The sequence below is a fragment of the Pteropus medius genome, unplaced genomic scaffold (genome assembly GCF_902729225.1).
Source record: "Pteropus medius unplaced genomic scaffold, Ma_sr-lr_union100, whole genome shotgun sequence".
Lineage (NCBI taxonomy): Eukaryota > Metazoa > Chordata > Mammalia > Chiroptera > Pteropodidae > Pteropus > Pteropus medius.
In genome coordinates this window covers 66,545-138,633 of record NW_024344240.1, presented here as the reverse complement: position 1 = coordinate 138,633, position 72,089 = coordinate 66,545, and the positions used below count along the sequence as shown (strand labels likewise).

At 40.1% G+C, this 72,089-nt stretch overlaps 6 protein-coding genes and 2 pseudogenes across 6 annotated transcripts; 4 read left to right on the top strand and 4 right to left on the bottom strand.

Annotated features, from left to right (window-relative positions):
- The first annotated feature begins 2,600 nt into the window (after window positions 1-2,600).
- LOC120607387 (olfactory receptor 2A12-like) lies at window positions 2,601-3,548 on the top strand. Its single transcript, XM_039869304.1, has one exon. It carries the CDS (start codon window positions 2,601-2,603, stop codon window positions 3,546-3,548), a length of 948 nt encoding a protein of 315 aa, XP_039725238.1.
- Window positions 3,549-7,833: 4,285 nt separating this feature from the next.
- On the bottom strand, window positions 7,834-8,765 carry LOC120607386 (olfactory receptor 2D3-like; annotated as a pseudogene).
- A 19,961-nt stretch (window positions 8,766-28,726) lies between these two features.
- Window positions 28,727-29,674, top strand: LOC120607176 (olfactory receptor 2A12-like). Its single transcript, XM_039868800.1, has one exon. It carries the CDS (start codon window positions 28,727-28,729, stop codon window positions 29,672-29,674), a length of 948 nt encoding a protein of 315 aa, XP_039724734.1.
- A 4,248-nt stretch (window positions 29,675-33,922) lies between these two features.
- Window positions 33,923-34,869, bottom strand: LOC120607177 (olfactory receptor 2A5-like). The gene is given in 2 exon segments (XM_039868801.1): window positions 33,923-34,623; window positions 34,626-34,869. Coding segments are annotated over 2 exon segments (945 nt in total).
- An 11,669-nt stretch (window positions 34,870-46,538) lies between these two features.
- On the top strand, window positions 46,539-47,486 carry LOC120607385 (olfactory receptor 2A12-like). The gene has a single exon (XM_039869303.1). It carries the CDS (start codon window positions 46,539-46,541, stop codon window positions 47,484-47,486), a length of 948 nt encoding a protein of 315 aa, XP_039725237.1.
- Window positions 47,487-50,407: 2,921 nt separating this feature from the next.
- LOC120607179 (olfactory receptor 13) lies at window positions 50,408-51,322 on the bottom strand. The gene has a single exon (XM_039868803.1). The coding sequence runs from the start codon at window positions 51,320-51,322 to the stop codon at window positions 50,408-50,410; it is 915 nt and encodes a 304-aa protein (XP_039724737.1).
- Window positions 51,323-66,839: 15,517 nt separating this feature from the next.
- LOC120607384 (olfactory receptor 2A12) lies at window positions 66,840-67,787 on the top strand. The gene has a single exon (XM_039869300.1). It carries the CDS (start codon window positions 66,840-66,842, stop codon window positions 67,785-67,787), a length of 948 nt encoding a protein of 315 aa, XP_039725234.1.
- Window positions 67,788-72,030: 4,243 nt separating this feature from the next.
- LOC120607178 (olfactory receptor 13-like) overlaps window positions 72,031-72,089 on the bottom strand; it is a 949-nt pseudogene continuing 890 nt past the window's right edge.

Below are 72,089 nucleotides of genomic sequence, written 5' to 3'. Positions count from 1 at the left end.
ACATGGCATATTCCTCCACTTACCTAGGTCTTTCTAATTTTTCTAAATAAGATTTTCCTGCATATGTTTCATTAGATCTATTACTACATATTTGGTTTTTAAAAATCTTCTTACAAATTATTTTCTGGTTCCTAGTATAGATAAATCCATTGGATTTTTGTATGTTTGCATGTTAACTTCAGTTTGTCTTTGAGTTCTTTTAGATTGTCTATCTATGCAATTATGTGGTCTGCAGAAAATGACAGTTCTTTCTCCCTTTCCAATCCTTTGGTCTTTCATTTCTTTTCCTTGACTTATTTCACTAGATAGGACCACCAGTACAACAGTTATTGGAAATGGTTATGGTGAACATTTTTGTTGCACTTCTAATGCTGGGGAGTAAGTTATCAATACTTCATCATTCAGTATGACATATGCTGTAGGTTACTTCTTTTATTGGAAATAATATTTATCACATTAAGAAGGAACCCTTCTATTCTTAGTTTGTGAAGGGGTTTATTTCTAATCTTAATTGATTGTTGACATCTACCAAATGCTTTTTCTGTATCTATTGATTATATACTTTTTTCTCTCTACTTCTATTAACAAGATTAATTACCTTGTTAGCTTCTCAAATGCCAAATCAAACTTGAATTCTTGTAGTAAACACAGTTCGATTGTTGATATATTTTCCTTTTAATGTCGCTGAATTTAATTGGCTAATATACTGTTCAGGAGTTTGCCACAATGTTCGTGAGAGGGGTTTGTTTCTAAGTTTTCCTTCTTGTAATGTCTTTGTTATTTTTTGATATTTAGTTCATGCTGGTCTCATAAAATGATTTGAGGGAAATTTAACTCTTTTTCTATGCCTTGGAAGAGTTTGTTATGATTGCTATTATTCTTCTCTTAAATGTGGAAAGAATCCACCAGTAAAGCTATCTAGGCCTGGAGTTTTCTTTCTAGGAAAGTTTTAAATAATAGATTCGATTTTTTTTGAAAGATAGTGCACTCTTTTGACTTTCGTTTCTTCTTGTGTCAGATTTGCTAATTTGTGTTTTTTTTGAGACATTTGTCCATTTCATTAATTGTCAACTGAGTTGGTATGAAAGTGTTTGTAATTTTTAAAATTTTCTTTTAAATGACTATAGGATCTGTAGTAATGCTCTTCTTTCATTCCTGATGTTGGTAATTTGTGCTTTATTTCTTTTTTATTATCCATCTTTCTAAAGACTTACATATTAATTATTTGAAAGAATGAATTTTTGGCTTTGTTGATTTTTCTCCATTGTAAGTTGGATTATCATTTACTTGTTTTCTGCTCTTTACTATTTCATTCCTACAGCTTTTTTTTGGATTTGATTTGTAGCTTCTTGAGATGGAAGTTTAGTTAATTAATTTTTAGCCTATCTTCTATTCTAATATACACATTTAAATCATGAAGAAAGGAAATAAATTCCCCAATAAGCACTGATAATGTTTTATTTTCATAACAATTTAGTTCACTATATACTAATTTCCATTTGATTTTTTGTTGTCCAGTACATTATTTAGCAGTATATGTTAATTTCAAAGGAGTTGGGCACTTCCCCAGTATATATATTTTGAAATTGATTTCTAGTCAGTTTTATAGTATTCAGATAATATATTCTAAATTATTTTCAACTTTAGTTTTTTTTTGAGCTTACATGTATGATGCAGCACTCAATTTTGAAAAATGTTTTATGAGGCTACATGTTTCTTTTGTTTAGTATTTGTGTAGTATATTTTCTTCCATTCTTTCTTCCTAGTGTGTCTATGTCCGTATATTAAGATATGTTTCTTTTCTCCTCCAAGCTTTACTGCAGACATAGTGGTATAACATTGTATAAGTTGAAGATGATATCTTTATATGTTGCAAAATGATTTAGGTATGTTTTATGTATAAAATATTTGGGGTTTTCTTTTTAAAGCAGTTTGAAAATATGCCATTTATTAAAATATTTAGCCATTTGCATTTAAAGTAATTATCTACATACTAAAGTTCATATTTACCATCTTTCCACTTATTTTCTATTTGACTTACCTGTTTTCTGTTTGAAGTAACTTCATGCTGCTATCATGGTGCCTGGCTAGCATCCTCTATTGCCAAAGCCTCACATTGTCAATTGACAAAGGAGAAATGTTCATAGGATGAGGAGAGGCTTGCAGCACATCCAGACACGTGGTCTCTAAGGCAGATGGGAACTTCATCTCTAAAGGTTTGGGGACTAGAACAGATATGGTGTAAATTGATGGTTGCTAGATACTTGAGTGACCAGTTAGTCCACTGAGCGGTGTGGAATAAGACTGGGGAGATTGCATATGATTAGTTTAATGTTATTGTTTTAAGGCACTGTGTTCGATGCTTCATATACATTGGCTCTACTCCTTATGAAAACTGTGAGAGATGAGTATTATCAGCCACATTTTACAGATGAGGAGACGGAGGCTCAGAGAGGTTAAGTAACTTGTTCAAGACAGCAAATGAGTAGTGGGGTCAGAATTAAAACCCTAGCCTATCAGCCTCCAGGGCCGACATTCTTGCTAAACGACTGTACTTTACATGGTACTTAAATGAGTATGATTCTCTTACAGGCCCCACCATGTGGATGCCTCCAAGGCAGAACCAAAGCTGGGTTTCTGAATTTATCCTGCTTGGCTTCTCCAGTGACCCCTTGTCCAACAGGATCCTCTTCATTGCCTTCCTTCTCCTCTACCTGAGCTCAGTCCTGGGCAATGGGCTGATTGTCACCCTGATCTACCTGAACATGCATCTTCATACTCCCATGTACTTCTTCCTCTGTATCCTCTCCCTGTTGGACATGAGCTACATCACTACCACCATGCCCCAGATGTTGGTACATCTTCTTGCTCATTCTCAGACTATCTCCTTTGCTGGCTGTTGGCTACAGATGTATATGTTTTGTGCCCTGGGTTTGACTGAATGCATTTTATTTGTAGTCATGGCTTATGACCGATACATAGCCATCTGTCACCCACTGCATTATACTGTCATCCTCAGCTGGGGCCTGTGTGCACGCCTGGCAGCTGGGGCCGGGGCCTGTGGTTTCTTCTTCTCTCTGATCCATACTTTCTTCACCATGAGGCTGCCATACTGTGGACCCAACGTGGTCAACCACTACTTATGTGAAGGCCCCTCGGTACGAAGCTTGGCTTGCACGGATACTTATGTCATTGAGATGGTGGACCAGGTTATCAGTGTGCTCATGGTTGTTGTCCCTCTTTCCCTCATTTTTGCTTCTTACATCCGCATTGGCCAGGCCATTCTCAAGATCAAGTCCACACAAGGCCGCTGCAAGGCTTTCTCCACCTGTGCTTCCCACCTGACTGTGGTCACACTCTTCTATACTCCAGTCACCTACATCTACGTGAGACCCAACTCCAGCTATTCCCCTGAGCAAGACAAACATATCACACTCCTTTACAATGTCTTCAATGTCCTGCTCAACCCTTTGGTCTATAGTCTGAGGAACAAGGACATCAAAGTGGCTTTTTTCAAAGTGATCGGGCAGGGTAGCATGAACCTGTAAACTAGGAACCAGGACAGGCCTGGGATAGAACGTCCAATGCTGAAGAAAGGGACAACATCTATAGTGTACACAACCAACATAGTGCTTGGTCAGTAGAACAAATGTGGCACATAAAACCAACATGGCTGTCTTGGTCAGCTTGCTACACTGTGGTGCAGAGGCCTACAGCAGCAAAAGATCTTTTACTGCTTATGTTCCATGTCAGTGATAGGTGTCCTGTGGCCTTCTGCTATTGGATTCTTGAGTTCAACATGAAGGGCGAGGCCCTATATGAAATATGCCATTCTTAGGACTGAGGGAAAAGAACATACATGATGACTCTTAAAGTTTCTGCTTAGAAGTGACACACATCTCTTTGCTTATATTCTATTGGCCAAAGCAAGTCACATGGTCAAGCCTAACGGCAAAAGGGGAGGAAGTATCTTTTTACCCAGAGAATAGTAATGCAAATCACGTGGCAATGGTTATGGATATATAATCCCTCTACAGCAAGAGCAGTAAATAATGAAGTTGACAACATAATTTAACATAATGGCACTAGAACCAAAAGAATACATGTAATCCACATGAAACATGGTAACTGTAAGTGACATAGTACGTGGCACAGAAGAGGACCAAGATGATGCAGACACTCAAAGTGGTACATGTAAACAATAAATATCTGTAGACAATATTGAAAATTAGGCAATGGTATATGGAAACAATGCAGCTCACAGATCTGACATGATGCATGGAACTAATGCGGGTCATAGAGCTAACACAGTGTACTCTGCATTGTGTTGTATAAGGACACGGAACCTAATAATAAGTGACCTGGTTTCTAGGCCATGCTTGCTAACTTGTTTTGTGACTTAGGAAAAGTTACTTCCTTTATCTGGGTCTTACTTTATTCTTCTATAAAATGAGCACTTTAAATTTAATGGTCTCTGTGTCTCCAAACTTCTATACTCTGGTAGGTGGAGTGCATGAAATTGCAATAAACTTGTAAATCCTCTGTAAACCATAAGGTGAATAAATAAACCACAGAAAAATAAGGGTTGTTGTATGTGTGTTGCCCATCTGTAAACCATATAGGCAGCACATATAGCAGTGATTCATTATTCCAAGGGATCTAAATGACATATGGAGTTCACTAAGAATCCTGGCTCAGAGCCTCAGAGTTAGCATAGACATGCAGCTCTCTGCCAGGCCCCAGTGGCCCAGAGGTCTTGGGGATAAGTCAATTTAGTTTCAGCATTTCTTGTGCATATATTATGGCCCAGTCAGAATGAGATCCCATGGAAACCAAGAGAGATATGTGGAGAAACTTTCAGTCATGAAACTGTAATCCAGAATCCAGTGATCTGTGGTGACCGACGACCTCACAGCAGTGAAGTTCCCTCAGTGGGTGTCAGATGCAGAAGACCCGGTTATATCTCACCCACTCCTACCCACCACTGCACACCTTAGTACTTTGTAAGCCCTCTGGAAGTTGGAGTAAGAGAGAGGAGGAGGAAAACCCAAGAAGATTAAATTGTTACTCCCACCAGTGGAATAATAGCCTAAAATAGAAATTAAGTTTAATCATTAAAAAACCAAGCTGCAGAATTGTGAGGAAATAAACACTATATGATAGAGAAAAATGGAGGAGGGAAATCTACTTATCGAGAGCTGACAGGTAGACCCTTGTGATGGAAGAAGATTTATCTGATGCCTGAGGATGAGAAGGAGTCACCTGTTCAAATAGCCAGGAGAAGGGCATTTCAGGAAAGGGGACAGCAGGCACAAAGGCCCCACGTCAAATGAGGATTCCATTGTCCATGGACCTGGAAGAAGAGTCATGTGGTCATAATAAGGGCCCCATAAGAAGAGCCCTATAAGAAAGTGCACTCTAAGTTCAGTGGGAATGCTTGGGTTCTTCTTATGGGAGTGGTGCAGTTTTAAGGATGACAAACTCCACTGTGGGTGTGACTTGAGGTGACTGGAAAGGAGATGGGAGCAAAGGTCATTGGGGATGAGAATGTCAGGGACTCACAGTCCCAAAGTGAGAAAAGAGAATCACTCTTTTAGAGAATTGCAGGGTTGTGGTGTTCTCAGGGAGAATTCCAGGTTAAGGATATTTGGAGGGGAAGTCGCTGATTATGGTGCCAAAGCTGACAAAGAAGGAGAACTAGGGAAAGAACTGGAGAACTCTGTGCTTGGAATTTACACATATTTATTGTACATAATCATTCTCTTATTTCTTATCACCATTTAAAAGGTATTGAATACATATGTTATTGGATGCTAACATTATAATATTGTTTTCAGGTAACAGACTACTCAGCGAGATTGTGTTTGAATTTGAGGAGTAATTAATATAGTCTATGATCTCCTTCACTTATAAGGACAGATGCATATTGTTGGATAAAAATATCAAATTTTGTTTGTTGTAAAGGTGTTTGAATGTTCATAGAGGGATGCCTATGGAAGCTGATTAGCCGAAAGTCTGGACTGTATCAGTTACCATATATTACCTCTCGGTTCCGAATGCAGCTTTCAATCTATGCTATCTAATAAACAGCAAAATTCCCGAAAATATTTCTCCTTTAAGTGAGCATGATGCTAACCTTTCTTAGAAGGCCTGGAGGGACACTGCAGGAAGAATGAGGTTCCCTGAATTTTCCAGCCTGGGCCACTTGCAACCCAGAAGGCCTAATGACCTTGGAATCTCAGTCTGGTGCCCTCCCATCATGGAAACCAGAGCTCCACACTGACGGAATCTCTCCAGAAGCCCTGGCGTGATCTGGACGCAGCCACCTTGTGCACTTGCACCAAGCCTCTACCAGCATGCATACAGCACCTGTAGTCTTCAGGGTCACAGAATGAGAAGTTATTCCATCTGTAAACACATGTACTATGGAGGCTTTCTGTCCCATTAGCACGCAACATCTAACTGTATGTTCATACCACTGTTTGCTAATTGCCAGCTCCCTTACCTAAACTCTGGAAGATGGCCTATAGTTCGCAACTTCAGAGGAACTCTGGCTTTGCCAAACCTGTGAAATAATCTGCCTTTCACGTAGAACACACTTTCTCCAATGAGGTCTGAATCCCTCCCAGGTCTGTCCTAACTTAACTACTATTCCTTGGCTCTCGGGTACCACATAGTGTTTCTTTATGTCTTATAGTTTCTCTCAGCATAGTTAATATTTCTTTATATTAAATCTCCCTTGTTTAACTTACTGAGTAGTTTCTATCTCCTTATTGGACAAAAACAGTTATAGTCTCTCTAACCCTTGGAAAGAAGTATTATTATCTCCATTTTACCAAAGAGAAAAACTGAAGCTCAGAAAACTCATGTTCAGGGTGCTTAGGGAGTCATATCCTAAGTCCACAGTTAGTAAATGAAGGGGCTGGGATGTCAACCCTGTTTTGTGTATTCTATCTCTGGTGGCTACTACCCCAAATTTTCAGTCCTCGGGCTTCATCTATGTCATATGTTCCTTTCCATAATGAGCATCATCTCCTCTTCATAGAGGTTTCTCTCTGAAATTCTGTTTCCTAAAAATAAGGCATATCCCAAACCTTCCCTTTGTCCTCCATCTCTTTCCATTGCACTACTATCTTGATGTAGTCTAGATACACGATCAACTCTTATAATGTTTCTACTACCCTTACCTATGCCCTTTTGACGTGGGGACTTGGTGCATCCTGCTAATCTTTCTGTATGGCTCCTGCCAGCTCTCTCTCCCAATACCTCAGCATCTTTCCTAAAACCCCTTCCTTATTACATTCCAAAGCTTGTTAAGCAAATGTAAAACCAGATGTGAAATGTGAAGTCAAATAAAATCCTTCCTCATACAAGTTATAATCATCACAATGCCACCAATACCACAATCATCATTAATTCCTTATTGAGTTCACAGCACTTCACTGACATCTGGCTGGATTGAATCTGTATCACGTCTGTCTGAATCATCACTTTTATTGAGCGCTCTTAGTTAATGAAGGCTCAACAATTCTGATGCTAAAGAGGCTTAACGTTAATCAGAAAGAAGACTAATAGTTTGAATCAAACGCAAGTTCTTTCTTGGCACTCTGTCTACAGTTGGGTCTCTTGATGTTTGAAGATAGTTCCAGCTGCAGAAGCCGTCAACAAGTAGCAGACAGGTACCCACCTTCACACCTCCTCAAATAGAAGTCAATGATTTTTACCTGTCCATCCCGTTATGGGAGGAAATGGGGTGGAAATACCATGGAACATGTAGTTTTAGGTCTGGTTGTGGCCTTCTGTGCTCCAGTGGCCTCACTCAGAGACCCTGCTTCAGCCTATTAACTTGAGGAAAGCCCTCTTCACATCTTTGCTTCTGAGGCTATAGATGATGCTATAGGGGTTGAGAAAGGCAGAGATGACATTGTAGAACAGAGCCAGTTTCTTGTCCCGCTCTGGGGAGGCATCGGCCCCAGGGTTCATGTACATAAACATGGCAGGTTCACAGAACATGGTTACCATGGTGATGTGGGAGGCACAGGTGGAGAAGGCCTAGAGTCGACCCTGCTTTGAAATGATTCTCAAGATGGTGGCAATGATGCGAATATAATAGATTGGAATGAAGGAAAGGGGTACCAGGAGAAAGATGAAGCCGAGAGTGAAATCAACTCGGTCATTGAGGGATGTGTCTGCACAGGCCAATTTTAGATCAGCAGGAATCTCACAGAAGAATTGATTGGTCTCATTAGGGCCACAGTAAGGCAGGTGCATTGTGAAGAGAATGTAACTAGAGAACAGCTGACACCCCACTATCCACAAAAGACCACCATAGCCCCACACAGCCATCGGCTCATGATAACATTGAAACTAAGTGGGTGGCAGATGTCTACATACCTATCATAGGCCATGACAGAGAACAGCCAGCCCTCAGTGATGTTCAACACCAGAAAGATGTACATCTGCATCACACATCCAATATAGGAGATAGTTTTCTTTTGACAGACCAGATGCACCAACTTCTGGGGCACAGTGATGGTGACATAATTCATGTCCAGCAATGAGAGGACACTGAGGAAGAAGTACATGGTGTGTGGAGGCAGGAGTCCAGGTGGATCCAGGTGACAATGAGACCATTGTCTGAAAATATAGAGGTAGAGGAAGAGAAAGATGTTGAAGAGGATTATATTAATTTTTGAATCCCTGGAGAAACCCAGAAGGAAGAACTCAGACACAGAGCTGTGGTTCTCCCAGGAAAAATATTTCATTCTTCTTCAGCTGCAGAAAGAGAAATAGACCTGCTCATGGCCCAGCTTAGCCTCATATTCAAGTAACATGGTCATTCAGTTGCTGGGAAGGCCAGTGGTTATTTGGATCCTACTTAGGAATAATACCAATTCGAAGATAAAGGTCTACCTGGGGTGAAGCTAAATTTGAGGAGAGGGAAACCTTCATGGAAATTTCTGTTTCCCGAATCTTTTTCCTAGGCCTTCATGGTTTTATTTCATTCTGTCTATCAGCTCCCGCAAAGCCTTATGCTTTTGTTCTCTTCAGGAGCTACCAACACATGGTGCATTGCTTGGGGGCTCTTTTCTCCTAGTCCTGGCTGAAGAATGAAATGATAAAGATTTGAAGTTTTCTTCCCTTTTATCTGAAGACAAGCACTGAGAACACTTTTCTTTGCGGCTTTAAACATCTGATTACTCTAGTTATATAGACAGGGTGAGTCAGATTATGTGGAGAAGATATATAATTCCAGAAAACTTAAAAGTATTTAGAAAGTTTTACCCAGGTCTGTGTTTCTTTAATCTTTTGGGCTTCCGGAAGCTTCCTCACATCAGATTTTCTTTTAGTTGGTGTCTTTCACTGCTCTGCCTTTTCCTGGCCTTTCCCATAACTAAAGGAAAGGTTCTTCGTGCTTAACCCTAAAGCTATAATTGAGGCAGAGTAACAGCTGTCTTTTTTTTGCTTAAAGACAGATTTGGCATCTCTAAGTCCTTTCAGCCTGGTGGGAATACTTCTTCCAATGGTAAGCTATCCTTTAGAGTCCCTTTCTCTCCTAGACCTGAGATTTATGATAGGCAGGGAGCCCTAGTTAAAGACTGTGCTTGGGTTTAATTTATTGCTTCACATTTAGCACTGATTCTGTGATGCCATAGAATGTGGTGTATTCTAATGCAGGAGCATGGAATTTGGAATCAGAAGACTTGAGTTCAAGTCTTAGTACTTCTACTCTGGCCTTGTTCAAGCAATGAAATCTCTTCGATGCTCAATTTCCCAGGACGAGAACCCATGAGAAGTAACACATGATATGTGCGAAGTACCTAGCATTGAGTCTAGCACAGGGCTGGAGCTCACTAATTCTAGTTTCCATCAAATCCTCTTTCTCATGGTGTCACTTATCAGATGGTCAACATTTATCAAATGGTCAACAAATGGTCTTTTTGATAAACGACACCATGAGGAAGAGAATTTGAGGACATCTTACCTATCAGGCCCTCTACTAGGAGCTGGAGAGAAATGGACAAACAAGACGTGGTAGTAAAATTGCTGACCCATGAGAAGATCACACAAAATGTCTAGGATGCATTGTGACCAGTTTTGCTGGTGGGCAGGAGGAATTCTGGTTCACAACATCTGGAAGATTTAAAGACTCGGCCGTCTCTCTATGCTCTTCCTCTTCCAGTTTCATCTGGACATGATGCCTGGACCATTGCAGGAGTCTCTCAATAGGCATCCCACTCCCAGTCACTGCTACATACCTGGTGACTAGAATATAGCTCAGAATTGAAGAAAAGAGGAGAGTTCAGAGGAAAGAGGGATAGAAGGGCCAGGGAGAGATGAATGTGGGGCTCCAAGCTCACTATGACCCTCCTTTGCAGCCATCACAGGTAACAGCCTAGGGCTGTGCCAGAGAGGAATGCCAGGACATCATTATCCCTTCTGAAGGTGGTTACTTCCCTCCGCTTCCCCAACGAGAGCATCATAGCTATTTCCAATTTCAGTGTCTTCTTCCAGTTCAATGACTGTCCTGAACATTCAATCAACTCTTTTCCCTGATTTATCATCCCTACCTTTATCTCTCCTACCAATGTCTTTTCCCATATCTTCAGTGGGCTGCAGAGGAGGCCAACTGCCTCAGTTCCACAGCAACATTTTTCACTTCCATCCACTTTTCTCCCCACCTCAACCGAGGAGCACAGTCAAAAGACAAATAATGAGGAAGAAAGACAAGGAGACGGAGAAATCAATGAACAGAGGAGGACAGAGGTCAGGAAGCTGAATATAAAGATGCTTAGGCTTGGAGGGTCTGATGTGAATAGGAAGGAGGTGGAGGAACACAATAGGACAGAGAAAGGGACAGGGAGCATAAGGCAGAGGATGTCTAGGGGTGGGTCCGCATGGCTCAGGCCCCTGACAGTGCCCTTCCTTTCCTTACCTGGTACTGGTCTCTGCAAGGGATGAGCCAGGAGTCTGCTAGATTTCTCTTTAATATTTGATCCTCAGGGAGGACAAATCAGGCAACTTCTTAATAAGCCTGTGTGCTGTGGGATTCTCCAGGCCCCCAGCAGCCTTCCTCAGCCCTAAGCATGCATTTTAGCATCCCAGCTTGCACTTAAGGCCTGTACACCCACTAGACCCCTCCTCCACTCCCCACAGGCCTCTACCTACTCCACCTCACAGTTCAAGGGGACTTATGTGTGAACATCAATTAGAATAAGTGCACAGACAGAGAAATACAGGGGCGAGTGCTAGGCAGGCATGCCAGGGAAGAATTTTATGTTCCATAAAGAATGAATAGGTGTTTCCAGGCAGATTGTCAGGGAAGGACTCTATTCTGATCTCAGCCAGAGTGCCCTACTTCACTGTCTCCATCATGGAGGGTCCTGGCCTGAATTGCGTCTTGTCTTGTGATTCCAAACGTGTGATGTTATACAGGGAAGGGAATACGCCTCGAGCAGCTGTAAGGTCCTTCACGGAACCTGACCCAAGATAAAGCAGCTGATGAATATTTCACGTGGAAGCAAAGCCCTGAACAGTAGAAAGACTTGAGATCAAATCCTGATTCTGCCACTTCTGGTGTATTATTGGACAAGATACTAGCGTCCTTGTGCTTCAGTTTCGTCATCAGAAAGATGGAGCAATAACGGTATAGGGTAGTTGTGGGGATTGAATATGGTAAATTATTTAATTTATTAAATTATGCAGATTAAATATGCAATAAATTTGGTAAAATATACATGTAATTTATGTTCAAACTTACTCCCCAGTGTATGTCAGATGGCTGATCTCTTCTGCTTGTCTTACAAATATATACATATTTTTGTAATTAGACTCAGAGTAATCAGGGACAAAAACCACTCAGCTACCTTCTTCTGTTTCTTAGATTGGGCAGAGCACACAGTAGGTCCTTCACAATTATGGTCAGAATCAGTCTCAAGTATAGATGGAGGAGATAGCTCCTTGGATAATATTATGAGAGCTGTCTGAAGTAGATGTCTTTGATTTGAAATCTCCATCACTGGGGTCATTAGTAGCACTCAGAGACATCAAATAGAGTCAGCTTGTTTTCAAACACTGTGTAGAACGTTAGATTGTGACAGATTCTGAGACATAGCAAGGCTCAGTGGGAGACATCTGCCATGAGCACTGGATGGGGAGATTAGTGGAACATGCTGTAGATACTAGTATGGCGTTCCAAACGTTTCCATCAATTTTTCATCATTCCCTCTCTTATTATATGTTCAATTCAACTCAACAAGCATTTACTGATGTTACTCTATCACATTATATGCAGGTAAAATGACACATTGTCTGTGCCCTCCAGAGGGCTCATGGTCTACTGAGGAGAAAGAGCCAAAACATATCAGTACACTGTGATACAAACTGTATTGGGAGATGTCCAAGGTGCAGAGACAGGAGGGCTGATTAGCTCTGCTTGTGGGAAGGGACATGATGATTTCTCAGGAGAACTCTTGCACTAAGCTCTGGATAATGACTACAAATTTACCAAACAGATAAAAGGCAGTGCATTTCTAACAGGAAATTGTATGTACAAAGTCACAGAGAGTGCTATGGGAACACAAAGAAGAAAGAGACTCCATGGGGGGACTAAGGTAGAACTTCAGGAGGAGGGGATATTGAGACTGGCATCCTGAAGGCCAAATGACTAGACTGGAATTTAGGGATAGTTCAAGTTCAGAATCAGGCAGTGTTAGGGGTTGACTTGCGTCTCGCAGAAAGATATGTTCATTATGATGACTTGGAACATGTATATATTATAAAATGATTGCCACAATAGGGGTAGTTAACACCTGTATCATTTCAATAATTACCTTTGTGTTTGTGTGTGTGTGTGTGAGTATGTGTGTAGAACATTTAAGATCAAATTCTTCGTAATTTTCAAGTGTACAACACAGTATTGTTAACTATAGTCATCATGCTGTATTTACATCCCCAGACTTATTCATCTTATAACTGGAAGTTTGTACTCTTTGGCCGACATATCTCCATTTCTCCCACAACCCAACACCAGGGAACCACCATTCTGCTCTCTGTTCTATGAGTCTGGCTTTTTCAATTTCACATATAAATAGATTACACACCATTTGTCTAACTTATTCCACTTAACATAATACTGTCAAGGTCTGTCATGTACTCTCACTGTTACCCATGAGAGAAATCGCCAGCTGAGAAGGGCTGTCTTGGCACTGAGCTGTACCTCTTTGGCGAAGCAGTGAATCTGTACTGTCAAACTGTTCCTTTTATCCCCTTCAGTGCTTCCAATCTTGGAGTGTGTGTGAATGTGCGTGTGCGTGTGCGTGTGCGTGTGTGTGTGTGTGTGTGTGTATGCGCGCGTGCACGTGCCGCAGTGATGTGCTGGAACTTCTCCACTGGATTTCTGGATTTTCATAAAGGTACTCTCATCTATAAGTGATTGTTAAAATTAATGTTCTTTCTGGGGGAAGATGGTAGGAAACTTCGATATCACTCCTCTCTTGTCTTTTAAATATGGGCATTTACAGCTATAAATTTCCCTCTCAGCATTGTTTTTGCTGCATCCCATAGTTTTGTTATGTTGTGTTTTCATGTTCCTTAATCTCAAGGTATTTTCTAATTTTCCCTGTGATTTCTTCTTTGACTTATTTGTTATTTGGAGTGTGTCATTTAATTTTCACATGTTTTGAATTTCCTAAATTAACATTTTTTTTCTCTATATATTATTTTATTTTTTAAATTTTAATTAGCTTCAAGAATACAGTACAATGGTTAGACATCTGTATAGTTAGTAAAATGATCCCCTCAATTGTTCCCTCCCTCAACTGACCCTCCACCTAGCCAATGTATTCATGCTAATTGCATTCCCCATGCCATGTTCCCCATCTTCGTGACCATCCATCAGCTCTAAATTTGTAGTCCTTTAACCCTTCACCCCATTCTCCCAGCCCTCCAAGCTCCCCTCTCCTCTGTCCATCACCAAATTGTCCACTATATTTGTGAGTCTGTTTTTGATTAGTTTGTTCTTTTTGTTTTTTAAATTCCACATATGCCTGAAATCACATAGTATTTATCTTTCTCTGTTTGACTTAAATACTTTCTAGGTTCATCAAGGAAATATCTTAAATATCTTTAAAAAACTTAAAAGTAAGACCTAAAACCATAAAAATTCTAGAAAACATAAGCAGTATACTCTCTGATATTGCTAATAGTAATTTCTTTTTGGATATATCCCCTCAGACAAGGGAAACAAAAGAAAAAATAAACAAATAGGACTACACCAAACTAAAAAGGTTTTGTACAGCAAAGGAAACCATCAACAAAATGAAAAGACAACCGACTAATGGGAGAAGATATTCGCTTATGATACATCTGATAAGCGGTTTATACCTAAAATAAAGAACTCATAAAACCCAACAACAACAAAAACAATCCATTTTAAAAATAGGCAGAAGACCTGAACAGATAGTTCTTCAAAGAGAAAATACAGATGACCAATAGACATGAAATGAGGTTCAATGTCACTAATCATCAGAGAAATGCAAATTAAAACCACAACGAGATATCACCTCACACCTATCAGAAGGCTATCATCAATAGATCAAAGAACAAGCGTTGGTGAGGATATGGAGAAAAGGGAAGTCTCATACACAGATGGTGAGACTGCAAATTGGTACAGCCACTATAGAAAACAGTCTGGAGGTTTCTCAAACAATTAGAAATGAATATGCCTTTTGACCCAGCAATTGCACTTCTGGGTATTTATCCAATGAAAACTAAAACAATAATTCATAAAGATCTATGCATCCCTAAATTGTTCATGGCAGCACAAATTACAACAGCAACGATGTGGAAGCCACCTAAATGCCCATCAACAGACGATTGGATAAAGAAGTTATGGTTCATATATACAATGGAATATTACTCACCCATTAAAAAAAAGAAATTTTACCATTTGCAATGACATGGATGGACCTAGAGGTTATGCTGAGTGAAATAAGGCAGACAGAAAGATAAATACCATATGATTTCGCTGAAATGAGGAATCTAAGTACAAATATAAGAAACTAATCAAAAACAGACACACAAATATAAAGAAAAATATGGTGATGGCCAGAGGGGAAAGGAGGTAGGGGGACTAGGGAAAGGGGTGAAGGATTAAAGAAGTACATTAGTAGTTGATGAATGGTCAAGGGGATGGGGAGCATGGCATAGGGAATGCCGCTAGCATTAATGTAATGGCTAGGTGGACGGCCAGAGGAGAGAAAGATCAAATAGGGGAATCATTTTATAAACTATGTAATTGTCTAAGCAATATACTGTATACTCGAAACTCATAATAAAATAAAATTTTTAAAAAAGAATCTAATGCCCGATGATCTGAGGTGAAGTTGAGGCAGTGATGCTAGCGCTGGGGAATGGCTGCATAAACAGATGAAGCTCTGCTCACTCTCCTGACGCTCACCTTCTGCTGTGCAGCCCGGTTCCTCACAGGCCATGGACTGGTACCGGTCTATGGTTCGGGGGTTGGTGACCCCTGATTTAGCTAATAAATAAATCTAGAACACTATCCAGCATCCACTTTACACTGTGCTCATACTGTTGATTTTTAGTCGTTGGCATATACACTCTATTTATCGATGGTGATAGTATTATATCTTTGTGGTGTAATAGAGAATGAGAGGTGGTCTGGGTTTCTATTTCACAGAACTATTTGTGAGTTTGGGGATTTATAGAGCTTTTGGGGGTGATCCTTCACAAAGTTCAGAGGTTTGCATTTATGCCCCTCAGTCATATAAATATCCCACTTAGCAAAGGCTCAGCTCTCTCTGTTTGGGGAGGTGAGGTTGCAGATAACAACGTGGAAGTTTAGAAAATATATAGGGTCTTGAGAAGCTTGAGAATTTGTAAGGCCTGTGAGAATCTGACTCCAAGAGTAAAAATCACTATCAGGGCCCCTGCTCTGTGCACCAGTAGAGCCAGGTTCCTACCAGTGTTACATTCTGATCATAGGGGCACCATGAGAGATGCACATTGTCCTTAGATTTGGCTCCTCTGTGACAGTAAGAGAGTATAACCATGAGGTTTGTGACCATGTGTTCATTACCTCTGAAACCACAGTGTCTAAGTGCTTGGCACAGAGTAGGTACCTAGTCCATGCACAACAGACTCATCAGGCTAATATTTACCATGCCAGTCACTTTACAAGACACTTTCTCTATCATATTTTGAGTTTTACTGTTTTGTGTACTAATTGTATTATTCCTTCAGTTGTTACACTGGAGTGAATGTTACCCTACTCCACAGCAGGAGTTAGGAAAGTTATATTTTTTAAGTGTTGTAAAAAGGAAAGAAGACAAATATGAGACTGAGATTGTATATGCCTGCAAAGCTTAAATATTTGCTATATGGCTCTTTACAGAAAAAAATGTGCCAGCTCCCACTCTAGAAAATAAAATCTGCATCATTGCCTTATTACACTCTCACTTAAACATAAAGTACTTTGACAGTTCCCGAACAATGCAGAAATCTTACAATGATTTAAGTCCATTTTCTCCTCCTACTCTTTGCACAATTTTAGTGTCCACTTCCATCCTCCTCCACAGAACAACTATGGAATCAGAATTTGTATCTGAACAAAATTCCCCAGTTAATTCCTATGCACTTTCACGTTTGAGAAACAGTGATTTAGCTAACATTGGTGGCACAATATCACTCACCTGTGGCAGTAGACCTGTAGCAGAAGCTTTATTTTTCTTAGAAGCTCAGTAGTAAATAAAGCTTTTAGAAAAATCTAGAGGAAACATCTCAACTTCCTTGACACAGGTGTGGCTGCACGGTACCAGGTAAGACTCACATCCCACCGTCTTGTCCTGTGTCCTCACTGGCTGGCTGATGTTCAACACCTGCAGCGAGTCTCCTGTCTGACGCTGCCTGTGCTCATCCTGGAGAAAACCTGAGCAGCACATCATCTTCCTTATTCGTAAGCTCCCATTTCATTTTTGTTGAAGTGAAAGAAAAAAGAAAGCGTTATGTTTATGTTAAAGAGAGAGAGAGCAAAAAGGAAAGAAAGTGCTATTTTTTTGTGATCTTAAAGAAAAATAACCATCTTGTGCTCCATTTCCCTGTCAGTTCCCTCTCATTTCTTTGCTCCCCTCTGGAGAAAATCTCCTAGAAAGAGTGCTCCACACTTCTGTCTCGAACTCTTAACTTGAATTCTCTCTCAAACACACTGCACTCAGATTTCACCTCCCATCTTGTCTCTAGCTCTGCCTGTTGGTTTAGTGGAAGTGGCCAGGAGACAATCTCAGCTTCTAATTTACCAGAACCCAAACTCTCTTTTCTAGTGAAATAATTCTTCCTTTGAGCACTAGAGCCTCCAAACCGACCAAACCCAAAGTTACAGGAATACAAAGCAAAAATTTCTCTAGTGAGAAGGACCACTCCCATTGTACTGTGCATTCTCTTAGAGAAACATGGTACCACATAGTAAGTGTAGGCGTTAGGTCATAAAATGCATTCTATAGGATGAAACTACAAACTCACAAGATGTTTTCTCCCAGATGGCACGATGACTGAGACTTCAGTAGTTAACTCTATCCTATCAAACCCACATGTTTTGGTGTGTTCAGACATAATGAGGTATCATTGTTTTCTACGAGTGAAACGGTGAAACGACTGTCATACCTTTTTGTTGTTGTTGTTTTAGATAAAGTTGATCTGCCAGTTGGCGATGATGCTGCATAGGATACTATGGCAATAGATAAGACACTCTTTAAGATCATTAATTTCTTGGTGAGTCTAGGAAAAGTTTTGTCGATTTTGTTAATCTCTTCAGAGAACTGATTCTTGGTTTTGTTGATCAATATTATATTTTTTGTCTCTATTTCATTTAGTTCTACTGTGATTTTTGTTATTTTCATTCTACTCACTTTAGGCTTCTTTTGTTCTTTCTATAGTTCCTTGAGGTGCAAAGTAAGGTTGTTTATTTGAGATTTTGTTTGTTTCTTCAGGTAGGCATTTATTGCTATAAACTTTCCTCTTAGAATTACTTTTGCTGCATCTCATAAATTTTAGTATGCTGTATTTTCATTTTCATTTATCTGTTAATTTTTGTCAATCTCATAGGAATAAAATAGTATTTTAATGTCTTATTTTGTATTTCCTTGATTATTAGTGAAACTGAACATCTTTTCATATATTTATTGGTTATTTGGGTTTTTTGTTCTATGACTTGCCTGTTCATATCCTCTGCTTGCATTTCTGTTAGATTTTGTCTTTACTTATTGATTTGTAGATGTTCTTTATGTACATTGGATAATAATTTTTAATTATACGCATTCCAAATATCTTCCCCTAGATTGAAGTTTGACTTTCAACTTTCTTTATGGTGTCCTTTTTCATGCATAACCACTTATTTAATGTAGTCAAGTCTACGAATTTTTAAAGAAATTCTTTCCTGTTCCTATGATCATAAAAGAGTATCCCATATTATTTCACTCAACAAATATTTGTGGAGCATCTATTAAGGTCCAGGCAATGTCCTAGGCCTTGGAGAATCAGTAGAAAACAGCACAGATAAAAATCCCTGTCCTCTTGAAGACTCAGAGAGAGGCGCATAATAAACCAAATAAGTAAGTAAAATACATAGCATTTTAGATGGTGATCATTGCTATAGGGATAAAGAAAACAGAAATGAGGGAGAAATTAGGAAATCCAGCAATAGAGTGGTTGAGTTTAAATAGGGTGAAAAGCCTCCCTGAGAAGATGACATTTTGGCAAAGATGTAAATGAGGTGAGAGGGAGCCATGTTCACATGACAAGGAAGGAGCTTGCTAATCAGAGGGAATAGTAACTGTTTCTTATCTTCTTTGAGAAACAGGGAGGAGCATGGCTATAGCAAAGTGAGCAAGAAGGAACATAGTAGGAGATGAGGTCCGAGAGGTGAGGAGGGGCCACATCATGTAGGACTTTGTAGGTTATTGCATTGACTTCGGTTCCTGCTCTGAGTGAGAGGGGAAACCACTGACAGGGTTTAACCGAAGAGTGACATAATCCGAGTTATGTTTTAAAAGGACCACTCTGGCTGCCATGTGGAGAATAGAGTGTCCAGGGGAAAGGTGGAAGCAGGGAGCCTGGTCCAGAGGCCTCTGCAGTGACCCAGGTCACAGATGGAGAGTTGATGTTATTTGACCAGGGTGGTAGTGGTAGAGGCAGTGACTTCTGGTGGTCTTTCAAAGGCAGAGCTCATAGCGTTTGCTGAATGTTTGTATGTGAGATGAGAGAAAGAAGAAATTCCAGGGTGACTCCAGGGTTTCCGATTTGATCAACTAAAGGATGGAGGTAATTGACATAGGACAGAGTTCAAGAAGCAGGTTTGGGAGGAGAAGCTCAGGAGCTAGGTTTTGTACACATCAAGTTTAAGATGAGTATACCTAAGTGGAGATGTTGAGTAGGCATAACGAAAGTCCAGAAGTGGGGTGGTTCTGAATCCATCAATTCAGAGATTCCACAGTATCATCAAAACCTTTGGTTGTTGTTCAGCTTCAAAGCTGCCAATCTCAGAATGTTGGTGATCACGTGTGATCTTTTGTGGTCACATGGTGGTTGAAGCAGTTCTGGGCACCGTGTGCCGAGATGACATCAGTCAGCAGAAAGAGTGCATTGCTTTTCTCACGTGTCCCCTTTTTTAAAAATTTATTTATTTAATTAGTTTCCAATATACAGTACATTGGTTAGACATCTATATAGTTCATAAAATGATACCCCCAATTGCTCCCTCCCTCCCCGATCCTCTAACTAGCCAACATGTTAATGCTAACTGCATTCCCTATGCCGTGCTTCCCAAGCCCGTGACCATCCATCAGCTCTAATTTTGTACTTCTTTAACCCTTCACCCCATTCTCCCAGTCCCCTAAAGCCCCCTTCCCTCCATCCATCACCAAATTGTCGACTATATATGTGAGTCTATTTTTTATTAGCTTGTTCTTTTTATTCCTTAGATTCTGCATATAAATGAAATCATTTAGTGTTTATCTTTCTCTGACTTAAATACCTTCTAGGTCCATCAAGGCAATATCTTTTTCCATCCTCTTCCTTTTAGTCTGTGTGTGTCTTTTAATCTGAAGTGTGTCTCTTGTAGGCAGCATGTAGGAGTCTTGTTTTCTTATCCATTCATCCACTCTATCTTTTAGTTGTAGCACTTAATTCTTTTCCATTTGAGGTACTTATTGATAAAAATGTAGTTGCTACCATTCCTTATTCCTGTTTTTGATACAAGTATTTTCTTCTTAAAGAACCCCCTCTAACATTTCCTGTATACTGGCTTGGTAGTGATAAATTCCTTTAGCTTATTTCTGTCTGGGAAGTTCTTTATCTGTCCATTAACTCTAAATGATAGTTTTGCAAGATAAAGTAGTCTTGGTTGTAGATCCTGTGTCTTTATCATGTTGAATATTTTGTGCCAAGGCCTTCTGTCCTGAATAGTTTTTTTTAAAATTTATTTATATATTTATTTTAATTGAAGAAATTATTTAAATTATTTTCCCCTGTCTACGTCCCCCCTGCCTCCTAACCTGTGGCAACCACTAGTCTATTGTCCATGTCCACGAATCTCTGTTTGTTAGTCCTGTTCATCTTTTGCTTTTAGGTTTATTTCCCATATATAAGTGATATCACGTGGTTTTCAACTTTTTCTGTCTGGCTTATTTTGCTTAGCATGATTATCTCAAAGTCCATCCATGTTCATTTGGCAGTATTCCATCTCTTCTTATGGCTTAGTAATATTCATTTGCAAAGTATCTTTTGAGAAATCAACTGCTAGTCTTATGGGTGCTCTCTTGTAGGTAACTACTTGCTTTTTCTTTGCTGCTCCTAAGATTCTCTCTTTGTATTTAAAGTTTGGCATTTTAATTATGATGCGCCTTGGTGTGGGCCTCTTTGGATTCCTGGTTTTTGGAATTCTCTGAGCTTCCTGGGGTTGTATGTCTATTTCCTTCACCAGTTAGTGAAGGTTTCCATCATTATTTCTTCAAATATCTGTTCAACATCTTATTTTCCTTCACGTACGCCAATGAGATGGGTATTTGGACCTTTAATAGTGTCCCATAGGCTCCTTAAATTATTTTTATAGTCTTGGCTTCTTTTTTCTTGCCATTCTGATTCAGTGTCCTTGGCTTTCCCATCCTCTATATAGGTCATTTGATCCTCTTTATTCACTTTGTTTATTCCTTCGTTTATCCCATCTAATATACTTCTCATCTCAGATAATGTGTTCTTCATTTCCGACTGGTTCCCTTTTATAATTTCTATTTTCAGTTTTATGATTTTTATCTCTTTGTTGAAGTTCTCACTGAATTCATGCGCATTTCCCAAAAGTTCATTGAGCATCTTTATAACCAGTGTTTTGAACTCTGCATCTGTTAGGTTACTTGACTCCATAATTTCTGGATCTCTGTTCTGTTCTCTCACATGGTTTCTGCTTTTTGTCTTCCCATTTCGTCTACTTTTCTGTGTCTGTTTCTGTGTACTAAGAAAAGCTTCTAAATCTCTCGGTCTTATTAGTGTGGATTTGTGAAGTAGGTGTCCAGTGGCATAGTTCTGAGAGGTGTTCAGCTACAGGCAAAACTTATTCCCAGCCTGTGGCCCTCCATGGCCACCTATTAAGATTCAGCAAGCAAGCCATAGATTCTGTGTTTATAGTTGCCTCAAAAGGCCACACCAGAAACCAAGACCTGATGACTTAGTGTATATAATTTGACTTTAATAGTGATCTTGTTTAACAACTACGTCACAGCATTTCTGATATGTCAACAATTGAGCCTGATGACCTGTGGCTGACTAGTAGGGACCTTAGGGCCCAACCTTCTCTTTCTGAATAGATGGGGAACCCAGGCACAGACAGAAGGCAGACACTGGTACTGAAAGTCATACAAGGCATGGCCAGGACGGGAATTTCAACTATTATCTCATTTAACTCTCCCAGCACCCCCAGAAGTTTGGGGTTATTAAGAGATTATTATTATCATTTTATAGAGGAGATAACTGAGGCAGAATAACAGCAGGTTTAAAAGAACAGGAACTAAACCTTACTAAATCCTGGTTCAGATTTTGTCTCTGCACTTAGAAGAGGTGAGCCTTTGGCCAAGGTCCTCTCTACACTGGGCCTCAACTTCCTTGCATGAAACACAGTGCTGATTCTACGTCCTTTCTGGATGCTGTTTGCCAGGACCTGGTCCAAGACTTGGTATAGGGTAGATGCTCTGTGGTCACTTCTTAATTATCATCAGAGAGGCTGAGCAACTTGTCCAAGGTATTGTACTGGTGAGTACAAAAAATGGAGGAGGATTTTCACTTGCCCAAAGTAGTTTACTAAGGAATAGAGGTTTGACTCAAGTTGACAAGTCAGGGCACAGGAGATTTGCAGGTGAAAGGAGAATCAGAATCTCCCTTTCATTTCTCTATACTTTACAAGGTGACCAGGTGCCAAACCCCTCTCCCCTGAACTGGTTATATTCCCCAGAAGGCTGGAATAGGAAATAGACAACTGTGTAGCTTGTTTATGCTCTGTCCCTAAAGGCCAATTTCTTGTAGAGTTCTTGTTGACAACATTCAGGGAATTCCATCTTGGCATCCCCACCAGGGATGGTGTCAGGAGGCAAAGGGATGGCCCTTCCCTAGCTCTCCTAGGATAGTCTGATGAGGAGGCAGGACCATAAGGCATCAGCAGCTTGGCCCACTGGGAGGAGCTTGGCATGGCTGAGGCTCCATCTATCTGGGCTCCAGGACCTGAGAAGCAAGGCCTTCAGGAGCCAGGGCTGGCCTGGCCGAGTGCAGACAGTTGCACAATGCAAAGAAGGCAGACGTTTCTGCCTCCAACCTCTCAGAAACATAGGATTTTTCTGAAGACTAGGTTGCCTGGAATACTGGCTCCCTAGACTCAGTTGCCCACGGGGCTTCCTGTTCAGTCTCTTTCCCATAAGAGCAACTGACAGCCTCTCCGTGACTTATTTCTGCAGATACCCAAGGGGTGCGAAGGTTGCTGGGCTTGGGGCTATGCACAGGATCCAGGCATCTGTGGAGGCTAGAGGTCAGAAGTGGCCAGGTCATCTGGGTCTTATCTGCATCTATACCCCAGTATCCCTCCATCCTCCTACCCTCATCCCCCAGGGTTCTTTCCTTGCTCCTTCATAGTTCTATCCTCTCCTATTCTTTCTTTCTTTATAGACCTTCTTATTTTTTTCATTTATTTATATAATTAATATTTGTTGATGGTTCTTCTGTGTCAAGCGATGTTCTAGGCTCTAAAAACAGAAGAGAATAATAGGATTCCCTGAGTTTAAGGATCTCCATGAAAGGACAGTCATGGTTATCCTGGGACAAGCCTTTAACAATGACAGGGCTTACTATGATCAGGACCCACTGCCTAGGTTCTCTAGAGACCTGAGATATTATAAATTAAGACAGAGAATGCTTGATAGACAGTGTCTTAGAAGACCCTTTTTTAAAAATAAATAATGTACCCCATCTCATGGAAATCAAATTCGACTCAGAGGGAGGCTGTTATAAAGATTTACCAAGCTCCAGAATGATAATTTCCAAGCCTCCTTCCATTAATTTCCTCTGCTTCCAGCACAATCCCACAGCTTTTTACATCCAAGTGATGGGAGTAGATGGAGGAAAACTTATCATGAGAAATAGTTTGTGGCTACTACATAAGCCTTTTCTTCTAGGAAGATTCTGATCATGTCTTGTCCAGTAGTCATACCTCCTAGACTATGGTATATAGTATTTCATGCAGATGGGGATGTTTGCATTCTTTACCTTTCCCACTCAGAGCCTGTTTGCTGGAAGCAGGCAAAGATAATGATTGAACATACAATGCAATATACATATGATATATAATTGAAACTTGAAACCTATATAATTATATTAATTATATAGTATACATATGATATATAATTGAAACTTGAAACCTATATAATTCTATTAACCTCAATAAATTAAAAATAAAAGAAGAGTTGGATCTGAAGCCAGAGAGCCTCAGTTCCAATCCCATGTCCACCACAACGACCATATAATTTGGAACTAATCACTTACTCACTCTGTGCCTTAGTTTTTCATCCAAAAAATAGAGGTAATAATACTTAACTGAGGATGAGATAAAGTTAGTGTGATGTTGCCTTGCACACAGAAATTGCTCATTAAATATTAGCTATTATTATTATTATTATTATTATTATTATTGAAATGGAGGTTATAAACTCACACATATATTCATACTTTATTACAAATATCCCAACTGAATTAGCTGGAACTAACAGAAGAGGAAAAAGTTTTTCCTGAATAGTAGATTTCAGGCTTTATATCAGAACCCTCTGGGATACTAGGATTATAACTTACCAGTAAGCACAGGCAGCTGTGAGAAATAGCGAAAGCATCTAATCAAGGTTTGGGAGTAGGAGATGGTGGTGATACCTGGAATTGAGTCATAACACGGGAATAAGGATTGGACATGCAACAGAGTATGTGTGGGCAGCAGGGATACAGCTGGTGGTACTCTTTCGTACTGAAGAGCTAGGCAAGGGCCTGAAGGTGTGACAGTGATAGAAACTGAGCCTATTTGTTTGGTGATTATGCTTGTATGGGTAGACATGGGATGGGAGAGAGAGTGGGTGCTGAGGCTGAAGAAGTCTGCAGGGGGCAGATCATTTAGAAAGGGCTCTGTGTATCTGTCTAGAGTGATGAGGCATTGGGAACTCTTAAAGGGTTTTAAGCAAGGAACAGACAGAAGCAGCATTGTATTTTGAACAACCACTTAAGGTAGTTCTTATGGATAAAGAATTGAGAGAAGAGACCAGAGGCCAGGAGACCAGGGAGGTATTGATGTATGAATGCAGATGAGAAATGATGGGCAAATGAAGGGGTGGCTCTGAGGGATATGTGTGTGGTCAATTGGTCAGGTGAGGCTGGTGGGGCAGACTTAGTGAAGACTGAGAATGGCTTGAAATGTCCTTTGAGTCTCTACTCTCACCAAAGGTAACCTCCATATGAACCTACCACAATGTTTTTATCCATTATGCTGTTGATTGAAACTTGTGTATTTCCTTATTCGAGGCTATTTTGACTAGTGTTTTGAACATTTTTGTGCATGTCTTTTCTTGAACATATGTATGTATATATAAATATGTGGGAATTAGTTTAGGAAGAGAATTTCTGGGTAATATGGTATGCATATGTTCACTTTTAGGAGATACCACCAAACATTTTCCAGAGGGAATGTACAAATTTACTCTTCCATCAGCAGTATAAGGAAGTTCTGGTTACTCTAACCAACACTAGGTGTTTTTCATTTAACTCTTCTGGTGGGTATATAATGATGTTACATTGAGGTCTTAGTTTGCAATTCCTGGATGACTAATGATGTTGATCACCGTTTCACTTGATTAATGGCAATTTAAGTGATCTTACAATCGAGTACCCTTTTGTTGTTAATGCGTAGGAGTTCTTTATTATGGATACAAATCTTTTAAATTCATCATTTTATTGTAACATGTTTCATCTTTTTTCTCTATGATTTGTGCTTTTTGTGTCTGGTTTCAGAAATCTCCGGGCACACCAAGGTGATGTAGATATTTTTTGTGTTTGGGTCTAAAAACTGTATCGTTTTACATTTAGCATTTAAGTCTACAATATATCTGAAATTGCTTTTTGTGTACCATGTGAGGTGGGATTCAAAGTTTTTTTCAGTGTGAATGTCCATATAATCCAGCAGAATTTATTAAAAAGACCATCCTTTCCTGTTTGCATTACAGGATCAACTTTGTCATAAATCTGGTGACTGTACATTCATGGGTCGGTTCTGGACTTTATTCTGCTTGATCGATCTATTTGTTTGTTTTTCTGCCACTTTCATGCTCACTACATATTATGGCTTTATAGTAAGTCTTAGTTTCTGTAAGCTTTGTATTTTTTCTTCAAGATTCTTCCAGTTTTCCATATAAATTTTATAACCAGGTTGTCAATTTCTGTAGGAAAGAAAAAACTGCTGGGGTTTTGACTGGGATTGCTTTGAAACTTAAATCAAATTTCCATCTTTATAATGTTGAATTGTCCAACTATGAACATGGCATATTCCTCCACTTACCTAGGTCTTTCTAATTTTTCTAAATAAGATTTTCCTGCATATATTTCATTAGATCTCTTACTACATATTTGGTTTTAAAAAATCTTCTTACAAATTATTTTCTGGTTGCTAGTATAGATAAATCCATTGGATTTTTGTATGTTTGCATGTTAACTTCAGTTTGTCTTTGAGTACTTTTAGATTGTCTATCTATGCAATTATGTGGTCTGCAGAAAATGACAGTTCTTTCTTCCTTTCCAATCCTTTGGTCTTTCATTTCTTTTTCTTGACTTACTTCACTAGCTAGGACCACCAGTACAATAGTTATTGGAAATGGTTATGGTGAACATTTTTGTCGCACTTCTAATGCTAGGGAGTAAGTTATCAATACTTCACCATTCAGTATGACATTTGCTATAAATATTATTGGAAATAATATTTATCACATTAAGAAGAAACCCTTCTTTTCCTAGTTTGTGAAGAGTTTTATTTCTAATCTTAATCTATTGTTGACATTTACCAAATGTTCCTTCTGTATCTGTTGATTATATACTATTTCTCCCTACTTCCATTAACGAGATGAATTCCATTGTTAGCTTCTCAAATGCCAAATCAAACTTGAATTCTTATAATAAACGTAGTTCGATATTGATATATTTTCCTCTTAATGTTGCTGAATTCAATTGGCTAATATACTGTTCAGGAATTTTGCTACAATGCTCATGAGAGGGGTTTGTTTCTAAGTTTTCCTTCTTGTAATGTCTTTGTTATTTTTTCATATTTAGTTCATGCTGGTCTCATAAAATGATTTGAGGGAAATTTAACTCTTTTTCTATGCCTTGGAAGAGTTTGTTATGATTGCTATTATTCTTCTCTTAAATGTGGAAAGAATCCACCAGTAAAGCTATCTAGGCCTGGAGTTTTCTTTCTAGGAAAGTTTTAAATAATAGATTCGATTTTTTTTGAAAGACAGTGCACTCTTTTGACTTTTGTTTCTTCTTGTGTCAAATTTGCTAATTTGTGTTTTTTTGAGACTTTTGTTCATTTCATTTAATTGTCAAGTGAGTTGGTATGAAAGTGTTTGTAATTTTTAAAATTTTCTTTTAAATGACTATAGGATCTGTAGTAATGTTCTTCTTTCATTCTTGATATTGGTAATTTGTGCTTTATTTCTTTTTCATTATCAATCTTTTAAAGGCTTATATATTCATTATTTCAAAGAATCAATTTTTGGCTTTGTTGATTTTTCTCCATTGTAAGTTGGATTATCATTTACTTGTTTTCTGCTCTTTACTATTTCATTCCTACAAGTTCTTTTTGGATTTGATTTGTAGCTTCTTGAGATGGAAGGTTAGCTAATTAATTTTTAGCCTATCTTCTATTCTAATACACACATTTAAATCATGAAGAATGGATATAAATTCCCCAATAAGTACTGATAATGTATTATTTTCACCATCATTTAGTTCACTATATACTAATTTCCATTTGATTTTTTTTTTGTCCAGTACATTATTTGGCAATATATGTTAATGTCAAAGGAGTAGGGTACTTTCCCAGTATACTTATTTTGAAATTGATTTCTAGCCAGTTTTTCAGTAATCAGTGAATATATTCTAAATAATTTTCATTCTTTAGATTTTTTTTGAGCTTACATGTATGATGCAGCATATACTCAATTTTGAAAAATGTTTTATGAAGCTACAACATGTTTCCTTTGTTTAGTATTTGCGTGGTATATTTTCTTCCATTCTTTTTTCCTAGTGTGTCTATGTCTGTATATTAAGTTTTATTTCATTTTTCCTCCAAGCTTTACTGGGAACATAACTGGTATAACATTGTATAAGGTGAAGGTGATATATTTATATGTTGCAAAATGATTAAGGTATGTTTCTAGTACACAAAAACCTCTTGTAGAGGTTTTTTTTAAGTAGTTTGAAAATAGGTCATTTATTAAAATGTTTAGCCATTTGCATTTAAAGTAATTATCTACATACTAAAGTTCATATTTACCATCTTTTACTCATTTTCTATTTGACCTACCTGTTTTCTGTTTGAAGTAACTTCCTGCTGCTATCACAGCACAGTGCCCGGCTAGCACCCTCTATTGGCAAAGCCTCATATTGTCAATTGACAAAGGAGAAATGTTCATAGGATGAGGAGAGGCTTGCAGCACATCCAGACACGTGGTCTCTAAGGCAGATGGGAACTTCATCTCTAAAGGTTTGGGGACTAGAACAGATCTGGTGTAAATTGATGGTTGCTAGATACTTGAGCGACCAGTTTGTTCACTGAGCTGTGTGGAGTAAGACTGGGAAGATTGCATATGATCAGTTTAATATTATTGTTTTGAGGCATTGTGCTCAGTGCTTCATATACATTGCCTCTACTCCTTATGAAAACCGTGAGAGAAGAATATTATTAGCCACATTTTACAGATGAGGAGACGGAGGCTCAGAGAGGTTAAGTAACTTGTTCAAGACAGCAAATGAGTAGTGGGGCCAGAATTAAAATCCTAGCCTATCTGCCTCCAGGGCCGACATTCTTGCTAGACTACTGTACTTTACATGGTACTTAAATGAGTATGATTCTCTTACAGGCCCCACCATGTGGATGCCTCCAAGGCAGAACCAAAGCTGGGTTTCCGAATTTATCCTGCTTGGCTTCTCCAGTGACCCCTTGTCCAAAAGGATCCTTTTCATTGTTTTCCTTCTCCTCTACCTGAGCTCAGTCCTGGGCAATGGGCTGATTGTCACCCTGATCTACCTGAACATGCATCTTCATACTCCCATGTACTTCTTCCTCTGTATCCTCTCCCTGTTGGACATGAGCTACATCACTACCACCATGCCCCTGTTGTTGGTACATCTTCTTGCTCATTCTCAGACTATCTCCTTTGCTGGCTGTTGGCTACAGATGTATATGTTTGGTGCCCTGGGCTTGACTGAGTGCATTTTATTTGTAGTCATGGCTTATGACCGATACATAGCCATCTGTCACCCACTGCATTATACTGTCATCCTCAGCTGGGGCCTGTGTGTACGCCTGGCAGCTGGGGCAGGGGCCTGTGGTTTCTTCTCCTCTCTGATCCATACTTTCTTCACCATGAGGCTGCCATACTGTGGGCCCAACATAGTCAACCACTACTTATGTGAAGGCCCCTCGGTACGAAGCTTGGCTTGCATGGATACCCATCTCATTGAGATGGTGGACCAGGTTATCAGTGTGCTCGTGGTTGTTGCCCCAATTTCAATCATTTTTGCCTCTTACATCCGCATTGGCCAGGCCATTCTCAAGATCAAGTCCACACAAGGTCGCTGCAAGGCTTTCTCCACCTGTGCTTCCCACCTGACTGTGGTCACACTCTTCTATACTCCAGTCACCTACATCTACATGAGGCCCAACTCCAGCTCTTCCCCTGAGCAAAACAAACATATCACACTCTTTTACAATGTCTTCAACGTCCTGCTCAACCCTTTGGTCTATAGTCTGAGGAACAAGGACATCAAAGTGGCTTTTCTCAAAGTGATGGGACAGGGTGGCATGAACTCGTGAATTGGGAGCTGAGAGAGGCCTGGGGTAGAAAGTCCAATGCTGAAGAAAGGGACAACATCTATAGTGTATGCAATCAACTTTGTGCATTTGCACCAACATAGTGCTTGTTCAGTAGAACAAATGTGGCACATAAAACCAATGTGTCTGTCTTGGTCAGCTTCTACACTGTGGTGCAGTGGCTTACAGAAGCAAAAGATCTTTTACTGCTCATGTTCCATGTCAGTGGTAGGTGTCCTGTGGCCTTCTGCCATTGGATTCTTGGGTTGAACCTGAAGGAAGAGGTTCTATCTGAAACATGCCATGCTTAGGACACAGGGAAAAGAATAACAGCTGACATATATGATATCTCTTAAAGTTTCTGCTCAGAAGTGACACACATCTCTTTGCTCACATCCTATTGGCCAAAGTAAGTCACATGTTGAAGCCTAATGGCAAAAGAGCAGGAAGTGTCTTTTTCCCCAGAGAAAAGTAATGCAGGTCACATGGCAATGATTATGGATATATAATCCTTCTACAGCAAGAGCAGTAAATAATGAAGTTGATAATACAAGCTAACATAATAGCACTGGAACCAATAAAATATATGTAACCCACATGAAACATGATAACTGTAAGTGATGTAGTACAGGGACACAGTAGACTACCAAGATGAGGTAGGTACTCAAAGTGGTACATGTATACAATAAATATCTATAGACAACACTGAAAATTAAGCTAATGGTTTATGGAAACAATGCAGCTCACAGACCTGATTTGGTGCATGGAACCAATACAGCTCAAGGAGCTAACACGGTGGGTATACTCTGTATTTTGTTGTATAAGGACATGGAACCTAACATTAAGTGACTTTGTTTCTAGCCATTCTTGCTAACTTGTTTTGTGACTTGGGACAATTTACTTCTTTTATCTGGGTCTTACTTTATTCATCTATAAAATGAGTACTTTAAATTTAATTGACTCTGTGTCTCCAAACTTCTATATTCTGGTAGGTGGAGCGCAGGAAATTACAATAAACTGTAAATCCTCTGTAAACCATAAGGTGAATAAATAATCCACAGAAAAATAAGAGTTGTTGCATGTATGTTGCCCATCTATAAACCATATGGGCAGCACACATAGCAGTGACTCATTATTCCAAGAGATCTAAATGACATATAGAGTTCTCTAAGAATCCTGGCAGAGAGCCTCAGAGTTAGCATAGACATGCAGCTCTCTGCCAGGCCCCAGTGGCCCAGATGTCTTGGGGATAAGTCAATTTAGTTTCAGCATTTCTTGTGCATATATTATGGCCCAGTCAGAATGAGATCCCATGGAAACCAAGAGAGATATGTGGAGAAACTTTCAGTCATGAAACTGTAATCCAGAATCCAGTGATCTGTGGTGACCGAGGACCTCACAGCAGTGAAGTTCCCTCAGTGGGTGTCAGATGCAGAAGACCAGGTTATATCTCACCCACTCCTACCCACCACTGCACAACTTAGCACTTTGTAAGCCCTCTGGAGATTGGAGTCCAGGAGAGGGGAAGGAAAAACCCAAGAAGATAAAATTATTACTCCCACCAGTGGAATAATAGCCTAAAATAGAAATTAAGTTTAATTATTGAAAAACCAAGTTGCAGAATTCAGAGGAAATAAACGGAGTTATGTGATAGAGAAAAATGGAAGAGTGAAATCTACTTATCAAGAGCTGACAGGTAGACCTTTGTGAGGGAAGAAGATTTAGTTGATGCCTGAGGATGAGATGGAGTCACCCGTTCAAATAGCCAGGAGAAGGGCATTTCAGGAAAGGGGACAGCAGGCACAAAGGCCCCAATTCAAAAGAGGATTCCATTGTCCATGGACCTGGAAGAAGAGTCATGTGGTCATAATAAGGGCCCCATAAGAAGAGCCCTTTAAGAAAATGCACTCTAAGTTCAGTGGGAATGCGTGGGTTCTTCTTATGGGAGTGGTGCAGTTTTAGGGATGACAGATTCCACTGTGGGTGTGACTTGAGGTGACTGGAAAGGAGATGGGAGCAAAGGTCATTGGGGATGAGAATGTCAGGGACTCACAGTCCCAGAGTGAGAATAAAGAATCACTCTTTTAGAGAGCTGCAGGGGGTGTGGTGTTCTCAGGGAGAATTCCAGGTTAAGGATGTTTGGAGGGGAAGTCGCTGATTATGGTGCCAAAGCTGACAAAGAAGAACTAGGGAAAGAACTGGAGAACTCTGTGCTTGGAATTTACACATATTTATTGTACATAATCATTCTCTTATTTTTTTATCACCATTTAAAAGATATTGAATACACATGTTATTGGATGTTAACATTATAATATTGTTTTCAGGTAACAAAGTATTCAGTGACATTGTGGTTGTATCTTGTTAGGTAAAAATATAGAGTCGTTTTGTTTGTTGTAAAGGTGTTTGAATGTTCATAGAGGGATGCATATCGAAGCTGATTAGCCCAAAGTCTGTACTGTATCAGTTACTATTTTTTACCTCTCAGTTCCAAATGCAGAATTCAATCTATGCTGTCTAATAAACAACATAATTCCCATAAATATTTCTCCTTTAAAGTGAGCACGATGCTAAACTTTCTTAGAAGGCACTGGAAGGACACTGCAGGAAGAATTAGTTTCCCTGCATTTTCCAGCCTGGGCCACTTGCGGCCCAGAAGATACTACGACCTTGGAATCTCAGTCTGGTACTCTCTCATCATGGAAATCAGAGCTCCACACTGCCAGCCACCTGCCTGATTCTCTCTAGAAGCCCTGGAGTATTCTGCACGCAGCCACCTTGTGCTCTTGCAGCAAGCCTCTACCAGCATGCATACAGCACCTGTAGTCTTCAGGGTCACAGAATGAGAAGGTATTCCATCTGCAAACACATGCACTATGGAGGCTTTCTGTCCCATTAGCACCCAGCATCTGTATGTTCACACCACTGTTTGCCGGCTCCCTTCCCTACACTCTGGAAGGTGGCCTATAGTTCGCAACTCCAGAGGAACTCTGGCTTTGCCAAACCAGTGAAATCTGCCTTTCACGTGAAACACACTTCCTCCAATGAGAACTGAATCCCTCCCAGGTCTGTCTTAACTTGACTTCTATCCCTTGGCCCTCGGATACCATATAGTGTTTCTTTATGTCTTATAGTTACTCTCATCATAGTTAATATTTCTTTATATTAAATCTCCCCTGTTTAAATTATTGAGTAGTTTCTAACTTCTTATTGGACAAAAACAGTTAGAGTCTCTCTAACCCTTCAAAGTAAGTATTCTTATCTCCATTTTACCAAAGAGAAAAACTGAGGCTCAGAAAACTCGTGTTCAGGATGCTTAGGGATTCATATCCTTAGCCCACAATTAGTGAATGAAGGGGCTGAGATTTCATCTCTGTTCTGTCTATTCCATCTCTGGTTGCTACTACCAAAAATTTTCAACCATTGGGCTTCCATCTATGTCTTATGTTCCTTCCATAATGAGCATCATCTCTTTTTCATAGAGGTTTCTCTCTGAAATTCTGTTTCCTAAAAATAAGGCATATCCCAAATCTTCCCTTTGTCCTCCATCTCTTTCCATTGTACTACTATCTTGATGTAGTCTGGGTACATGATCAGCTCTTGTAATGTTTCTACTACCCTTACCTTTGCCCTTGTGACTTGGGGACCTGGTGCATCCTGCTGATTTTTCTGTATGGCTCCTGCCAGCTCTCTCTCTCAATAACTCAACAACTCTCCTAAACCCCTTCCTTATTACATTCCATAGCTTCTTCAACAATGTCTATAACCAGCTGTGAAATGTGAAGTCAAATATTATCCTTCCTTATACAAGTTATAATCATCACAATGCCACCAATACCACAATCATCATTAATTCCTTATTGAGTTCACAGCACTTCACTGACATCTGGCTGGAATGAATCTGTATTACCTCCATCTGAACCATCACTTTTATCAAGAGCTCTTAGTTAATGAAGGCTCAACAATTCTGATGCTAAAGAGGCTCAACATTAATCAGAAAGAGGCGTAATAGTTTGAATCATATGCAAGTTCTTTCTTGGCACTCTGTGTACAGTTGAGTCTCTTGATATTTGAGGATAGCCCAGCTGCAGAAGCCATCAACAAGTAGCAGACAGGTACCCACCTTCACATTTCCCCAAAGAGAAGTCAATAATTTTTACCTGTCCATCAGGTTATGGGAGGGAATGGGGTGGAAACACCACAGAACATGTAGTTTTAGGTCTGGTTTTGGCCTTCTGTTCTCCAGTGGCCTCACTCAGAGACCCTGCTCCAGCCTATTAACTTGAGGAAAGCCCTCTTCACATCTTTGTTTCTGAGGCTATAGATGATGGGGTTGAGAAAGGCAGAGATGACATTGTAGAACAGAGCCAGTTTCTTGTCCCGCTCTGGGGAGGCATTGGCCCCAGGGTTCATGTACATAAACATGGCAGGTTCACAGAACATGGTTACCATGGTGATATGGGAGACACAGGTGGAGAAGGCCTTGAGTTGACCCTGGGTTGAAGGGATTCTCAAGATGGTGGCAAAGATGCGAATATAAGAGGTCAGAATGAAGGAAAGGGGTACCAGGAGAAGGATGAAGCCCAGAGTGAAATCAACTCGGTCATTGAGGGATGTGTCTGCACAGGCCAATTTTAGAACAGCAAGAACCTCACAGAAGAAGTGATTGATCTCATTGGGGCCACAATAAGGCAGGCGCATTGTGAAGACAATATAGACAAGGGAACAGCTGACACCCCACAATCCACAAAAGACCACCATTGCCCCACACAGCCATGGGCTCATGATAACCTTGGACCTAAGTAGGTGGCAGATGGCTACATACCTATCATAGGCCATGACAGAGAACAGCCAGCCCTCACTGATGCCCAACACCAGAAAGATGTACATGTGCATCACACATCCAATATAGGAGATAGTTTTCTTCTGGCAGACCAGATGCACCAACATCTGGGCACAGTGGTGGTAGCATAACTCATGTCTAGCATGGAGAGGACTCTGAAGATGAAGTACATGGGTGTGTGGAGACGGGAGTCCAGGTAGATTAAGGTGACAATGTGCCCATTGCCCAGAAGTGTAGAGAGGTAGAGGAAGGGAAAGATGTTGAAGAGGATTATATTAATTTTTGAATCTCTGGAGAAGCCCAGAAGGACGAACTCAGACACGGAGCTGTGGTTCTCCCAAGAAAAATACTTCATTCTCCTTCAACTGCAGAAAAAGAAATGGACCTGCTAGTGGCCCAGATTAACTTCATATTCAAGTAACATGGTCATTTGGTTGCTGGGAAGGCCAGTGTTTATTTGGATTCTACTTAGGAATAATATCAGTTCAGAGATGGAGGTCTACTTGGGGTGAAGCTAAATTTGAGGAGGGAGGGAAACTTTCATGGAAATTTCTGTTTCTCAGCCCCAAATCTTTTTTCAAGACCTCCATGGTTTTATTTCATTCTGTCTATCAGCTCCTGTAAAGCCATCTGCTTTCCTTCCCTTCAGGAGCTACCAACACATAGTGCATTGCTTGCGGGCTCTTTTCTCCTAGTCCTGGCTGAAGAATGAGACGATGGTTTGAAGCTCTCTCCTCCCTCTTCTCTGAAGACAAGCAGTAAGAACACTTTCCTTTGGGACTTTAAACATCTGATTACTCTAGTTATATAGACAGGGTGAGTCAGATATGTCAGAGAATTATATAACTCCAGAAACCTTAAAAGAATTTAGAAAGTTTTACCCAGGTCTATGTTTCTTGAATCTTTTGGGCTTCCGGAAGCTTCCTCACATCTGACTTTCTTTTAGGTGGTGTCTTTCACTGCTCTGCCTTTTCCTGGCCTTTCCCATAACTAAAGGAAAAGGTTCTTGCTTGACCCTAAAGCTCTAATTGAGGCAGAGTAACAGCTGTCTTTTTTGCTTAAAGACAGATTTGTCATCTCTAAGTCCTTTCAGCCTGGTCAAAATACTCCTTCCAATGGTAATCTATCCTTTAGAGTCCCTTTCTTTCCTGGAGTTGAGACTTATGATAGTCAGGAAGCCCCAGTTTAAGACTGTTCTCGGATTTAATATATTTCTTCACAATTAGTGCTGATTCTGTGATGCCGTAGAATGTGGTGCATTCTAGTGCAAGAGCATGGAATTTGGAATCAGGGACTTGAGTTCAAGTCTTAATACTTCTACTCTGGCCCTGTTCAAGCAATGCAATCTCTTCGATGCTCAATTTCCCAGGGCGAGAACCCATGAGAAGTAACACATGATATGTGTGAAGTACCTAGCATTGAGTCCAGCACAGGGCTGCAACTCAGTAATTCTAGTTTCCATCAAATCCTCTTTCTCATGGTTTCACTTATCAGATTGCCAACATTTATCTAATGGTCAAGAAATGGTCTTTGTTGACCATTTGATAAACGACACCATGAGGAAGAGAATTTGAGGACATCTCACCTATCAGGCCCTGTAATAGGAGCTGGAGAGAAATGGAGAAACAAGATGTGGTATTAAACTTGCTGACCCATGAGAGAGGATCAGACAAAATGTCTAGGATGCATTTTTACTAGTTTTGCTAGTGGAGCAGAAGGGTTTCTGGTTCTCAATATCTGGAGTTAAGGACTTGGCCGTCTCTCTATGCTCTTCTTCTTCCAGTTTTATCTGGACGTGATGCCTGGACCATTGCAGTAGTCTCTCAATAGGCATCCCACTCCCAGTCCTTGCTACATACTTGATGTCTAGAATATGGCTCAGAATTGAGGAAAAGAGGAGAGTTCAGAGGAGAGAGGGATGAAGGGCCAGGGAGAGATGAATGTGGGGCTCCAAGTTCACTATGACCCTCCTTTGCAGCCATCCCAGGTAATGGCCTAGGGCTGTGCCAGAGAGGAATGCCAGGACATCATTATCCCTTCTGAAGGTGGTTACTTCCCTCCGCTTCCCCAACGAGAGCATCACAGCTCTTCCCAATTTCAGTGTCTTCTTCTAGCTCAAAGACTGCCCTGAACCTTCAATTAACCCCTTTCTCTGACTTATCATCTCTACCTTTATTTCTCCTACCAGTGTCTTTTCTCATACCCTCGGTGGGCTGAAGAGGAGGCCAACTGCCTCAGTTTCATAGTAACATTTTTCACTTCCTTCCACTTTTCTCCCCACTTCCCCTGAGGAGCACAGTCAAAAGACAAATAGAGAGGAAGAAAGACAAAAGATGGAGAAATCAATGAATAGAGGAGGACAGAGGTCAGGAAGCTGAGCATATAGATGCTTAGGCTTGGAGGGTCTGATGTGAATAGAAAGGAGGTGGATGAACACAGTGGGACAGAGAAAGGGACAGGTAGGGAGCATCAGGCAGAGGATGTCTAGGGGTGGGTCTGCATGGCTCAGGCCCCTGCTAGGGCCCTTCCTTTCCTTACCTGGTACTGGGCTCTGTGAGGGATGAGCCAGGAGTCTGCTAGTTCTTAAATTTCTCTTTGATTATTTTTCATTCTTATGTTTCTCTCTTCTTCCTTCCGATTTATGTCCAGATTTCTGTCTTTTGATATCACTGATCCTTTCCTCCATTTGGTTGACTCTATTTCTCAAGCTTGTTATTTCATTTTTCAGCTCTTACAATGTATTTTTTTTTTTATCTCCAGAAGATCTATTCTGTTCTTTTTGAGGGTTTCAATCTCCTTACTCTGCTCATCTAGTTGTTTTTTTAATTCCTGAAATTGTTGATATGACTTGCTTCGGAACTCATTGAGTTTTTTCGGAAGTACCATCCTGGAGTCTCTGTCATTTAAGTTGCATATTTCTTTGTCTGTAAGCTTATTTTCTGGAGATTTTTCTCTTTCTTTCTGAGATGCCTTGTCACTTTGGTTGTTCATGGTGTTTAATGGACCATTTCTCCTCCTGGGCATTAATGGAAGTGTATGCTGCTGTTTTTCCAGAAAGAAGGTTTATTATATAAAGGTCTCTCTTGAGCCTGTTGCAAAGAAGGAGCTTTTCTTTTGGTTTCTAGTAGGTGGGGTCCAAGCCTCTTATATCCCTGCTTTATATAAAGCATTAAAATGCCTTTTTAAAAAATTTTCTTGCAGATATTTAATCACACTCGCTACCCTCCGTTTCAGTCCCTGTCGGTGTCAGAGACAATATGGGCAGTGTTTGCTCAGATTCCCCTAGGGCTCCGCAGTGATCAGTCTCAGAGGGTATGGGGGCTGCAGCTCAGCCTTGCTTTTGCAACCAGGGCCGGTAAAAATCAACTGTTGTTTCTCTGTGTTCCCATCCTGCTTCTCTGTCTTCTGCCCTGATGACCGGGCTCTTCCCCCCAGCACCGGTTGCTCACAGCAGTCCCAGGCAGGGCTGTTCAGGGAAGTTCCCGTGCCTTCATCCCTCCCCTTCCTCTTGTAGGGAGCTCCGGCTGCGAGAGGCAGCTGCTTCATTTCTCCAGTCCACCACCCGACACACCCAGGGTTCTGACTTGTGGTGGCTCTTATGTGCAGATCCCACGCTCGGACGTGCAGCTGTGCAGTTTGGTAGATTTGTTGCATTTTAGATATTAGCTTATTATTGTTTCTAGGAAAGATCTTGAGACGTTCTCACTCTGCCATGTTTCCACCAATTCTCTCCATCACAACTTTGATTTGGTCACCAGCAGGATGAACAGAGCCTCTATCATCGCCAATTTTTTTCCCACTCGTGTGTCTCTTTCTATAAGTGAGGGGAACCTTTTGCAGAGGCCCCCAGCAGCCTTCCCACAAGTCTGATTGTTCAAAATCAGGTCACGTATTATCAAAACCAACTGATGGCAAGAGGAACACCACCACTAGCCTTTGACCAATCAGGATTCATGCTGGGGTGAGGGAGGAGGTTACTTTCCTGAGCACATGCCTGTGCTGAGAGTGAACTTGAACAGAATTAGGATCGTGTCAGCAAAGAAGAAGTGGATGTGGGAATTCTACTAGAATGACTGTGCCCTAAGGAAAAGGACACAACCAGACTTCTCAGGCATTACTGGACACTGGCTTTGAACTGACACTAATTCTCGAACACCCAAAATGTCACTTGGTCTACCAGTTAGAATGCGGGCTTGTGGAGGTTAGGTGATCGATGGGGTTTTAGCTCAGAGTTGGTGCAAGTAGTTCCTTGCGCTCCTCCTGTGGTTATTTCCCTAGTTCTGGAATGCATAATTGGAATAGATGCATTCGGGTCCCACATTGGACCCCTGACCTGTGAAGTGAGGGGTGTCATGGTAGGAAAGGTCAAGTAGATGCCATTAGAACTACCTCTAATTATAAACATAGTAAACCAAAAGCAATACCACATTCCTGGAGGGACTGAAGGTTAGTGCCACTGGAAGGATGCAGGGGTGATGGTTTTACCACATCTCTATTTAACTCACCTATTTTGCCTATGCAGAAAACAGATGGATTTGGAGAATGACAGCAGATTATTGTAAGCTTAACAAGGTTTTGACTCCAATTGCAACTGCATTTCCAGATGTGGTTTTAATGCTTGAGCAAATGGGCACATTCTCTGGCAACTGGTATGTAGCCATTGACGTGGCAAATACTTTTTATTTAATACCACTTAGTAAAGACCCCCAGAAATAGTTTTTGCTCACCTGTCAAGGCCAATAATACATTATTCCCTATTCTCTTTCAGGAATATATCTCTACTCCAAGCCTATGTCAGAATTTAGTGCTCAGGAATCTTGATTTCCTTTCACCTCCATGAGGCATCATATTGATCCATTACACTAATGATATTATGCTGCTTGGACCTGATGAGCGGGCATGTGATATGAGGCATAATGAGTTAAATGTTTTTAGATTTCACATGTAAGTGAGATCATACAGTATTTGTCTTTTTCTATCTGGCTTATTTCACCTACTATAATGCCTTGAGGGTTCATTGATCTTTTTTTTGTAATATATTTATTTAATTTTAGTTTATATAATTTAACTTTAATAATGGTCTTGTTTAACAACTGCCTCACAACATTACTGACATGTCAACAATTGAGCCTGGTGACCTGTGGCTGACTAGTAGGGACCTTAGAGCCCAACCTTCTCTTTCTGAAAAGGTGGGGAACCCAGGCCCAAACAGAAGGCAGACACTGGTACTCACAGTCATAGAAGGCATGGCCAGGCTTATTATCTCATTTAACTCTCCCAGCACGCTCAGAAGGTTGGGGTTATTAAGAGATTCTTGTTATCGTTTTATAGAGGAGAAAACCAAGGCAGAATAATAGTAGGTTTAAAAGAACAGGAACTAAATATTACTAAATCCTGGTTCAAATTCTGAGGCTGCACTTAGAAGAGGTGAGCCCTGGCCAAGTTCCTCAGTACACTGGGCCTCAACTTCCTTGCATGAAACACAGTGCTGATTCTACGTCCTTTCTGGATGCTGTTTGCCAGGACCTGGTCCAAGACTTGGTATTGGGTAGATCCTCCGTGGTCACTTCTTTATCATCAGAGAGGCTGAGCAACTTGTCCAAGGTATTGTACTGGTGGGTAAAAAAAATGGAGGAGGATTTCGACTTGCCCTAAGTAGTTTAGTAAGGAATAGAGTTTTGACTCAAATTGACAAGTCAGGGCACAGGGGATTTGCAGGTAAAAGGGGAATCAGAATGACGCCTTCAGTTCTCTATACTTTACAAGTTGACCAGGTGCCAAACAGCTCTACCCTGGACTGGTTATATTTCCCAGAAGATTGGAATAGGAAATAGAGAAGTATGTGGCTTGTTCCTGCTCTGTCCCTAAAGGCCGCTGCCTTGTAGAGTTCTTGTTGACAACATTCAGGGAATTCCATCTTGGCATCCCCACCAGGGATGGTGTCAAGAGGCAGAGGGATGGCCCTTCCCCAGCTCTCCTAGGATAGTCTGATGAGGAGACAGGACCATAAGGCATCAGCAGCTTGGCCCAGTGGGAGGAGCTTGGCATGGCCGAGGCTCCCTCTATCCGGGCTCCAGGAACTGAGAGGCAAGGCCTTCAGGAGCCAGGGCTGGCCTGGCCGAGTGCAGACAGCTGCACAATGGAGAGAAGGCAGATGCTTCTGCCTCCAACCTCTCAGAAATATAGGGTTTTTCTGGAGACTGGGCTGCCTCGAATACTGGCTCCCTAGACTCTGGTACCCACGGGGCTTCCTGTTCAGTCTCTTTCCCATAAGAGCAAGTGACAGCCTCTCTGTGACTTGTTTCTGCAGATACCCGAGTGGTGAGATGGTTGCTGGGCTTGAGGCTGTGCACAGGATCCAGGCATTTGTGGAGGATAGAGGTCAGAAGTGGCCAGGTCATCCAGGTCTTATCTGTATCTACACTCCAGAATCCCTCCATCTCCCTTCCCTCATTCCCTAGTGTTCTCTTCTTACTACTTCATAGCTCTATCCCCGCCCATTCCTTCTTTCTTCTTAGACCTCCTTCCTTTTTAAATTTATTCATTTAATAAATATTTGTTGATGATTCCTCTCTGTCGAGCCATGTTATGGGTTCTAGAAACAGAGTAGTGAATAACAGGATTCCTCGAGTTTAAGGATCTCCATGAAAGGATAGTGATGATTATTCTTGTTATTCTAGCCTTCAACAATGACAGTGTTTACTATGATCAAGACTCACTGCCTATGTTCTCTAGAGGCCTGAGATATTGTAAATTAAGACAGAGAATGCTTGACAGAGAGTGTCTTAGAAGACCCTTTTAAAAAACTAAATGATGTCCCCCATCTCATGGAAATCAAATTTGACTCGGAGGCTGTTACAAAGATTTACTAAGCTCCAGAATGATAATAATTTCCAAGTCTCCTTCCATTAATTTCTTTTGCTTCCAGTACAATCCAAAGCTTTTTACATCCAAGTGATGGGAGCTGTTGGAGGAAAACTTATCATGAGAAATCGTTTGTGGCTACTACATAAGCCCTTTCTTCTAGGAAGATTCTAATCATGTCTTGTCCAGTAGTCATATCTCCTAGACTATGGTATTATAGTATTTCATGCAGATGGGGATGTTTGCATTCTTTACCTTTCCCACTGAGAGCCTGTTTGCTGGAAGCAGGCAAAGATAATGATTGAACATATAATGTAATATACATATGATATATAATTGAACTGTACACTTGAAACCTATATAATTATATTAACCTCAATACATTAAAAAAAAAAAAAGAGTTGGATCTGAAGCTAGACAGCTTCAGTTCCAATCCCAGATCTACCACACCAACCATAAATTTGGAACTAATCACTTGCTCTGTGCCTTAGTTTTTCATCCAAAGAATAGAGGTAATAATACTTAATTGAGGATGAGATAAAGTTAGTATGATGTTGCATGGCACACAGAAATTGCTCATTAAATATTAGCTGCTATTATTATTATTATTATAAGTATTATTATTATTGTTATTGTTATTATTATTATTATTGAAATGGAGGTTATAAACTCGCACATATATCCATGCTTTATTACAAATATCCAAACTCAATTAGCTGGAACTAACAGAAGAGGAAAATGTTTTCCTGAATAGAAGATCTCAAACTTTATATCAGAATCCTCTAGGATTACTAGGATTATAATTTACCAGTAAGCACAGGCGCTGGGAGAAATAGCGAAAGCGTCTAATCAAGTTTTGGGAGTAGGAGATGGTGGGATAAGAAGGCTTCCTGGTGGGATGATACCTGGAATTGAGTCAAATGCGGAAATAAGGATTGGACATGCAACGGAGTATGTGTGGGCAGCAGGGATACAGCTGGTGATACTCTTTCATACTGAAGAGCTAGGCAAGGGCCTGAAGGTGTGACAGCGGTAGAGACTGAGCCTATTTGTTTGGCGATTATGCTTGTATGGGTAGAGATGTGATGGGAGAGAGAGTGGGTGCTGAGGCTGAAGAAGTCTGCAGGGGACAGATCATTTAGAAAGGGCTCCGTGTATCTGTCTAGAGGATGAAGCATTGGGAACTCTTAAAGAGTTTTAAGTAGGGGACAGATAGAAGCAGTGTTGTATTTTGAACAACCTCTTAAGGTAGTTCGTATGGATGATGCATTGAGAGAAGAGACCAGAGGCCAGGAGATCAGAGAGGTATTGATGCATGAATGCAGATGAGAAATGATGGGCTTCTTATCCAGGGCAAATGAAGGGGTGGCTCCAAGGGATATGGTTGATCGGTCAGGTGAGGGGGGTGGGGCAGGCTTAGTGAAGACTGAGAATGGCTTGAAATGTCCTTTGAGTCTCTACTCTCACCAAAGGTAACCTCCATATGAACCTACCGCAATGTTTTTATCCATTATGCTGTTGATTGAAACTTGTGTATTTCCTTATTCGAGGCTATTTTGACTAGTGTTTTGAACATTTTTGTGCATGTCTTTTCTTGAACATATGTATGTATATATAAATATGTGGGGATTAGCTTAGGAAGAGAATTTCTGGGTAATATGGTATGCATATGTTCACTTTTAGGAGATACCACCAAACATTTTCCAGAGGGAATGTACACATTTACTCTTCCAACAGCAGTATAAGGAAGTTCTGGTTACTCTAACCAACAACAGGTGTTTTATTTTTTTTTCACGTAACTCTTCTGGTGGGTGTGTAATGATGTTACATTGAGGTCTTAGTTTGCAATTCCTGGATGACTAATGATGTCGATCACCGTTTCACTTGAGTAATGGCTATTTATGTAGTCTTACTATTGAGTACCCTTTTGTTGTTAATGCATAGGAGCTCTTTATTATGGATACAAACCTTTTAAATTCATCATTTTATTGTAATATGTTTCATCTTTTTTCTCTGTGATTTGTGCTTTTTGTATCTGGATTCAGAAATCTCACCACACTGCATGGTGATGTAGATATATTTCTGTATTTGAGTCTAAAAAATGTATTGTTTTACCATTAGCATTTAAGTCTACAATACATTTGAAATTGCTTTTTGTGTACCATGTGAGGTAGGATTCAAAGTTTTTTTCTGTGTGAGTGTCTATATAATCCAGCAGAATGTATTAAAAAGACCATCCTTTCCTGTTTGCATTACAGGATCAACTTTGTCATAAATCTGGTGACTGTACATTCATGGGTCGGTTCTGGACTTTATTCTGCTTGATCGATCTATTTGTTTTTCTGCCACTTTCATGCTCACTACATATTATGGCTTTATAGTAAGTCTTAGTTTCTGTAAGCTTTGTATTTTTTCTTCAAGATTCTTCCAGTTTTCCATATAAATTTTATAACCAGGTTGTCAATTTGTGAAAGAAAGGAAAACCTTCTGGGGTTTTGACTGGGGTTTCTTTGAACCTTAAATCAAATTTCCATCTTTATAATGTTGAATTGTCCAACTATGAACATGGCATATTCCTCCACTTACATAGGTCTTTCTAATTTCTCTAAATAATGTTTTCGGGCACATATTTCATTAGATCTCTTACTACATATTTGGTTTTAAAAAATCTTCTTACAAATTATTTTCTGGTTGCTAGTATAGATAAATCCATTGGATTTTTGTATGTTTGCATGTTAATTTCAGTTTGTCTTTGAGTTCTTTTAGTTTTTCGACCTATGCAATTATGCAATCTGCAGAAAATGACAGTTCTTTCTTCCTTTCCAATCCTTTGGTCTTTCATTTCTTTTCCTTGACTTATTTCACTAGCTAGGACCACCAGTACAACAGTTATTGGAAATGGTTACGGTGAACATTTTTGTTGCACTTCTATTGCTAGGGAGTAAGTTATCAATACTTCATCATTCAGTATGACATTTGCTATAAATATTATTGGAAATAATATTTATCACATTAAGAAGGAACCCTTCTATTCCTAGTTTGTGAAGGGGTTTATTTCTAGTCTTTATTGATTGTTGACATTTACCAAATGCTCTTTCTGTATCTATTGATTATATACTTTTTCTCCCTCCTTCCATTAACAAGATGAATTCCATTGTTAGCTTCTCAAATGCCAAATCAAACTTGAATTCTTGTAATAAACACAGTTTGATTGTTGATATATTTTCCTTTTAATGTTGCTGAATTCAATTGACTAATATACTGTTCAGGAGTATGCTACAATGCTCGTGAGAGGCGTCTGTTTCTAAGTTTTCCTTCTCGTAATGTCTTTGTTATTTTTTCGTATTTAGTTAATGCAGATCACATAAAATGATCTGGGGGAAATTTAACTCTTTTTCTATGCCTTGGAAGAGTTTGTTATGATTGGTATTATTCCTCTCTTATATATTGAAAGAATCCACCAGTAAAGCTATCTAGGCCTGGAGTTTTCTTTCTAGGAAAGTTTTAAATAATAGATTCAATTTTTTTTGAAAGACAGTGCACTCTTTTGACTTTTGTTACTTCTTGTGTCAGTTTTGGTAATTTGTGTTTTTTGAGACATTTGTTCATTTCATTTTATTGTCAAGTGAGTTAGTATGAAGTGTTTGTAATTTTTAAAATTATCTTTAAATGACTATAGGATCTGTAGTAATATTTTTCTTTCATTCCTGATGTTGGTAATTTGTGTTTTATTTCTTTTTCTTTATCCATCTTTCTAAGGACTTATATATTAATTATTTGAAAGAATGAATTTTTGGCTTTGTTGATTTTTCTCCATTGTAAGTTGGATTATCATTTACTTGTTTTCTGCTCTTTACTATTTCATTCCTACAAGTTCTTTTTGGATTTGATTTGTAGCTTCTTGAGATGGAAGGTTAGCTAATTAATTTTTAGCCTATCTTCTATTCTAATATACACATTTAAATCATGAAGGAAGGAAATAAATTACCCAATAATCACTGATAATATTTTATTTCCATCATCATTTAGATCACTATATGCTAATTTTCATTTGATTTTTTTTTTGTCTAATACATTATTTTGCAGTATATGTCCATTTAAAAGGAATTGGGTACTTCCCTAGGATATCTATTTTGAAATTGATTTCTAGCCAGTTTTATGATAATCTGAGAATATATTCCAATTTATTTTCATGTTTTAGATTTCTTTTAAGCTTACATGTATGATGCAGCTTATACTCAATTTTGAAAAATATTTTATGAATCTATGACATGTTTCCTTTGTTTAGTATTTTGTGGTATATTTCCTTCCATTCTTTCTTCCTAGTGTGTCTATGTCCGTATATTAATGTATATTTCTTTTTTCCTCCAAGCTTTACTGAGACATAACTGGTATAACATTGTTTAAGTTTAAGGCGATATATTCATATGTTACAAAATGTTTATGGTATGTTTCTTGTATACAATGTGTAGGTTTCTTTTAAAGCAGTTTGAAAATAGGCTATTTATTAAAATATTTAGCCATTTGCATTTAAAGTAATTATCTACATACTAAAGTTCATATTTATCATCTTTCCACTTGTTTTCTATTTGACCTACCTGTTTTCTGTTTGAAGTAACTTCCTGCTGCTATCACATCACAGTGCCCCGCTAGTACCCTCTATTGGCAAAGCCTCGCATTGTCAATTGACAAGAGTAATATTCATAGGATGAGGAGAGGCTTCCATCACATTCAGACACGTGGTCTCTAAGGCAGATGGGAACTTCATCTCTAAAGGTTTGGGGACTAGAACAGATATGGTGTAAACTGATGGTTGCTAGATACTTGAGTGACCAGTTTGCCCACTGAGAGTTGTGGAGTAAGTTTGGAGAGATTGCAAATGATCAGTTTAACATTATCGTTTTAAGGCATTGTGTTAGATGCTTCATACACATTGCCTCTACTCCTTATGAAAACCGTGAGAGATGAGTATTATTAGCCACATTTTACAGATGAGGAGACTGAGGCTCAGAGAGGTTAAGTAACTTGTTCAAGACAGCAAATGAGTAGTGGGGCCAGAATTAAAATCCTAGCCTATCTGCCTCCAGGGCCGACATTCTTGCTAAACAACTGTACTTTACATAGTACTTAAATGAGTATGATTCTCTTACAGGCCCCACCATGTGGATTCCTCTAAGGCAGAACCAAAGCTGGGTTTCCGAATTTATCCTGCTTGGCTTCTCCAGTGACCTCTTGTCCAACAGGATCCTCTTCATTGCCTTCCTTCTCCTCTACCTGAGCTCAGTTCTGGGCAATGGGCTGATTGTCACCCTGATCTACCTGAACATGCATCTTCATACTCCCATGTACTTCTTCCTCTGTATCCTCTCCCTGTTGGACATGAGCTACATCACTACCACCATGCCCCAGATGTTGGTACATCTTCTTGCTCATTCTCAGACTATCTCCTTTGCTGGCTGTTGGCTACAGATGTATATGTTTGGTGCCCTGGGCTTGACTGAGTTCATTTTATTTGTAGTCATGGCTTATGACCGATACATAGCCATCTGTCACCCTCTGCATTATACTGTCATCCTCAGCTGGGGCCTGTGTGCACGCCTGGCAGCTGGGGCCGGGGCCTGTGGTTTCTTCTCCTCTCTGATCCATACTTTCTTCACCATGAGGCTGCCATACTGTGGGCCCAACGTGGTCAACCACTACTTATGTGAAGGCCCCTCGGTACGAAGCTTGGCTTGCATGGATACCCATCTCATTGAGATGGTGGACCAGGTTATCAGTGTGCTCATGGTTGTTGCCCCACTTTCTCTCATTTTTGCCTCTTACATCCGCATTGGCCAGGCCATTCTCAAGATCAAGTCCACACAAGGCCGCTGCAAGGCTTTCTCCACCTGTGTTTCCCACCTGACTGTGGTCACGCTCTCTTATACTCCAGTCACCTACATCTACATGAGGCCCAACTCCAGCTCTTCCCCTGAGCAAAACAAACATATCACACTCCTTTACAATGTCTTCAATGTCCTGCTCAACCCTTTGGTCTATTGTCTGAGGAACAAGGACATCAAAGTGGCTTTTCTCAAAGTGATGCAGCAGGGTCGCAAAAACTCATGAACTGGGATCTTTGAGAGGCCTGGGGTAGAATGTCCAATGCTGAAGAAAGGGACAACTTTTATAGCATACACAACCAACATTGTGTATTTGCACCAACATAGTGCTTGTTCAGTAGAACAAATGTGGCACATAAAACCAATGTGGCTGTCTTGGCCAGCTTCTACACTGTGGTGCAGTGGCTTACAGCAGCAAGAGTTTTTTTTATTGCTCATGTTTAATGTCAGTGATAGGTGTTTTGTGTCCTTCTGCCATTGGATTCTCGGGTTGAACCTGAAAGAAGAATTCCTATCTGAAACATGCCATGCTTAGGACACAGGGAAAAGAATAATGGCTGACATACATGATGACTCTTTAATTTCTGCTCAGAAGTGACACACATCTCTTTGCTCACATCCTATTGGCCAAAGCAAGTCCATGGACCTGGAAGAAGAGTTATGTGGTCTTAATAAGGGCCCCATAAGAAGAACCCTATAAGAAAATGCACTTTAAGTTCAGTGGGAATGCGTCGGTTCTTCTTATGGGAGTGGTGCAGTTTTAGGGATGACAGACTCCACTGTGAGTGTGACTTGAGGTGACTGGAAAGGAGATGGGAGCAAAGGTCATTGTGAATGAGAATATCTGGGACTCAAAGTCCCAGAGTGAGAAAAAAAAATCAGTCTTTTAGAGAGCTGCAGGGGATGTGGTGTTCTCAGGGAGAATTCCAGGTTAAGGATGTTTGGAAGAGAAGTCGCTGATTATGGTGCTGAAGCTGACAAAGAAGGCTAGGGAAAGAACTGGAGAACTCTGTGCTTGTTATTTACATATGTTTATTGTACATAATCATTCTCTTATTTCTTATCACCATTTAAAAATTATTTAATACACATATTATTGGATGCTAACATTATAATATTGTTTTCAGGTAAAGGACTATTCAATGAGATTGTGGTTGAATTTGAGGAGTAATTAATATAGTCTATGATCTCCTTCACTTATAAGGAGAGATGTACATCGTTAGGTAAAAATATCAAATTTTATTTGTTGTAAAGGTGTTTGAACGTTCATAGAGGGATACATGTGGAAGCTGATTAGCTGAAAGTCTGGACTGTATCAGTTACCATTTATTACCTCTCGGTTCCAAATGCAGCTTTCAATCTATGCTATTTAATAAACAAAATAATTCCCTTAAATATTTCTCCTTTAAAATGAGCATGATACTAAACTTTCTTATAAGGCACTGGAGGGACACTGCAGGAAGAATGAGGTTCCCTGCATTTTCCAGCCTTGGCCACTTGCGACTCAGAAGGCACAATGACCTTGGAATCTCAGTCTGGGGCCCTCTCATCATGGAAATCTGAGCTCCACACTGCCAGCCACCTGCCTGATTCTCTCTAGAAGTCCTGGAGTATTCTGCATGCAGCCACCTTGTGCACTTGCATCAAGCCTCTACCAGCATGTATACAGCACCTGTAGTCTTCAGGGTCACAGAATGAGAAATTATTCCATCTGCAAACACATGCACTATGGAGGCTTTCTGTCCCATTAGCACCCAGCATCTAACTGCATGTTCACACCACTGTTTGCTAATTGCCAGCTCCCTTACCTATACTCTGGAAGGTGGCCTATAGTTCACAACTCCAGAAGTACTCTGGCTTTGCCAAACCAATGAAATCTTCTGCCTTTCATGTGAAACACATTTTCTCCAATTAGGTCTGAATTTCTCCCAGTTCTGTTCCAACTTGACTACTATTCCTTGGCCCTCGGGTACCACGTAGTGTCTCTTTATGTCTTATAGTTACTCTCATCATAGTTAATATTTCTTTATATTAAATCTCCCCTGTTTAATTTACTGAGTAGTTTCTATCTCCTTACTGGACAAAAAGAATTACAGTCTCACCAACCCTTCAAAGTAAGTATTCTTATCTCCATTTTACTAAAGAGAAAACCTGAAGCTCGGAAAAATCATGTTCAGGGTGCTTAGGGAGTCATATCCTTAGCCCACAGTTAGTAAATGAAGGGGCTGAGATTTCAACTCTGTTCTTTCTATTCCATCTCTGGTTGCTACTACCCCAAATTTTCAACCCTCGGGCTTCCATCTATGTCTTATGTTCCTTTCCATAACGAGCGTCATCTCCTCTTCATAGAGGTTTCTCTCTGAAATTGTTTCCTAAAATTAAGGCGTATCCCAAATCTTCCCTTTGTCCTCCATCTCCTACCATTGTACTACTATCTTGATGTAGTCTGGATACATGATCAACTCTTATAATGTTTCTACTACCCTTACCTTTGCCTTGTGACTTGGGGACTTGGTGCATCCTGCTGATCTTTCTGTATGGCTCCTGCCAGCTCTCTCTCCCAATACCTCAGCATCCCTCTTAAACCCCTCTCCTTCTTACATTCCAAAGCTTGTTCAGCAAATGTCCTATAACCAGCTGCAAAATGTGAAGTCGAATAAAATCCTTCTTCATACAAGTTATAATCATCACAATGCCACCAATACCACAATCATCATTAATTCCTTATTGAGTTCACAGCACTTCACTGACATCTGGCTGGATTGAATCTGTATCACCTCCATCTGAACCATCACTTCTATCGAGAGCTCTTAGTTAATGAAGGCTCAACAATTCTGATGCTAAAGAGGCTTAACATTAGTCAGAAAGAGGACTAATAGTTTGAATAAAACACAAGTGCTTTCTTAGCACTCTATCTACTGTTGGGCCTCTTGATGTTTGAGGATAGCCCAGCTGCAGAAGCCATCAAAAATTCCCAGACAGGTACCCATCTTCACATCTCCCAAAGAGAAGTCAATGATTTTTACCTGTCAATCAAGTTATGGGAGGGAATGTCATGGAAACACCACAGAACATGTAGTTTTAGGTCTGGTTGTGGCCTTCTGTGCTCCAGTGGCCTCACTCAGAGACCCTGCCCCAGCCTGTTAACTAGAGGAAAGCCCTCTTCACATCTTTGTTTCTGAGGCTATAGATGATGGGGTTGAGAAAGGCAGAGAAGACATTGTAGAACAGAGCCAGTTTCTCGTCCCGCTCTGGGGAGGCATCGGCCCCAGGCTTCATGTACATAGACATGGTAGGTTCACAGAACATGGTTACCACGGTGATGTGGGAGGTGCAGGTGGAGAAGGCCTTGAGTTGACTCTGGGTGAAAGGGATTCTCAAGATGGTGGCAGAGATGCAAATATAATAGGTTGGAATGAAGGAAAGGGGTACCAGGAGAAGGATGAATCCCAGAATGCAATCAACTTGGTCATTGAGAGACGTGTCTGCACAGGCCAATTTTAGAACAGCAGGAACCTCACAGAAGAAGTGATTGATCTCATTGGGGCCACAGTGAGGCAGGCGAATTGTGAAGACAATATAGACAAGGGAACAGCTGACACCCCACAATCCACAAAAGACCACCATAGCCCCACACAGCCATGGGCTCATGATAATCTTGTACCTAAGTGGGTGGCAGATGGCTACATACCTATCATAGGCCATGACAGAGAACAGCCAGCCCTCACTGATGCCCAACACCAGAAAGATGTACATCTGCATCACACATCCAATGTAGGAGATAGTTTTCTTCTGGCAGACCAGATGCACCAACATCTGGGGCGCAGTGATGGTGACATAATTCATGTCTAGCAAAGAGAGGACACTGAGGAAGAAGTACATGGGTGTGTGGAGGCAGGAGTCCAGGTGGATCAAGGTGACAATGAGCCCTTGCCTGCATGTAGAGAGGCAGAGGAAGGGAAAGATGTTGAAGAGGATTATATTAATTTTTGAATCTCTGGAGAAACCCAGAAGGAAGAACTCAGACACGGAGCTGTGCTTCTCCCAGAAAAAATAGTTCATACTCCTTCAGCTGCAGAAAGAGAAATGGACCTGCTAGTGGCCCAGCTTAGCTTCATATTCAGGTTACATGGTCATTTGGTTGCTGGGAAGGCCAGTGGTTATTTGGATCCTAATTAGGAATAATACCAATTCAAAGATAAAAGTCTACCTGGGGTGAAGCTAAATTTGAGGAGGGGAGGGAAACCTTCATGGAAATTTCTGTTTCTCAGCCCCAAATCTTTTTTCAAGACCTCCTTGGTTTTATTTCATTCTGTCTATCAGCTCCCGCAAAGCCATCTGCTTTCCTTCCCTTCAGGAGCTACCAACACATAGTGCATTACTTGGGGGCTCTTTTCTCCTAGCCCTGGCTGAAGACTGAGATGATGAAGATTTGAAGCTCTCCCCTCTCTCTTCTCTGAAGACAAGCAGTAAGAACACTTTCCTTTGAGGCTTTAAACATCTGATTACTCCAGTTATATAGACAGGGTGAGTCAGATATGTGGAGCAGATATATAACTCCAGATATTAAAAGTATTTAGAAAGTTTTCCCCAAGTTTGTCTTTCTTCAATCTTTTGGCCTTCTGGTAGATTCCTCACATCTGATTTTCTTTTAGGTGGTGTCTCTTATCGCTTTTGGGAGTGATCCTTCACAAAGTTCAGAGGTTTGCATTTATGCCCCTCAGTCATAAAAATATCCCACTTAGCAAAGGCTCAGCTCTCTCTGTTTGGGGAGGTGAGGTTGCAGATAACAACGTGGAAGTTTAGAAAATATATAGGGTCTTGAGAAGCTTGAGAATTTGTAAGGCCTGTGAGGATCTGACTCCAAGAGTAAAAATCACTATCAGGGCCCCTGCTCTGTGCACCAGTAGAGCCAGGTTCCTACCAGTGTTACATTCTAATCATAGGGGCACCATGAGAGATGCACATTGTCCTTAGATTTGGCTCCTCTGTGACAGTAAGAGAGTATAACCATGAGGTTTGTGACCACGTGTTCATTGCCTCTGAACCGTAGTGTCTAAGTGCCTGGCACAGAGTAGGTACCTAGTCCATGCACAACAGATTCAGCACGCTAATATTCACCATGCTGGTCACTTTACAAGACACTTTATCATATTTTGAGTTTTACTTTTTTGTGTACTACTTGTATTATTCCTTCGATTGTTGCTCTGGAGCGAATGTTACCCTACTCCACAGCAGGAGTTAGCAAACTTATATTTTTTTAAGTGTTGTAAAAAAAAAAGTAGACAAATATGAGACTGAGACCATATATGACTTGCAAAGCCTAAATATTTGCTATATGGCTCTTTATAGAAAAAAATGAGCCAACTCCCACTCTAGAAAATAAAATCTGCATCATTGCCTTATTACCCTCTCACTTAAACAAGTACTTTAACACTCCCCAAACAATGCAGAAATCTTACAATGATTTAAGTCCATTTTCTCCTCCTACTCTTTGCACAATTTTAGTGTCCACGTCAACACCCCCTCCCCAAATAACTACGGAATCAGAATTTGTATCTTAACAAAATTCCCCAGTTAATTCCCATGCACTTTCACGTTTGAGAAATAGTGATTTAGCTAACATTGGTGGCACAATATCACCAACCTGTGGCAGTAGACCTGTAGCAGAAGCTTTATTTTTCTTAGAAGCTCAGTAGTAAATAAAGCTTTTAGAAAGATCAAGAGGAAACTTCACAACTTCCTTGACACAGGTGTGGATGCACTGTTCCAGGTAAGACTCACATCCCACCGTCTTGTCCTGTGTCCTCACTGGCTGGCTGATGTTCAACACCTGCAGCGAGTCTCCTGTCTGACGCTGCCTGTGCTCATCCTGGAAAAAACCTGGGCAGCACATCATCTTCCTTATTCGTAAGCTCCCATCTCATTTTTGTTGAAGTGAAAGAAAAAAGAAAGCGTTATGTTTATGTTAAAGAGAGAGTGCAAAAAAGGGAAGAATGTGCTAATTTTTTATTATCTTAAAGAAAAATAACTTTCTTGTGCTCCATTTCTCTTTCAATTACCATTCATTTCTTTGCTCTTCTCTGGAGAAAATCTCCTAGAAAGAGTGCTCCACACTTCTGTCTCGAACTCCTAACTTGCAATTCTCTCTCAAACACACTGCAGTCAGATTTCCCCTCCCATCTTGTCTCTAGCTCTGCCTGTTGGTTTAGTGGAAGTGGCCAGGAGACAATCTCAGCTTCTAATTTACCTGAACCCAAACTCCCTTTTCTAGTGAAATAATTCTTCCTTTGAGCACTAGAGCCTCCAAACCCACCAAACCCAAAGTTACAAGAATACAAAGCAAAAATTTCTCTAGTGAGAAGGACCACTCCCATTGTACTGTGCATTCTTTATAGAAAGATGGTACCACGTAGTAAGTGTAGGCCTTAGGTCATAAAATGCATTCTATAGGATGAAACTACAAACTCACAAGATTTTTCTTCTAGATGGCATGAAAACTGAGACTTCAGTAGTTAACTCCTCTATCCTATCAAACCCACATGTTTTGGTGTGCTCAGACATAATGAGGTGTCATTGTTTTCTACGAGTGAAACAACTGTCATGCTTTTTTTTTTTAGATAAAGTTGATCTGCCAGTTGGCGATGATGCTGCTTAGGATACTGTGGCAATAGATAAGACACTCTTTAAGACCATTGATTTCTTAGTGAGTCTAGGAAAAGTTTTCTCGATTTTGTTAATCTCTTCAAGGAACCAGTTCTTGGTTTCATTGATCTCTATTATATTTTTTGTCTCTATTTCATTTAGTTCTGCTGTGATTTTTGTTATTTCCTTTCTTCTACTCACTTTGGGCTTCATTTGTTTTTTCTATAGTTCCTTGAGGTGCAAAGTAAAGTTGTTTATTTGAGATTTTGTTTGTTTGTTTCTTCAGGTAGGCATTTATTGCTATAAACTTTCCTCTTAGAATTACTCTTGCTGCATCCCGTAAATTTGGGTATGCTGTATTTTCGTTTTCATTTATCTGTTCATTTTTGTGAATCTCACAGGAATAAAATAGTATTTTTATTGTTTTATTTTGTATATACTCAATTAGTAGTAAAACTGAACATCTTTTCATATATTTATTGATTATTTGGGTTTTTGCTCTGTGAATTTCCTGTTCATATCCTCTGCTTGCATTTCTGTTAGATTTTGTCTTTACTTATTGATTTGTAGAAGTCCTTTACGTACTTTGGATATTAATTTTTCATTATACACATTACAAATATCTTCCCCCAGATTGAAGTTTGACTTTCAACTTTCTTTATGGTGTCCTTTTTCATGCATAACCACTTATTTAATGTAGTCATCTACAAATTTTTAAGGAAATTCTTTCCTGTTCCTATGATCATAAAAGAGTATCCCATATTTATTCACTCAACAAATATTTGTGGAGCATCTATTAAGGTCCAGGCATTGTGCTAGGCCTTGGAGAATCAGTAGAAAACAGCACAGATAAAAATCCCTGTCCTCTTGAAGACTCAGAGAGAGGCGCATAATAAACCAAATAAGTAAGTAAAATACATAGCATTTTAGATGGTGATCATTGCTATAGGGATAAAGGAAACAGTAATGAGGGAGAAATTGGGAGATCCAGCGATAGAGTGGTTGAGTTTACATAGAGTGAAAGACCTTTCTGAGAAGATGACATTTTGGCAAAAATGTAAATGAGGTGAGAGAAGGCCATGTTCAAATGCTAGAGAAAGGAGCTCGCTTATCAGAGGGAATAGTAACTGCAGTTTGTTATCTTCTTTGAGAAACAGGGAGGAGCATGGCTAGAGCAAAGTGAGCAAGAAGGAACATAGTAGGAGATGAGGTCCGAGAGGTGAGGGGGGCCACATCATGTAGGACTTTGTAGGTTATTGCATTGACTTTGGTTCCTGCTCTGAGTGAGAGGGGAAACCACTGACAGGGTTTAACCGAAGAGTGACATAATCCGAGTTATGTTTTAAAAGGACCACTCTGGCTGCCACATGGAGAATAGAGCATCCAAGGGAAAGGTGGAAGCAGGGAGCCTGGTCCAGAGGCCTCTGCAGTGATCCAGGTGACAGATGGAGAGTCGATGTTGTTTGACAAGGGTGGTAGTGGTAGTGGTTATGAGCAGTGACTTCTGGTGGTATTTCAAAGGCAGAGCTCATAGCGTTTGCTGAATATTTGTATGTGAAATGAGAGAAAGAAAAAATTCCAAGGTGACTCCAGGGTTTCCGATTTGATCAAGTAAAGAATGGAGGTAATTGACATAGGACAGAGTTCAAGAAACAGGTTTGGGAGGAGAAGTTCAGGAGCTAGGTTTTGTACACACAAGTTTAAGATGAGTATACCTAAGTGGAGATATCGAGTAGGCATAACGAAAGTCCAGAAGTGGGGTGGTTCTGAATCCATCAATTCAGAGATTCCACAGTATCATCAAAACCTTTGATTGTTGTTCAGCTTCAAAGCTGCCAATCTCAGAATGTTGGTGATCACATGTGATCTTTTGTGGTCACATGATGGTTGAAGCAGTTCTCGGCACCGTGTGCCAAGATGACATCAGTCAGCAGAAAGAGTGCATTTCTTTTCTCACGTTTCCCTTTTTTAAAAATTTATTTATTTAATTTATTTAATTAGTTTCCAATATACAATATCAATATACAGTCTATATAGTTCATAAAATGATCCCCCCAATTGCTCCCTCCCTCCCCTGATCCTCTATCTAGCCAACATGTTAATGCTAACTGCATTCCCTAGGCCGTGCTTCCCAAGCCCGTGACCATCCATCAGCTCTAATTTTGTACTTCCTTAACCCTTCACCCCATTCTCCCCTAAAGCCCCCTTCCCTCCATCCATCGCCAAATTGTCCACTATATCTGTGAGTCTATTTTTTATTAGCTTGTTCTTTTTATTCCTTAGATTCCACATATAAATGAAATCATTTAGTGTTTATCTTTCTCTGACTTAAATACCTTCTAGGTCCTCAAGGCAATATCTTTTTCCATTCTCTTCCTTTTAGTCTGTGTGTGTCTTTTAATCTGAAGTGAGTCTCTTGTAGGCAGCATGTAGGAGTCTTGTTTTCTTATCCGTTCATCCACTCTATCTTTTAATTGGAGCACTTAATTCTTTTCCATTTGAGGTACTTATTGATAGGAATATAGTTGTTACCATTCTTTATTCCTGTTTTTGAACCAAGTATTTTCTTCTTTAAAAAGTCCCTCCAACATTTCCTATAATACTGGCTTGGTGGTGATAAATTCTTTTAGCTTATTTCTGTCTGGGAAGTTCTTTATCTGTGCATCAACTCTAAATGATAGTTTTGCTAGATAAAGTAGTCTTGGTTGTAGCTCCTGGGTCTTCATCATGTCGAATATTTTGTGCCAAAACCTTCTGTCCTGAATAGTTTCTTTCTTTTTAATTTTTATTTATTTATTTATTTATTTATTTATTTATTTATTTATTTTAATTGAAGAAATTATTTAAATTATTTTCCCCTGTCTACCTCTCCCCTGCTCCCTAACATCTGGCAACCGCTGGTCTATTGTCCATGTCCATGAATCTCTGTTAGTCCTGTTCATTTGTTGCTTTTAGGTTTATATCCCACATATAAGTGATAACATGTGGTTTTCAACTTTTTCTGTCTGGCTTATTTCGCTTAGCATGATTATCTCAAAGTCCATTCATGTTGCATTTGGCAGTATTCCATCTCTTCTTATGGCTTAGTAGTATGCATTTGCATAGTTTCTTTTGAGAAATCAACTGCCAGTCTTATGGGTGCTCCCTTGTAGGTAACTACTTGCTTTTTCCTTGCTGCTCTTAATATTCTCTTTTGTCTTTAAACTTTGGCATTTTAATTATGATGCGCCTTGGTGTGGGCCTCTTTGGATTCCTGGTTTTTGGAATTCTCTGAGCTTCCTGGGGTTGTATGTCTATTTCCTTCACCAGTTATTTCCAGTTAGTGAAGGTTTCCATCATTATTTCTTCAAATATCTGTTCAACATCTTATTTTCCTTCACGTACGCCAATGAGATGGGTATTTGGACCTTTAATAGTGTCCCATAGGCTCCTTAAATTATTTTTATAGTCTTGGCTTCTTTTTTCTTGCCATTCTGATTCAGTGTCCTTGGCTTTCCCATCCTCTATATAGGTCATTTGATCCTCTTTATTCACTTTGTTTATTCCTTCGTTTATCCCATTTAATATACTTCTCATCTCAGATAATGTGTTCTTCATTTCAGACTGGTTCCCTTTTTAATTTCCATTTTCAATTTTATGATTTTTATCTTTGTTGAAGTTCTCACTGAATTCATGCGCATTTCCCAAAAGTTCATTGAGCATCTTTATAAACTTTGTGTTTTGGGAACTTCATCTGTTAGGTTACTTGACTCCATAATTTCTGGATCTCTGTTCTGTTCTCTCACATGGTTTCTGCTTTTTGTCTTCCCATTTTGGCTGCTTTTCTGTGTCTGTTTCTGCGTCTGTTTCTGTGTACTAAGAAAAGCTCATAAATCTCCCAGTCTTATTAGTGTGGATTTGTGAAGCAGGTGTCCAGTGGCACAGTCCTGAGAGGGCTTCAGCTATAGGCAAAACTTATCCCCAGCCTGTGGCCCTCTTGGGCCACCTGTTAAGATTCAGCAGGCAAGCCATAGATTCTGTGTTTATAGTTGCCTCAAAAGACCACACCAGAAACCAAGGCCAGCTGCCTCCAGTGGGAGTCTAGGAGCTGCTCAGCAAGGAGTATCTGACTAGCTGAGGATATACCTGGATGTGGCTTAGGTGGGGCCATGAGTTGGTGGAGGAGGAGTTTCAGGGGAACCTCTGGGCAGAGCGACCTCTGTTATTCGTTTGATGATGTCTCTGCTAAGGCAGCTCCCTGTCTGCGCACTGGGAGAGGGGTGGGCTGAACAGAGGAACAATGGATGGCGCCAGCACTTCTGTACAGAGCAAGTCTCGTCTTGGCCCTAACTCTGACATGTCTTCCCGTAAGTCCCTGGACTATTGTGCGCAGCCAAATCGGCACTGGTGCTCAGAGCGAGCAGGTCCTTCACTGTGAAAGTCCGCTCATGGGCTCTGCCCCTTTAAGAAGTGTCTGCTGCTGACTGGGCAGCCTCGTGTTCTCACTCTATACTACCTTCTGCAGTTGCAGAGTGATTTCTTAGATTTCTCCCTAGTTGTAAGAAGAACAAGTTTCTCCCTTGTTCTTCCAGATCTCAGGTAATTTTCCCTTGCTATTTGATTCTTGATTTGGTCGCCAGAGGGATGAATAGAGCCTCTCTCATCTAAGTCATTTTTTGCATCTCACGTGTCTCTTTTTATAAGTAATGGACTCCCAGCAGCCTTCCCACAAGTCTGCTTGTTCAAAATCAGGTCACGTATTGTCAAAACCAACTGGTGGCAAGAGGAACACCACCACTAGCCTTTGACCAATCAGGAATCACACTGTGGTAAGGGAGGAGGTCACATTCTCGAGCACATGTCTGTGCTGAAAGTGAACTTGAACAGAATTAGGATTGTGTCAGCAAAGAAGAAGTGGATGTGGGGATTCTACTAGAATGACTGTGCCCTAAGGAAAAGGGCACAACCAGACTTTTCAGGCATTACTGGACACTGGCTTTGAACTGACACTAATTCTCGAACACCCAAAATGTCACTTGGTCTACCAGTTAGAATGCGGGCTTGTGGAGGTTAGGCGATCGATGGGGTTGTAGCTCAGATCTGGCTCACAGTTGGTGCAAGTAGTTCCTTGAGCCCCTCCTGTGGTTATTTCCCTAGTTCTGGAATGCATAATTGGAATAGATGCATTCGGGAACTGAAAGAATCCCCACATTGGACCCAGACCTGTGAAGTGAGGGCTGTCATGGTAGGAAAGGTCAAGTAGATGCCATTAGAACTACCTCTAATTATAAACATAGTAAACCAAAAGCAGTACCACATTCCTGGAGGGATTGCAGATTAGTGCCACTGGAAGGATGCAGGGGTGATGGTTTTGCCACATCTCCATTTAACTCACCTATTTTGCCTATGCAGAAAACAGATGGATTTGGAGAATAACAGCAGATTATTGTAAGCTTAACAAGGTAGTGACTCCAATTGCAACTGCATTTCCACATGTGGTTTTAATGCGTGAGGAAATGGACACATTCTCTGGCAACTGGTACGTAGCCATTGACCTGGCAAATACATTTTTCTTAATACCTCTTAGTAAAGACTCCCAGAAATAGTTTATGTTCACCTGTCAAGGCCAGTAATACATTATTCCCTATTCTCCTTTAGGGGGTATATCTCTACTCCAAGCCTATGTCAGAATTCAGACCTCAGGGATTTTAGTTTCCTTTCACCTCCACAAGGCATCATATTGATCCATTACATTAATGATATTATGCTGCTTGGACCTGATGAGCAGGCACGTGATATGAGGCATAATGAGTTCAATGTTTTTAGATTCCACTTGTATGAGATCATGCAGTATTTGTCTTTTTCTATTTGGCTTATTTCACTTACTATAATGCTTTTGGTGTTCATTGATCTTTCTTATTGTAATATAATTTATTTAATTTTAGTTTATATAATTTAACTTTAATAATAGTCTTGTTTAACAACTACCTCCCAACATCTCTGACATGTCAACAATTGAGCCTGCTGACCTGTGGCTGACTAGTAGGGACCTTAGAGCCCAACCTTCTCTTTCTGAAAAGGTGGGGAATCCAGGCCCAAACAGAAGGCAGACACTGGTACTCACAGTCATAGAAGGCATGGCCAGGACTTGTGCTGGGGATTTCAATATATTATCTCATTTAACTCTCCCAGCATGCTCAGAGGGTTGGGGTTATCAAGAGATTCTTGTTATCATTTTATAGAGGAGAAAACCGAGGCAGAATAACAGCAGGTTTAAAAGAACAAGAACTAAACCTTACTAAATCCTGGTTCAAATTCTGTCTCTGCACTTGGAAGAGGTGAGCCCTTGACCAAGTTCCTCACTACACTGGGCCTCAACTTCCTTGCATGAAACACAGAAAGGATTCTATGTCCTTTCCAGATGCCATTTGCCAGGACCTGGTCCAAGACTTGGTATAGGGTAGATGCTCTGTGGTCACTTCTTAATTATCATCAGAGAGGCTGAACAACTTGTCCAAGGTATTGTACTGGTGGAGAATTGAAGAGGATTTTGACTTGCCCAAAGTAATTTAGTAAGAAATAGGGATGTGACTCAAATTGAAAAATCAGGGCATAGGAGATTTGCAGGTAAAAGAAAATCAGAATGATGCCTTCAGTTCTCTATACTTTACAAGGTGGCCAGATGCCAAACCCCTCTCCCCGGACTGGTTATATTCCCAAGAAGGCTGGAATAGGAAATAGACAAGTGTGTGGCTTGTTCTTGCTCTATCCCTAAAGGCCACTTCCTTGTAGAGTTCTTGTTGACAACATTCAGGGAATTCCATCTTGGCATCCCCACCAGGGATGGTGTCTAGAGGCAGAGAGATGGCCCTTCCGCAGCTCTCCTAGGATAGTCTGATGAGGAGGCAGGACCATAAGGCGTCAGAATCTTGGCCCACTGGGAGGAGCTTGGCATGGCCGAGGCTCCCTCTATCTGGGATCCAAGACCTGAGAGGCAAGGCCCTCAGGAGCCAGGGCTGGCCTGGCCGAGTGCAGACAGCTGCACAATGGAGAGAAGGCCGATGCTTCTGCCTCCAACCTCTCAGAAACATAGGGTTTCCTGGAGACTAGTTTGCATTGAATACCGGTTCCCTGGACTCAGTTGCGCACAGGGCTTCCTGTTCAGTCTCTTTCCTGTAAGAGCAAGTGACAACCTCTCCGTGACTTGTGTCTGTGGATACCCGAGTGGTGAGATGATTGCTGGGCTTGGGGTCGTGCACAGGATCCAGGCATCTGTGGAGGTTAGAGGTCAGAAGTGGCCAGGTCATCTGGGTCTTATCTGCATCTATACCCCAGTATCCCTCCATCTCCCTACTCTCCTTCCCCAGGATTCTTTCCTTGCTCCTTCATAGCTCTATCCTCTCCTATTCTTTCTTTCTTTGTAGATCTCCCTATTTTTTTTCAGTTATTTATTTAATTAATATTTGTTGATGGTTCTTCTGTGTCAAGCGATGTTCTAGGCTCTAAAAACAGAGAAGAGAATAATAGGATTCCCTGAGTTTAAGGATCTCCATGAAAGAACAGTCATGGTTATCCTGGGACAAGCCTTTAACAATGACAGAGCTTACTGTGATCAGGACCCACTGCCTATGTTCTCTAGAGGCCTGAGATATTGTAAATTAAGACAGAGAATGCTTGATAGACAGTGTCTTAGAAGACATTTTTTTTTAACTAAATAATGACCACCATCTCATGGAAATCATGTTTGACTCAGAAGGAGGCTGTTATAAAAATTTACTAAGCTCCAGAATGACAATAATTTCCAAGTCTCGTTCCATTAATTTCCTCTGTTTCCAGGGCGATCCCACAGCTTTTTACATTCAAGTGATGGGAGCAGATGGAGGAAAATTCATCATGAGAAATAGTTTGTAGCTGCCACATTAGCCCTTTCTCCTAGGAAGATTCTGATCATGTTTTGTCCAGTAGCCATACTTCCTAGACTATGATATTATAGTATTTCATGTCAAATCTCAAGAAGTTCAAATTGATGTGCAGATGGGGATGTTTGCATTCTTTACCTTTCCCACTTAGAGCCTGTTTCCTGGAAGCAGGCAAAGATAATTATTGAACAAACAATGCAATATACATATGATATACAATTGAACTGTACTCTTGAAACTTATATAATTATTTAATCTCTACAAATAAAAAAAAAATGTTGGATCTGAGCCAGACTGCCTCAGGTCAAATCCCAGGTCTATCACACTAACCATATAATTTGGGACTAATCACTTATTCACTCTCTGCCTTAGTTTTTTATCCGTAAAGTATAGGTGCTAATACTTAACTGAGGATAAGATAAAGTTAGTGTGATGTTGTCTGGTATATAGAAATTGCTCATTAAATATTAAGTATTATTATTATTATAAGTATTATTATGATTAATAATAATAATTATTATTATTAGTAAAAGCGAGGTTATAAACTCACGCATATATCCATTCTTTATTACAAATATGCCAACTCAAAGCGCTGGAATTAATAGAAGAGGGAAAAGATTTTCCTGAGATAGTAGATCTCAAACTTTATATCAGAACCCTCTAGGATTACTTGGATTATAATTTACCAGTAAGCACAGGCGGCTGTGAGGAATAGCAAAAGCATCTAATCAAGATTTGGGAGTAGGAGATGGTGGGATAAGAAGGCTTCCTGGTGGGATGATACCTGGAATTGAGTCATAACGCGGGCATAAGGATTAGACATGCAACAGAGTATGTGTGGGCAGCAGGGATACAGCTGGTGATACTCTTTTATAGTGAAGAGCTAGGCAAGGGCCTGAAGGTGTGACAGTGGTAGAGACTGAGCCTATTCGTTTGGTGATTATGCTTGTATGGGTAGAGATGGGATGGGAGAGAGAGTGGGTGCCGAGGCTGAAGAAGTCTGCAGGGGGCAGATCATTTAGAAAGGGCTCCGTGTACCTGTCTAGAGTGATGAGGCATTGGGAACTCTTAAAGAGTTTTAAGCAGGAGACAGACAGAAGCAGTGTTGTATTTTGAACAACCCCTGAAGGTAGTTCGTATGGATGATGCATTGAAAGGCAACAGACCAGACGCCAGGAGACCAAGGAGATATTGATGCATGAATGCAGATGAGAAATGATGGGCTTCTGATCCAGGGCAAATGAAGGGATGGCTCCAAGAGATATGTGTGTGGTCGATCAGTCAGGTGAGGAGAGTGGGGCAGGCTTAGTAAAGACTGAGAATGGCTTGAAATCTCCTTTGAGTCTCTACTCTCACCAAAAGTAATCTTTATATGAACCTACCACAATGTTTTTATCCATTATGCTGTTGATTGAAACTTGTGTATTTCCTTATTCGAGGCTATTTTGACTAGTGTTTTGAACATTTCTGTGCATGTCTTTTCTTGATCATATGTACGTATACATAAATATGTGGGGATTAGTTCAGGTAGTGAATTTCTGGGTAATATGGTATGCATATGTTCACTTTTAGGAGATACCACCAAACATTTACCAGAGGGAATGTACAAATTTACTCTTCCATCAGCAGTATAAGGAAGTTCTGGTAACTCTAACCAACACTAGGTGTTTTTCATTTATCTCTTCTGGTGGGTATGTAATAATACATTGAGGTCTTAGATTGCAATTCCTGGATGATTAATGATGTTGATCTTCATTTCACTTGATTAATGGCAATTTAGGTGATCTTACTTTGAGTACCCTTTTGTTGTTAATGCGTAGGAGTTTTTATTATGGATACAAACCTTTTAAATTCGTCATTTTATTGTAACATGTTTCATCATTTTTCTCTATGATTTGTTCTTTTTGTGTCTGGTTTCAGAAATCTCAGTGCACTGCATGAGATATTTTTCTGTGTTTGGGTCTAAAAAATATATTGTTTTACCATTAGCATTTAAGTCTACAATACACCTGAAATTGCTTTTTGCATACCATGTGAGGTAGGATTCAAAGTTTTTTTCAGTGTGAATGTCCATATAATCCAGCAGAATTTATTAAAAAGACCATCCTTTCCTGTTTGCATTAAAGGATCAACTTTGTCATAAATCTGGTGACTGTACATTCATGGGTCGGTTCTGGACTTTATTCTGCTTGATCGATCTATTTGTTTGTTTTTCTGCCACTTTCATGTTCACTACATATTATAGCTTCATAGTAAGTCTTAATTTCTGGTAAGCTTTGTATTTTTTCTTCAAGATTCTTCCAGTTTTCCATATAAATTTTATAACCAGGTTATCGATTTGTGTAGGAAAGAAAAAACTGCTGGGGTTTTGACTGGGATTGCTTTGAACCTTAAGTCAAATTTCCATCTTTATAATGTCAAATTGTCCATCTATGAACATGGCATATTCCTTTACTTACTTAGGTCTTTCAAATTTTTCTAAGTAAGGTTTTCTTGCACATATTTCATTAGATCTATTACTACATATTTGGTTTTTAAAAACCTTCTTAAAAATTATTTTCTGGTTGCTAGTATAGATAAATCCATTGGATTTTTGTATGTTTGCATGTTAACTTCAGTTTGTCTTTGAGTACTTTTAGATTGTCTATCTATGCAATTATGTGGTCTGCAGAAAATGACAGTTCTTTCTTCCTTTCCAATCCTTTGGTCTTTCATTTCTTTTCCTTGACTTATTTCACTAGCTAGGACCACCAGTACAACAGTTATTGGAAATGGTTATGGTGAACATTTTTGTTGCACTTCTAATGCTAGGGAGTAAGTTATCAATACTTCACCATTCAGTATGACATTTGCTGTGGGTTACTTCTTTTATTGGAGATAATATTTATCACATTAAGAAGGAACCCTTTTATTCCTAGTTTGTGAAGGGGTTTATTTCTAATCTTAATTGATTGTTGACATTTACCAAATGCTCCTTCTGTATCTATTGATTATATACTTTTTTCTCCCTACTTCCATTAACGAGATGAATTACATTGTTAGTTTTTCAAAAGCCAAATCGAACTTGAATTCTTGTAATAAACATAGTTCGATTGTTGATATATTTTCCTTTTAATGTTGCTGAATTCAATTGGCTAATATCCTCTTCAGGAGTATGCCACAATGCTTGTGAGAGGGGTTTGTTTCTAAGTTTTCCTTCTTGTAATGTCTTTGTTATTTTTTGGTAGTTCATGCAGATCTCATAAAATGATTTGGGAGAAATTTAACTTTTTCTATGCCTTGGAAGAGTTTGTTATGGTTGCTATTATTCTTCTCTTAAATGTGGAAAGAATCCACCAGTAAAGCTATGTAGGCCTGGAGTTTTCTTTCTAGGAAAGTTTTAAATAATAGATTCAATTTATTTTGAATGACAGTGGACTCTTTTGACTTTTGTTTCTTCCTGTGTCAGTTTTGGTAATTTGTGTTTTTTGAGACATTTGTTCATTTCATTTAATTTTCAAGTGAGTTGTTATGAAAGTGTTTGTAATTTTTAAAATTATCTTTTAAATGACTATAGGATCTATAGTGATGTTCTTCTTTCATTCCTGATATTGGTAATTTGTGCTTTATTTCTTTTTCATTATCAATCTTTCTGAGGACTTATACATATTAAGTATTTCAAAGAATGAATTTTTGCCTTTGTTGATTTTTCTCCATTGTAAGTTGGATTATCATTTATTTGTTTTCTACTCTTTACTATTTCATTCCTACAACCTTTTTTGATCTGATTTGCAGCTTCTTGAGATGGAAGGTTAGCTAATTAATTTTTAGCCTATCATCTATTCCAATATACACATTTAAATCATGAAGAAAGGAAATAAATTCCCCAATAAGCACTGATAATGTTTTTTTCATCATCATTTAGTTCACCGTATACTAATTTCCATTTGATTTTTCTTTGTCCAATACATTATTTAGCAGTGTATGTTAATTTCAAAGGAGTTGGGCACTTCTCCAGTATATTTATTTTGAAATTGATTTCTAGCTAGTTTTACAGTAATCAGAGAATATATTCTAAATCATTTTCATTCTTTAGATTTTTTTTGAGCTTACATGTATGATACCACATATACTCAATTTTGAAAAATGTTTTATGAAGCTACAACATGTTTCATTTGTTTAGTATTTGCGTCGTATATTTTCTTCCATTCTTTCTTCCTAGTATGTCTATGTCCGTATATTAAGGTATATTTATTTTTTCTTCCAATCTTTATTGGAGATATAATTGGTATAACATTGTGTAAGTTTAAGGTGATATATTTATATATTGCAAAATGATTTAGGTATGTTTCTTGTATGCAATATGTAGTTTTTTTAAAGCAGTTTGAAAATATGCCATTTATTAAAATATTTAGCCATTTGCATTTAAAGTAATTATCTACATACTAAAGTTCATATTTATCATCTTTCCCCTCATTTTCTATTTGACCTACCTGTTTTCTGTTTGAAGTAACTTCCTGCTGCTATCACAGCATAGTGCCCAGCTAGCACCCTCTATTGGCAAAGCCTCATGTTGTCAACTGACAAAGGAGAAATGTTCATAGGATGAGGAGAGGCTTGCAGCACATCCAGACACGTGGTCTCTAAGGCAGATGGGAACTTCATCTCTAAAGGTTTGGGGACTAGAAGAGATCTGGTGTAAACTGATGGTTGCTAGATACTTGAGCGACCAGTTTGTTCACTGAGCGGTGTGGAGTAAGACTGGGGAGATTGCATATGATCAGTTTAACGTTATCGTTTTAAGGCATTGTGTTAGATGCTTCATACACATTGCCTCTACTCCTTATGAAAACCGTGAGAGATGAATATTATTAGCCACATTTTACAGATGAGGAGGCCGAGGCTCAGAGAGGTTAAGTAACTTGTTCAAGACAGCAAATGAGTAGTGGGGTCAGAATTAAAGTCCTAGCCTATCTGCCTCCAGGGCCAACATTCTTGCTAAATGACTGTACCTTACATGGTACTTAAATGAGTATGATTCTCTTACAGGCCCCACCATGTGGATGCCTCCAAGGCAGAACCAAAGCTGGGTTTCCGATTTTATCCTGCTTGGCTTCTCCAGTGACCCCTTGTCCAACAGGATCCTCTTCATTGCCTTCCTTCTCCTCTACCTGAGCTCAGTCCTGGGCAATGGGCTCATTGTCACCCTGATCTACCTGAACATGCATCTTCATACTCCCATGTACTTCTTCCTCTGTATCCTCTCCCTGTTGGACATGAGCTACATCACTACCACCATGCCCCAGATGTTGGTACATCTTCTTGCTCATTCTCAGACTATCTCCTTTGCTGGCTGTTGGCTACAGATGTATGTGTTTAGTGCCCTGGGCTTGACTGAATGCATTTTATTTGTAGTCATGGCTTATGACCGATACATAGCCATCTGTCACCCACTGCATTATACTGTCATCCTCAGCTGGGGCCTGTGTGCACGCCTGGCAGCTGGGGCCGGGGCCTGTGGTTTCTTCTTCTCTCTGATCCATACTTTCTTCACCATGAGGCTGCCATACTGTGGGCCCAACGTAGTCAACCACTACTTTTGTGAAGGCCCCTCGGTACGAAGCTTGGCTTGCATGGATACTCATGTCATTGAGAAGGTGGACCAGGTTATCAGTGTGCTCATGGTTGTTGCCCCACTTTCCCTCATTTTTGCCTCTTACATCTGCATTGGCCAGGCCATTCTCAAGATCAAGTCCACACAAGACCGCTGCAAGGCTTTCTCCACCTGTGCTTCCCACCTGACTGTGGTCACACTCTTCTATACTCCAATCACCTACATTTACATGAGGCCCAACTCCAGCTCTTCCCCTGAACAAAACAAGTATATCACACTCTTTTACAATGTCTTCAATGTCCTGCTCAACCCTTTGGTCTATAGTCTGAGGAACAAGGACATCAAAGTGGCTTTTCTCAAAGTGATCGGGCAGAGTAGCATGAACCCGTAAACTTGGAGCCAGGAAGGGCCTGAGGTAGAACGTCCAATGCTGAAGAAAGGGACAACATCTATAGGGTATGCAACCAACATTGTACATTTGAACCAACATAGTGCTTGATCAGAAGAACAAATTTGGCACATAAAACCAACATGGCTGTCTTGGTCAGCTTGCTACACTGTGGTGCGGTGGCTTACAGCAGCAAAAGTTCTTTAACTACTCATGTTCCATGTCAGTGGTAGATGTCCTGTGGCCTTCTGCTATTGGATTCTTGAGTTCAACCTGAAGGAAGCAGCCCTATCTGAAATATGCTGTTCTTCGGACACAGGGGAAAGAACAAAGGGTGACATACATGATGACTCTTACAGTTTCTGCTTAGATGTGACACACATCTCTTTGCTCACATTCTATTGGCCAAATCACATGGTGAAGCCTAATGACAAAAGAGCAGGAAGTATTTTTTTTTCCAGAGAAAAGTACTGCAAGTCACGTGGTAACGGTTTTGGATATATAATCCCCCTATAGCAAGAGCAGTAAATAATGAAGTTGATAATGTAATCTAACATAATGGCACTGGAACCAAAAGAATACATGAAACCTACATGAAACAAGGTAACTGTAAGTGATGTAGTATAGGACACAGTAGAGTACCAAGGTGAAATAGGCACTCAAAGTGGTAATGCAAACAATACATATCTGTAGACAATGTTGAAAATTAAGCCAATTGTATATGAAAGCAATGCAGCTCACAGACCTGATTTGGTGCATGGAACCAATGTAGTTCATGGAGCTAACACAGTGTACTCTGCATTGTGTTGTATAAGGACACGGAACCTAACATTAAGTGACTTGAGTTCTAGCCCAAAGCTTGCTAACTTGTTTTGTGACTTTGGACAATTTACTTCCTTTATCTGGATCTTCCTTTATTCTTCTATAAAATGAGCACTTTAAATTTAATGGTCTGTTGGTCTTCAAAATTCTATACCTTGGTAGGTGGAGTGCATGAAATTGCAATAAACTTGTAAATCCTCTGTAAACCATTAGGTGAATAAATAATCCACAGAAAAATAAGAGATGTTGCATGTGTGTTGCCCATCTGTAAACCATATGGGCAGCACACATAGCAGTGACTCATTATTCCCAGAGATCTACATGACATATAGAGTTCTCTAAGAATCCTGGCAGAGACCCTCAGAGTTAGCATAGACATGCAGCTCTCCGCCAGGCTTCTGAGGCTCAGAGGTCTTGGGGATAAGTCAATTTAGTTTCAGCATTTCTTGTGCATATATTATGGCCCAGCCAGTATCAGGCCCCGTAAAAACCAAGAGAGATATGTGGAGAAATTCACAGTCATGAAACTGTAATCCAGAATCCAGTGTTCTGTGGTGACCGACGACCTCACAGCAGTGAAGTTCCCTCAGTGGGTGTCAGTAGCAGAAGACTCGGTTATATCTCACCCCATTCCTACCCACCATTGCACACCTTAGTACTTTGTAAGCCCTTTGGAGGTCGGAGTCAGGGAGAGGGGGAGCAAAAATCCAAGAAGATAAAATTATTTCTCTCACCAGTGGAATAATAGCATAAAATAGAAATTAAGTTTAATTATTGAAAAACCAAGCTGCAAAATTCTGAGGAAATAAATGAAGTTATATGATAGAGAAAAATGGAGGAGGGAAATCTACTTATCGAGAGCTGACAGGTAGACCCTTGTGATGGAAAAAGATTTAGCTGATGCCTGAGGATGAGAAGGATCACCTGTTCAAATAGCCAGGAGAAGGGCATTTCAGGAAAGGGGACAGCAGGCACAAAGGCCCCAAGTCAAAAGAGGATTCCATTGTCCATGGACCTGGAAGAAGAGTCATGTGGTCATAATAAGGGCCCCATAAGAAGAGCCCTATAAGAAAATGCACTCTAAGTTAGGTGGGAATACTTGGGTTGTTCTTATGAGAGTGGTACAATTTTAGGGATGACAGACTCCACTGTGGGTGTGACTTGAGGTGACTGGAAAGGAGATGGGAGCAAAGGTCATTGGGAATGAGGATGTCGGGGACTCACAGTTCCAGAGTGAGAAAAGAGAATCACTCTTTTAGAGAATTGCAGGGTTGTGGTGTTCTCAGGGAGAATTCCAGGTTAAGGATGTTTGGAGGGGAAGTCGCTGATTATGGTGCCGAAGCTGACAAAGAAGAACTAGGGAAAGAACTGGAGAACTCTGTGCTTGGAATTTACACATATTTATTGTACATAATCATTCTCTTATTTTTTTATCACCATTTAAAAGATATTGAATACACATATTATTGGATGCTAACATTATATTGTTTTCAGGTAACAGACTATTCAGTGAGATTGTGGTTGTATCTTGTTAGGAAAAATATAGAGTTGTTTTGTTTGTTGTAAAGGAGTTTGAATGTTCATAGAGGGATGCATATGGAAGCTGATTAGCCGAAATTCTGGACTGTATTAGTTACCATTTATTACCTCTCGGTTCGAAATGCAGATTTCAATTTATGCTGTCTAATAAACAACATAATTCCCGTAAATATTTCTCCTTTACCATGAGCATGATGCTAAACTTTCTTAGAAGGCACTGGAGGGACACTGCAGGAAGAATGAGGTTCCCTGCGTTTTCCAGGCTGGGCCACTTGCGGCCCAGAAGGCACAATGACCTTGGAATCTCAGTCTGATGCCCTCTCATCATGGAAATCTGACCTCCACACTGCCAGCCACCGGCCTGATTCCCTCCAGAAGCCCTGGAGTGTTCTGCGCGCAGGCACCTTGTGCACTTGCACCAAGCCTCTACCAGCATGTATGCAGCACCTGTAGTCTTCAGGGTCACAGAATGAGAAGTTATTCCATCTGCAAACATATGCACTATGGAGGCTTTCTGTCCCATTAGCACCCAGCATCTAACTGTATGTTCACATCACTGTTTGCTAATTGCCAGTTCCCTTACCTACACTCTGGAAGATGGCCTATATTTTGCAAATCCAGAGGAACTCTGGCTTTGCCAAACCAGTGAAATCTTCTGCCTTTCACGTGAAACACTTTCTCCAATGATGTCTGAATCCCTCCCAGGTCTATCCTATCTTGACTACTATCCCTTGGCCCTTGGGCACCACATCATGTTTTATTATGTCTTATAGGTACTCTCATCATAGTTAAAATTTCTTTATATTATATCTCCCCTGTTTAACTTATTGAGTAGTTTCTATCTCCTTATTGGACAAAAACAGTTACAGTCTCTCCAACCCATCAAAGTAAGTATTATTATCTCTATCTTACCAAAGAGAATAACTGTAGCTCAGAAAACTCATGTTCAGGGTGCTTAGGGAGTCATATCCTAAGTCCCACAGTTAGTAAATGAAGGGGCTGAGATTTCAACTCTGTTCTGTCTATTCCATCACTGGTTGCTACTACCCAAAATTTTCAACCCTTGGGTTTCCATCTATGTCATATGCTGCTTTCTATAATGAGCTCCATCTCCTCTACATAGCAGTTTCTCTCTGAAATACTGTTTTATAAAATTAAGGCACATCCCAAATCTTCCCTTTGTCCTCCACCTCCTACCATTGTACTACTATCTTGATGTAGTCTGGGTACATGATCAACTCTTATAATGTTTCTACTACCCTTACCTTTGCCCTTGTGACTTGGGGACCTGGTGCATCTTGCTGATCTTTCTGTATGGCTCCTGCCAGCTCTCTCTCCCAATACCTCAGCAACTCTCCTAAACACCCTTCCTTATTACATTCCAAAGCTTGTTCAGCAAATGTCTATATCCAGCTGTGATATGTGAAGTCAAATATTATCCTTCTTTATACAAGTTATAATCATCACAATGCCACCAATACCACAATCATCATTAATTCCTTATTGAGTTCACAGCACTTCACTGACATCTGGCTGGATTGAATCTGTATCACCTCCATCTGAACCATCACTTCTATCGAGAGCTCTTAGTTAATGAAGGCTCAACAATTCTGATGCTAAAGAGGCTTAACATTAATCAGAAAGAGGACTAATAGTTTGAATCGAACGCAAGTTCTGTCTTGGCATTCTGTCTACAGTTGATGTTTGAGGATAGTCCTGCTGCAGAAGCCATCAACAAGTCCCAGACAGGTAACCACTTTCACACCTCCTCAAATAGAAGTCAATGATTTTTACCTGTCTATCTGGTTATGGGAGGGAATGTCATGGAAACACCACAGAACATGTAGTTTTAGGTCTGGTTGTGGCCTTCTGTGCTCCAGTGGCCTCACTCAGAGACCCTGCCCCAACCTGTCAACTTGAAGAAAGCCCTCTTCACATCTTTGT

Bases quoted from the DNA above. Each gene is read 5' to 3' on its own strand.
- LOC120607385 (XM_039869303.1), top strand. From the start codon at position 46,539: ATGTGGATTCCTCTAAGGCAGAACCAAAGCTGGGTTTCCGAATTTATC.
- LOC120607387 (XM_039869304.1), top strand. From the start codon at position 2,601: ATGTGGATGCCTCCAAGGCAGAACCAAAGCTGGGTTTCTGAATTTATC.
- LOC120607384 (XM_039869300.1), top strand. From the start codon at position 66,840: ATGTGGATGCCTCCAAGGCAGAACCAAAGCTGGGTTTCCGATTTTATC.
- LOC120607179 (XM_039868803.1), bottom strand. From the start codon at position 51,322: ATGAACTATTTTTTCTGGGAGAAGCACAGCTCCGTGTCTGAGTTCTTC.
- LOC120607176 (XM_039868800.1), top strand. From the start codon at position 28,727: ATGTGGATGCCTCCAAGGCAGAACCAAAGCTGGGTTTCCGAATTTATC.